At 42.2% G+C, this 72,089-nt stretch overlaps 1 protein-coding gene across 2 annotated transcripts; it reads left to right on the top strand.

Moving 5' to 3' along the window:
* The first annotated feature begins 26,642 nt into the window (after positions 1-26,642).
* On the top strand, positions 26,643-35,205 carry KLF4 (KLF transcription factor 4). 2 transcript variants are annotated; one of them, XM_060237122.1, is made up of 5 exons: positions 26,643-27,138; positions 27,319-27,439; positions 29,597-30,518; positions 30,612-30,776; positions 33,652-35,205. In XM_060237122.1, exons 1-5 carry the CDS (start codon positions 27,134-27,136, stop codon positions 33,825-33,827), a joined length of 1,389 nt encoding a protein of 462 aa, XP_060093105.1. In that variant the 5' UTR covers positions 26,643-27,133; the 3' UTR covers positions 33,828-35,205. The 2 variants fall into 2 exon arrangements, with proteins under 2 accessions (XP_060093105.1, XP_060093104.1); XM_060237121.1 differs by having other exon boundaries at positions 29,597-30,776.
* Positions 35,206-72,089: the final 36,884 nt, after the last annotated feature.

Raw genomic sequence — 72,089 nt, 5'->3', positions numbered from 1 at the left:
TCTCAAAACTGCAGAAATGGGGAAAATGTTTTAACTAAATAAAAGGCAATCCAATGCACACTCACTTGGGAATCAACCCCTCTAAACTCAGTCATACTTAACCTTCAGTAAACATGTACAGGATCATGATGTGAAATAATTCAGTCAGAACAAATGAATAAGAACTAACCTTACATAAATCTTACTGACTTTATTCTGGAGTGAGAAGGGTTTAGCTTAGAATACAAATACATGGCAGAAAAAATCTTCCTTTGTTATATAGTGAAATTTAGCATAATCACTATCCAAACAATATTTTTGTGTCAGTTCGAACAATTTCAGTAATTTTTAGACAAGAGCAATGATTAGGGGGTTATGTCCTGTAAAACTACCATAGACATGTAACTACTTGAAAGGCAGAAAATGCTACTGAATATGTTGGCAGCACAGTTATGTCAACAAAGGAAACCCCAGCTAATGAGAGGTGAGTCTAGATGTCCTTTTCTGCCTAACAATACATTTGTTACATTAAACAATAGTTTCTTACAAGACATATCAGGAATTATGTGCAGGGGTGTCAAACTCATTTGTTATGAGGGCCGGATCTGACATAAATGAGACTTTGTTGGGCCAGGCCATGTTGGACTGGGTCATGTGTGTACCTATTTAAGATTAGGTATCAGAGATATAAACTTTATAAAGGACACAGACAAACACAATTAAATATATATTTTTAAAAACTTAAAACATGCTTAAGACGTTAGTACTTGTTGGTCTTAAATGTGCTTTTTTTGTATTTCTCCCAGGGGATCCAGGGAACTAGACCAAGGAATCTGTGGTTCTTTCCTTCCTTCCCCAGGGGGCTGGGTGGGGGAGATGAGTCTCAGCCAATAGAAGGAAGAGAGGCTTAGGTCAGTAGCTCTGCTGTGAAATTGAGAGAGCCTGGAAAACAAGCTCTGCCTCCCCCCCCTTCCTCCCCAAGGGAGGAGCCTCAGCCAATGGAAAAAATAGAGGTTTTGCTCTGTAGCTCCTGAGCAATTGAACGAGCCTTGCAAAGCAAATTGTTACGCAGAAGGAAGCAAGATATAGGGAGAAGGAAGCAGATGACAGCCACTTGCTCAGGGGCCTGATAGGAGCCCTCCGGGGGCCTGATTTGGCCCCCGAACTGCATGTTTGACACCTCTGAATAGGGTTTAATTTCAAACTAGGCTAAGAAAGCTACAAGAAAATATACAAACTGCTATGAACGGATTACCAAAACCGATTTTTCACTATATTTGCAATCAATACACTCATCTTCAACACTTTAAATCCCTCAGTTCTGCTACAGTGCAATGTGCTTTTCCACTGAAGAACAAGACAGCAGTGTATTCCTCTTCTAGCTACTCAATGTGTACATGTTGCTAAATAATCAAAGACTTGTTTATATTCTCTTTCAATCATTCAGCCTTATCTTCAGTACCTCAGTTGTCTTCTACTGCTCATTGATTACTGCATTCTGCAGACCATGCAGGTCATTTTACAATAGAAAGATATTGCATAATAAAGCACTATTTTTCTGAGGGAAAAAAACTTTTAAAAATAATTTACAAGAAAGATAGTGGAGGACCCACAAAGGGAGAAAATTTGATAATCAGGAAACATGTGCTGGAAACAGACGTAACTTAATGAGACTTTTTGAATGAGCAACGACTCAATAAGTAACTATTTAGAAAAGATGTCAAACAGAAAACAAATAGCTCTTTGCACTATTGTCTGTTACAGTCTGCTAGAAGTTATCTCATGCTGCATGCCTGCAAGGCCTATATACTTACTATTCAGACATTTCTGTCAACCATTATTGCAGCTTCTACAGTTGTTTTCAAAAGATCATAGCCATAATGAGAAATATAAACAATAGCAATATCAGCATTTAAAAAAATCAATTGTAACCCCAAACACCACACAGATTTCACACCTCCTGCTGCACTACTTTAACAAAGAGAAGTGGTTGCTCCTGCCAACCCCTAAAGTCCTGGAATTTTAGTTCTCCATACTGTCTTAAATCCATTTCGTATTATGAAACATGAATAACATTCAGGATGGGCTTTAGGCTAACTTAGAAACAATCCCCTTAAAATGCAACACCAGCAGAAGTTTCATTGAAATAGAAAGAGGTTTGCTCTAGCAAAGCAGTTTAGAGGATGACAACATTAGTCAAGAACTTGAATGTCAACTTAGATTGTTTGGGGGATAGTTTGTATCAAGATTGGCAGGCAAAAATATCTTTAGCAACTATGATAATGACAAGACAGGCCAAAAAGAATGCTTCTCATTCTACCAGATCAGCATGGGATTAGTTCTTGTCACTAAATGTCAGCAGATACCATTTGGAATAAAACACAAAAAGCTGATTTGTGGATAGAGAAAGTTGGCACATTTGGGTGATGGATTTACTTTGAAGTTTCCACTCTTTGCAGACTTAACTCTTGTAATCATTTAGACAAACTTCTTGCCCAAAATACCAGTCCTGCCAATTCTGTGACATATTGACAAGCTTGACATATTTTGTAACACAATCAAAAGTGACTGTCAAGTAAAATGAAAGCATTTACCTACAGATGGAAACATTCTTTGGCAATCAAGGATGCAGTCTGAGTGAAGAGTCACAGATCCAGTTTACAAACAGTGTTTGCTTGCTTCCAGCACTCTTCCAGCTGGTTCCTGGAATTAATAACCGATATGAATGTTCAGGTATATTTTTTTATCTTTTCCTTGTTAGGCCTCTAGCATGTGCCTGTTATCTTGCTACACTGAGACACAAGATTATTTATAAAGGGCAAGTTGAAACTAACATAATAATGAGCATATTACATTTCTATAACTGTATATCCAGCTGCACACAAATCAAAACCATAAGATTTTTTTCCAGTGTTTCACTAAAATAATAAACTATAGTAGACATATGCAGGCATTCTAGCAACTGTGGGACCCAATCCTAAACTTATTTCCATGGAAGTAAGTCTCACTGAAGCTTAATGGACTTATTTCTGAATAAACAGAAACAGGATTGGGCTGTAGCTTCTGTTTGCTCTTACACAAAAATTAAGACAAAGCTAAAATGAAAAGGTGATACAATATTACTTCACTATAATAATCTCTACTATAGTCCCATAACATTACAAAATTTCTTCGCCTCCTACTAATTAATCCCTAAAACAAAGAAGGCAATATTCATTATTTCAGCTGTCATTAAATTTTTATTGCATTTACCTATTAGAAGACTGACATGCTATATTAGAAGAAGGCTGTGCTTATTCTCACTTGCTATACACGGAAATTATCTCTTATCCTTGCTTAGATCAAAACTGGTATCTACTTAAGGGCAGAGATCACAGTTATCTGGACACAATAACCAAAGGGTAAAGCACAGCTTACCAGAAATTCCCATGAAATATGAAAACAGAATTGCATTTCAATAGTTTGAAGTTCTTGATAAGCCCTGACCCAGACAGCTCATCTTGTTAGATCTCAGACACTAAGCAGAATAGCACCTGGTCTGTACATAGCTGGGCGACCACCAAGGAAGTCTAGGATTGCTATGTAGTGACAGGCAATGGCAAACTATCTCTGTTTATCTCTTGCCTTGAAAAACAGGGTTACCAAAAGGCAGCTGAGACTTGACAGCACTTTCCACCAAAGCAGGGCCTGCACTGGCCCTTAGTCTGAAAGTTTTATTTTATTTATTTATTTATTACTTTACATTTAAATCCTGCCCTCTCCGCAAGCGGACTCAGGGCGGCTTACAACATCATAAAAACAATCAATTCCATAAAACATATAAAACCATAATTCACTTATCAATTTAAAACTATTTGCACTGTCTCAGTCCAGTCTGGCGGTATTGGGTTCTGACTATGATCGCCAGCTTCTGTAGGATGTCCGGTGGCAGCCCATTTTCAGTCAACCAGAAAAGCCTGTCTAAACAGTTCGGTCTTACAGGCCCTGCGGAACGCCGACAAATCCCGCAGGGCCCTTATAGCTTCTGGGAGGGTGTTCCAAAGTTCTGGTGCTGCCACCGAGAAAGCCCTGGATCTTGTTGCGCATAGCTTGGCTTCTTTTGGGCCAGGGGCAGACAGCAGATTTTTTGCACACGCAAAGTTAGCACACGCAAACCAAGAGGCCTTTAGTCTGGAAGAGTTAGCACATGCAAACCAAGATTTTGTGCTAAATAGTGAGTCAGCTAGCATAGTGATTCAGCATCTTTATTTAGTGACTACGAAACTACAACTACACTCAGAACATGCAGCAATATATACAGTTGGGGCAGGGGAAACCCAGCCCCCATGAGGCATAAATATCCTGTGATTGTACCCTTTCTGGATCCTTCATTAGAATATGCGTACTCATTGGCAGATCCTAGGCTCCTCAGATACTGCATCCCAATTGGCCAGTTTGAATTATGCGGCCAATTGGGATGTAGATCTTTGGATCCTCACCGTCTATTGTGTTGTGCCTCAAGCTCAGGACACAACATCCAACATGTCCAGGCATGCCTTTACATACATAACATTTTGCTTCTACTTAGGATTGCCAAGTCTGTGCTGGAAATTTTTGAGGGTGGATCCAGGAAAAGGCAGGGTTTGGGGAACAGGGGGGCCTCAGCAGAGTAGAATAGGGTTGCCAGGTCCAACTCAGGAAATATTAGGGGACTTTGGGGGTGAGGCCAGGAGCAAGGGTGTGACAAGCATGACTGAACTCTGAAGGGAGTCTTGGCCTTCACATTTAAAGAGACCACATTTCTTTCAAATGCCATTCCTCCATTTGGAAATAATGAAGGATAGGGGCACCTTCTTTGGGGGCTCATAGAATTGGACTCGCTGGTCTAATCTTTTTGAAACTTGGGGGGTGTTTTGAGAAGAGGTACCAGATGCCATGCTGAAAATTTGGTACCCCTACAAAAAACATCTCCCCCAGAGTCCCAGATACCCACAGATTAATTCTCCATTGTGCCCTATGGGAATTGGTCTCCATGAGGTATAGGGTTGCCAAGTCCAATTCAAGAAATATCTGGGGACTTTGGGGATGGAGCCAGGAGACTTTGGGGGTGGAGCCAGGAGACATTGGGGCGCAGCCAGGAACAAGAGTGTGACAAGCTTAATTGAACTCCAAGAGAGTTCTAGCCATCACATTTAAAGGGACAGCACACCTTTTTAAATATCTTCCTTCCATAGGAAATAATGAAGGATAGGGGCACCTTCTTTTGGGGCTCATGGAATTGGACCCCCTGGGGATTGGCAAGCCTAATGAAGTATAATGGAGTGCCTAGCAGATATTTCCCTCCTCCCTCACTTTCTGATAACACTGAAGTGGGGGGGGAGGGCCTCCAAACTGGGAGATCCCCTGACCACAACTAGGGATTGGCTAATAAGGAAACTAGCAGTGTGGAATTTGGTAATAAAAAAGAAACACCGCATACCAAATGTTGCAATGTAAGTGTATACGCACTCTTTTACTCAAACAATCTAACATAGCAATTGGATTTCGCTCCAGTTGAGACTTACGATTCATTTCAGAGCAGGATTGATTTTCAGAAGTTCGTGTGCAGTTTGAAATTGAAAGTTGTTTGGTACAAGTGAAATAGATCCATGTAAGGATGAATTTAAACCTAAATCATCATTTATACCAAATGTAAGTGAACCCCGCCTTTTAGCATTTGAAAAAATAGTTCTTAGAAATTTAGAGGAGGAAGCTACATCTCGCAGGCACAGACGTAATTTTACTTATGAGGCGTTTTCCTGCATAAAAGGGCTAGCTACTGATTCTGACTTAATAATTAAACCAGCTGATAAAGGTGGTGGGGTAATTTTATTGAATAAGATTGATTACTGTAATATGGTAAAAAGATTGTTAGAGATTTCTGTACATAAAAAAAAATTGACAGGAGATCCAACAAAATCAGTGATGAATATAGTTAAAACAATGGTGACTGAAGCAATGATGCTGGGTTGTATAAGTGAACAGAGAGCTAAATTTTTATATGAGTTTCCACGGTGCCCAGTCATCTATGCGTTTCCATATTTATTTACAAACGTCAGGAGTGGCCATGGGGTCTCTCTGTGCGCCGGATGTGGCAAACCTGATCATGGAGTATTTTGAAACTAAGTTTTTTATGAATGACCAATTGAATATTTTATGAGAACATAAGTACAATATTATCGATATATTGATGATTTATTTATTGTGTATAGAGATCAAAGTATTATAGATGCATTTACAACTTGGTGTAATGATCTTCACCCAATGATTAAGTTTGAGGGTCATTGTAACCCTAATGAGATTAATTTCCTAGATGCTGTGGTTTTCAGAGACACAAATGATAAAATGGGCATTAGGCTGTATTCTAAACCCATGGACAGAAATTCCCTCCGATTTGACTCTGTTCATTCTCCTCACATCAGGACTATTTTGCCTTATGGACAACTAATGAGAATTAAGCGCAATTGCACTAGAGAATCAGATTATATAGAGGCTAGCAGTAACCTTTGTAAACAATTAGAACAACAACGCTATTCTAAGGATGTATTACAAAATGCTAAGATCAGGGCTCAGTATAAAGACAGGAAAGAGTTGTTGCAGGATAAGATGGAGTCACAGCAGAATTTGGACCGGAAGTTTGCCTGTGCTTTTCAGTATTCAACAAGATCTACACAAATAATTAAGATATTAAAAAAAGCATTGGCATCTGATAGAGGATCTGCCAGGATGCTCTTCGTTTCCAATAATTGGCTGGAAGAAGTGTAGAACGTTAAGGGATATGTTAATACGTTCAGATATGACACAAGAGGCTTCTCATATACAGGATATGCCCATAGGTCACTACAAATGTAAAAATTGTTCAGTTTGTGTTAATACTTTGGAATTAAATGAAATTACCATTAATGGTTTCCGTTGGAAATTTACACATTTCTCTACCTAGGGTTGCCAAGTCCAATTAAAGAAAAATCTGGGGACTTTGGGGGTGGAGCCAGGAGACTTTGGGGGTGGAGCCAGGAGACATTGGGGGTGGAGCCAAGAACAAGGATGTGACAAGCATAATTGAACTCCAAGGGAGTTCTTGCCATCACATTTAAAGAGACAGCACACCTTTTAAAATGCCTTTCTTCCATAGGAAATAATTAAGGATAGGGGCACCATATTTTGGGGCTCATAGAATTGGACCCTCTGGTCCAATCGTTTTGAAACTTGGGGGGTATTTTGGGGAGAGGCACTAGATGCTATACTAAAAATTTGGTGCCTCTACCTCAAAAAATAGCCCCCCCAGAGCCCCCAATACCCACGGATCAATTTCCTATTATTCCCTATGGGAATCGTTCTTCATAGGGAATAATAGAGTGCCTTGTAGACATTTCCCTCCCCCCCCACGCTTTCTAAAGGGGGGGGCCTCAAAACTAGGGAATCCCCTGCCCCCTCCCTCTCACACACACACACTTACCAGATCTTCCTCCAGACAACTCTACTTCCTGTGAAAACGAAAGCAAATAAAGGGAGGGGCCGTTCTCAGAAGCCCTTTCTGCTTCCTGCCCAGCCTTAAAGGGGCAGACATTTTGCAGACGGCTCAGGAGCTCTACAACATGAAGCCTAAAGGTATGTTCTCCCCCCCTCCACCCCCCACCCCCGCTTCCAGAGTTTTGAAGAGCGGGAGATGAGGCTGCGAACCCAGAAGTCTCCCGCCAGAGCGGGAGGTTTGGGAAGCCTATCTCTACCTGCAGTACACCCAGAATAATTTACATTTTAAGGTGTCCATGCCCAAGATTCTACATCAGCTCCAGTATGCGTAGCCTGAGGGCACGTTTTCTTGACCTAAATCTAGAATTTGTCAGGGAGTTTTAGATGCGTGGACTGTGCAACAATGTATTGATTTCCAGCACTCCTGTGATGAGATACAATGTAATGTGGTGTATGCCTTTAAGGGCCACCGATACAATGTAGAGAATATATCTAAGATTTTATTACAAAAAGAAGCCTTTTTCATTCACAAATTCTGGACCATGTCCCCGTGTGGTTTGAATGCTTCACTAGATCTTTCTGTGTTTGTATGATAACTGTAAGGTGTACTATATGAATCTGAATGTAATTGACATCAGCTGGTATTGCCTGTATAACGCATGTCTAGATTGCTCTATGTTGAGAACCATTCGTGCATTCTAGTAAGATGTGACTTTGAGCTGTTGCCTTAAGCACGGGGTAAGTTTGACTGTTTGTGACTGCATGCACAGAAAATGGTGGATGTTAATTTCGTAAGGAAATCCTATGTATATTTATTTTGTTCATATTTTGCATGTTAACTTCTGGTGTGTAAAAACTGCGGCCAGAGGAAGTGTAAAGGAAACACGGATTTGAACCTAGGACTCTTGTTGCCGCCACTACACCTGTTTAATTACTCTACAAAGAGGAGCAGTCAGGTCTATCTGCGTCTTTCAACAGAAGGAAGAGAATGACAGCAGACTTTGCACATGACAGCATTTAAAGTTTAAGTTTCTACTAAAGACTGATTTTTTTTGCTTTAAAAGACATTCAGGAATTGTTCTATTAGATTGTTTGAGTAAAAGAGTGCGTGTGCACTTACATTGCAGCATTTGGTACGTGGTGTTTCTTTTGTCTTACCCAACTAGGGATTGGCAACCCTAGGTAGAATGCCATAGAATGAACCTTTCAAAGCAGCCATTTTCTCCAAGGGAGCTGATCTCTGCCAGCTGAAGATCAGTTATAAAAGTGGAAGATCTCCAGGCCCCACCTGGAGGATGGCAACCATACTGCCTCTGAGCTTTTATAGGGTTCCTGGTCTCCCACTGGGGATGAGGGTTCCCCTAATTTTGGTGCCTCCAACCCACTGGCAAACAACTGGCCAACGGGAGAGCCTCACCCCTGCAGAGCTCCATCAGTGCCCAATGTACCCAGCAAACTGGTGTCACCTGGAAGTGACACCATCATGCCGAATACGTCGAATGGGAGGATGCTCTAACATTCAGGTAAAAACCCTCTATGCAGGCCTGTAGCCATGGGGGGGCCTGGGAGGCACAGCCCCTCCACCCAACCCTCCCTCGGACCTTTATGGCTCCTCCTTTCCCTGGCCCCTGCTCCCTCCGCTGCCGCTTTTCTCCCCGCGGCTCTGGCAATCCCGACCCCCTCCACACGGCACCTCCCCCTCCCTCCCACCCACCCAGCCACCCACTCACCCACTGGGCGAAACTGTAAAAAGTGGGCTCCTGGGGCTCTTGCAAGATGCCCCCCGCCCCCACCAATCATGTGATCAGCTGGAAAAGCCACTCCAAAGTTTGCAGTTCCTACGCCAGTTTCTGGCGCGATCAACAAGTTCAGCTCTGGCCGCCCCAGCGCTAAACTTGCTGATTGTGCCAGGAAGTCAGCATAGATACCGCCGGCTTCGGAGCAGCTTTTCCAGCCAATCACATGATTGGTGGGGGCGGGGGGTGCCTTGCAAGAGCCCCAGGAGCCCGTTCTTTACAGTTTTGCCCAGTGAGTGAGTGAGTGGGTGGCTGGGTGGGAGGGAGGGAAAGGTGCAGTGTGAAAGGGGGCAGGGTTGCCAGAGCTGCAGGGAGAAAAGTGGTGGCAGAGAGAGAGAGTGGGGGCTGCTGGGAGGGCCCTCCATCCAAAAGATTTTTCCGTGGGCCCCCCGAACTGGAATTTTCTGGCTATGGGCCTGCCACTATGGCAGGGGTGGGAAACCTTTTTTCTGCCAAGGGCCATATGGATATTTATAACATCATTTGTGGGCCATAAAAAATTATCAACTTAAAAGAACAGTGCTCTGCCAAGGGAGAACGATTCAGGCCGGCAAAATTAATGCAAATAATTGTTTTTCTATTTGAAGTCATGTGGGAAGAGCCTAATCTGGCACGCACGCACACACAGCCCACACCCCTAGGCAAATGCATAGGTCCAGGGCTTTTTTGTAGAAAAAGTGCAGCAGGAACTCAGTAGCATATTAGACTACATCCCCTAATATTAGCATATTAGGCCACACCATCTGGGATAATCAAGTGCAAACTGAACTGTGACAGTAACTTTTCCAGGCCCTGCAGCAATTCTAGCCAACCAGGCCTCAGGGAGGCTGCCGCACAGTACATATGAACATATGAAGCTGCCTTATACTGAATCAGACCTTTGGTCCATCAAAGTCAGTATTGTCTTCTCAGACAGGCAGCGGCTCTCCAGGGTCTAAAGCTGAGGTTTTTCACACCTATTTGCCTGGATCCTTTTTTGGAGATGCCAGGGATTGAACCTGGGACTTTCTGCTTCCCAAGCAGATGCTCTACCACTGAGCCACCATCCCTCCCCTTACATTTGAGCCCTGTGATACCTGCCTAGGCCTGGGGAGGCTGCTGCACAGCACGACTGAGCCCTACAATCCTCGCTGGCCAGCCAGGCCCCAGGGAGGCTGCCACATGTCTCGGTTCGACCCAGCAATCCCTGAGAGCCACACCAAGTAACCTCAAGGGCTGCATACGGCCCTCGGGACAGAGGTTCCCCACCCCTGCTCTATGGTGTCAAGAGTTTTTTACCCAAATACTAGAGCATCCACGCACAACGTGCCCAGCATGCTGATGGCACTTCCAGGTAATGTCATTGCACCATGCATGCTTTGTACACACAAAAGGAATTCCCCAACCACCAGCCAGATAAGGCCTGGCAACCCAAGTTTTCTAGGTTCCTGATGTAAACTAAGAATGTCAGAGCTTTGGGACAACTAGATCCTTTGGCATGCCTGGATTCTAGAATGTACAGTTACCAACTCCACGTTGAGGAGTTTCTGGAGATTTTCTGGAGATTTTTGGAGGCGGGAACTCTGTGGAAGCCAGGGTTTTAGGAAGGGAGGGGGACCTCAGCAGGGTATAATGCCATAGAGTTCACCCTCCAAAGCGGCCATTTTCTCCAGGGGATCTGATCTTTGCATTCTGGAGATCAGTAGTATTTTCTGGAGATTTCCAGCCCCCACCTGGGAACTAGCAACCCTGGCAAGCACATGGCCTTGTCACACTGTAGCCAGCCCTGCCTGAAAGACTGCCACTCCATTGGAAGGGAATTTTATATTTCCAAATCTTTGCCCTACTATACATTATGATGCAAAAAAAATCTGTCTTTGCTTATAGTATCAATGACTCACTATGCAAAGCCTTTGTCAAAGATACTAAAGTTGCTTTCCATATTGCTTTAATTAAACTATCATGTCTGTGCAAGAGAATGTTATCATAGGATAATGGTCTCCTGCTGCTACAGAAATGCTAAAGCAAAGCTGGAGACATTTAAGGCAAACTTTTAAAGCAAAATGTTTACTTTCAAAACAGGAAACATCAATTCTGTCCTCCATGTTTTATTGTAGAGACCACGGTCCCACTATCAAACATACATACAAGAAAATCCTATTAAAAACAACGGGCTTGTTTGTATTGAAATATACCTTGAGCCTCCTAACTCCTACTCAGTTGATCAATAGACACACATAATAAATACATATGTTTCAGCAGAATACTGACATGATATCATAGCAAATGTGACCAACAGCTACACTGGCTAGCTACTGATGATACCCAAACTTTAATATACAGAAATTACTCAATCTTTTATACATACCAAACAATTTCTATGCCAGACATATAATGGTGAGAAATTAAATTGTATAAAAATTGTGACTTATCAGCTGTTAGATCTGCTCCTCCACTCTTCCTTCTGTATAAAAAATGCTGTTTCTAGTCAATTTTGTTACCAAATTGGTAACCAAAAGGTTGGTTGCCAACCTCCTGGGGAGCTTTCAGAATGACAACTGCTCTCCAGGCAACAGTAATCAGTCCCCCTGGAGAAAATGGATGATTTGGAGGGTTGACTTTATGGCATTATACCCTACTGAGGTCCCACCCTAAAGAACTTCCCAACCTGTAGTTGGCAACACTAACTTGGTGGGAGAAATGAATGAATGGAAAGTTGCTTAAAGAGAGCCAGTTGCCCATCACAAAATACAGAAACTTACAGCCACCTCCTATCCATGCTAACACAAATTATTTGAATGAAACATACATCTAAAACACCTGGTATTGCAGCCATACAGCCCAACCCTATCCAAGAACTCCCAGAAGATCCTATGGGATTGCTTCATTCCCAGATTTTAAATGCTAGAAATGTATATTCGCCATCTCACGACGTAATCAAGCTAGAGATTTTTAACCTTATCAAGCAGACAAAATGTCCTCTGGCACTTCAGAGACTAATTGGTTTGTTGTATCATGAAGCACAATAGCTTCATGTATCTGAAGTAGGATGCTGTCAAGAAAGATTATCCATGACTAATCCCCTGGAATTTGTCTTTAATTCTATCAGGTGTTATCATAAATAAAGTAAGTGGGTTTAAATTAGAGAGTCAATGTGGTGTAGTAGTTAAGAGTGCTCTATAATATGTTAATAGCAGGATAAATAAAATGCAGATTATTCCGAGAAAACTGTTTGAGACATAATCCTTAGGCTTCCCAGCCTCCTGCTGGGGGCAGGGTTTCCCCCATTTTCAGGGTCCCCAACCCACCCCCAAAGTGCCAGGTACAATGAAGGCACTTCTGGGTGATGTCACTGTACCGTGTGCGCTTTGCTCCTGGTGAGGATTCTCACCCCGCCCCCCCCAGGAGTCAGGTAAAATCTGGCAACCCTAATAATCCTATTCTGTAGTCTGGAAGCAACACCCATGGATTTCAATTGAATTTTTGGTCAATGGAATTTATTTCTAAATCTATATAGCTGGTTTAGACCAACAGCTAGTAAGTGAATATACCATCTAATATGCCTTTGGTACAGGCCTGTAGCTACGAGGGGGCCTGTAGGAGCACAGCCCCCTGACTGCTAGGCAGGGCCCCCTGACTTGGGGCCCCTAACCAGCCTCCAGTGCCTCGACTGCATCCTTCTCCATTCTGCCGTCGTCATCATACACCATTGCTTCTGCTTGCTTAGGGGACATGATCATACACAGCTGTTTCTGCTTGCTTAGGGGCCGGAAGAATTCTCTGACCCCTCAGCAAGCAGAAACAACAGGGCACTTTCAGAGCCCAGGATTGAAACTTAAACTCCCTGTTGCTTCTGCTTGCTTAGGAGCTGGAAGAAATCTCTGAACGCTCAGCAAGCAGAAACAACAGGGCACCTTTGGAGCCCAGGACTGAAAGTTAAGCTCCCTGTTGCTTCTGCTTGCTTAGGGGCTGGAAGAAATCTCTGACCCCTCAGCAAACAGAAACAACAGGGCACTTGTAGCACCCAGGACTGAAAGTTAAGCTCCCTGTTGCTTCTGCTTGCTTAGGGGCTGGAAGAAATCTCTGACCCCTCAGCAAGCAGAAACAATGAAGCACTTTCAGTGCCCAGGACTGAAAGTTAAACTCCATGTTGGGCTGATGTTGGGCTAGAGGGTGCCTGCAAGAAGAGGCCATTCTGGCCCTCAAGTTGGGCAGCAGGGGTAGGGGGCGGATGGCTCCACTGCAGACAGGGCAGAGTAGGGTAGGCTTGCGCACACAAGTGGAGGTCCCGGCTGCAGTCCGGGGCTGGGGATCAGTGGAGACATGATTTTCGCCTGCAGGGGTTTTCTGGCCTGGTCTCGCTGGCCACCCCAGCGAGGGTGGGAGCTGCGCTTGGGCAGCCTCGGCTTGCCCTCCGACAGGAAGAAATCCAAATTGGAGGTCTTGTAGCCCCAGAAGGCAGCTGCGACTTGGTGGCGCCTTCCACCGCCTCCCCCCTTGTCCTGCCGGGCTTGCCTAGCTGGGTCATGCTACAGGTAAGGGCAGGAGACCATGCAGCATGTATCTAAACATCTGAGTGGTTCCCCACCAGAGCTCCTGGAAGACGGGTGGAAAGGGATCAGCTTGGGGCAGCTGTGGGGAGGGGGAAGGCTGTATGGCAGCAAGCTGTCAGCTTTCCTCCTCAGCGGTGATAGGAGAGAAGGCCATGGAGGTTGGCGCCACTAAGTGCCCCCTGAAAAAAATCAAGGCCCCCCAATTCTTCAAATCCTGGCTACGGGGCTGCTTTGGTATGACATCAAATAAGTTTTGCTCCAATGTTTTACAGAACCGAAGGCAGATTAAATAGTGCAAGGATGCCAATCATAATCTTGTAAACAATTTTCTAGGTTATTTCTAGAGTGCCATGTAGCCAAGTCATTTAAAATGCTGGGAACATAAAAATTTCTATTCCAACAGGATTTTTTAATTCTTCAAGACACACAACATACCATGGGATGGGTGATCAAATGCAGAAAAAGGCTACATATTTAATAGCAATGTAGAAGAGGGATTTTCAACACATGCAGCTTTACTCATCCCTGCATGACAAGCTACTCTTGCCAAAATTATGCTCTTAACTCAGCTGGGAAAGAGACAGGAACAAAGTTGTCCTCTGATTGCTCTAACCATGACCAAAAAGTTACCATCCATTGCCACACCAACTATCAGCCACCCAGCCAGAACCCCCTTCCAAAGCTCTCTTAGCATACTAGTTGGCCCAAAGGAACCATTTAGTAATCACTTATTTCTTTGTGGAAGAGGTGAGGATGCACCCCTCAGGCAGAATCTCAAGCAGGTAGGGTAACCAACATATAAATTATATACTATTTTTAATCTGGTTTAAAGTGATCCCAAAGTCAACTTGGTGTTGAGTCACAAGTGCATTAAAATTCTGACTTGAGTTAATGTTGGAAGAAGAGGTTAGAATGAATCGAATAAATATTTTAATATAAGAAGCAAAGAATTGTTAACTTACAATCATGCCTCAATCAGTCCCCACCCACCAATTTTATTAATAAAAACTGTAATATGCAGTGCAATCCTAAATGGATACACTCAGAAGTAACTCCCATGAGTTCTATGGGATTTGCGGTCTAAAAAATGTGTTTAGGAACGTACTCTACCAGTGCAAAACGGAATACAACCTTTCTATATCAATTGAAGTCAATGGTTTCAAAAGGATTGAAACCTGAAGAGAACTGCACTGCAACTCTACTCCAGATTGTGTGTGTGAGTGAGTGAGTGAAATCAGTAAGTAAGCAGGTATAGGACTGTAGCCAACAAGCTGGATTGCAAGTAGAACTCAGTGCACAGAATGGATCATTCCTGCCTACCCATGCCACTTTTTCACTTTTCTGAAAAAACACTCTATATTACAATATGTGAAATGCCAACTTGGGGCTGAACAATCTTGCCCCTTACATGTATAGATTACACAATCCAAAGAGCTGTAAGTAACAAGGTTGCTGTGGACTTTTGCTAAAAAAAAAATACTACCAGAAACAAATCTATTAATGTATCCAAATTCTGCCTTTGTGCAAAAAATGCCAGCAACTGGACCAAAGGCCAAAAAAAATGACTTAATTTATTTTGGGGTGGTCAGCAAATTTACTTCCTATACCAGTAGATATGGGGGACTTATTTATTTATTAATAAATAATATTGTATAAGAACATAAGAGAAGCCATGTTGGATCAGGCCAATGGCCCATCCAGTCCAACACTCTGTGTCACACAGTGGCCAAAAAAAATTATGTATATATACACACTGTGGATAACAGCCACTGATGGACCTCTGCTCCATATTTTTATCGAACCCCATCTTGAAGCTAGCTATGCTTGTAGCCGCCACCACCTCCTGTGGCAATGAATTCCACATGTTAATCACCCTTTGAGCGAAGAAGTACTTCCTTTTATCCGTTTTAACCCGACTGCTCAGCAATTTCATCGAATGCCCATGAGTTCTTGTATTGTGAGAAAGGGAGAAAAGTACTTCTTTCTCTACTTTCTCCATTCCATGCATAATCTTATAAACCTCTATCATGTCACCCCGCAGTCGACGTTTCTCCAAGCTAAAGAGCCCCAAGCGTTTTAACCTTTCTTCATAGGGAAAGTGTTCCAACCCTTTAATCATTCTAGTTGCCCTTTTCTAGACTTTTTCCAATGCTATAATATTCTTTTTGAGGTGCAGTGACCAGAATTGTACAGTATTGCAAATGAGACTGCACCATCGATTTATACAGGGTTATTATGATACTGGCTGATTTGTTTTCAGTTCCCTTCCTAATAATTCCCAGCATGGCGTTGGCCTTTTTTATTGCAATCGCACACTGTCTTGACATTTTCAGTGAGTTATCTACCATGACCCCAAGATCTCTCTCTTGGTCAGTCTCTGCCAGTTCACACCCCATCAACTTGTATTTGTAGCTGGGATTTTTGGTCCCAATGTGCATTACTTTGCACTTGAAGAAGAAGAAGAAGATATTGGATTTATATCCCGCCCTCCACTCCAAAGAGTCTCAGAGCGGCTCACAATCTCCTTTACCTTCCTCCCCCACAACAGACACCCTGTGAGGTGGGTGGGGCTGGAGAGGGCTCTCACAGCAGCTGCCCTTTCAAGGACAACTTCTGCCAGAGCTATGGCTGACCCAAGGCCATTCCAGCAGGTGCAAGTGGAGGAGTGGGGAATCAAACCCGGTTCTCCCAGATAAGAGCCCACACACTTAACCACTACACCAAACTGGCTCTCTTGGCCACAATGAACCTCATCTGCCACGTTGACGCCCACTCACCCAGCCTCAACAGATCCCTTTGGAGTGCCTCACAATCCTCTCTGGTTCTCACCACCCTGAACAATTTAGTGTCATCTGAAACTTGGCCACTTCACTGCTTACTCCCAAATCTAAATCATTTATGAATAAGTTAAAGAGCATGGGACCCAGTACTGAGCCCTGAGGCACCCCACTGCTTACCATCCTCCACAGCGAAGACTGCCCATTTATACTCACTCACTGCTTCCTATTAATTAGCCAGTTTTTGATCCACAAGAGGACCTGTCCTATTACTCCATGACTCTCGAGCTTACTAAGGAGCCTTTGATGAGGAACTTTATCAAAAGCTTTCTGGAAGTCAAGGTAAAAAACATCTATTGGGTCTCCTTTGTCCACATGTTTGTTCACCCCCTCAAAGAAATGTAACAGGTTAGTGAGGCAAGATCTTCCCTTACAGAACCCATGCTGAGTCTTCCTCAATAACTCGCGTTCATCAATGTGCCTACTTAATGTACCTTTTGTCAGAAGAGCCACAAGTTCACCTTTGAGTTCTTTCAGAACACTTGGATGTATGCCATCCGAACCTGGTGACTTATTAGTTTTTAATTTGTCTATCAATTGTAGGACTTCCTCTCTTGTCACCTCAATCTGACTCAGGTCTTTCAACACCCCTTCCAAAATTAGTGGTTCTGGAGCAGGCAAACACTTCTCATCTTCCACAGTGAAGACGGAGGCAAAAAATGCATTCAGCTTCTCAGCCATTTCCCTATCCTCCTTCAGTAATCTTTTGACCCCTTGGTCATCCAAGGGCCCCACTGCCTCCCTGGCTGGTTTCCTGCTTCTAATATATTTGAAGAAATTTTTATTGTTGGTCTTTGTTTTTTGCAATATGCTCCTCATAGTCCCTTTTTGCCTGCCTGATCACAGTCTTGCATTTGATTTGCCACAGCCTGTGTTCCCTTTTATTAATCTCACTTGAACTAGCTTTCCACCGCTTAAAGGAGTCCTTCTTACCTTTTACAGCTTCCATTACTTTGTTTGTTAACCATGCAAACCTTCTCTTATACCTGTTTGTGCCTTTCCTAACTTGTGGTATATATTTTATCTGAGCTTCTAGGATTGCAGTTTTAAATAGCCTCCAAGCTTCCCCAAGGGTTTTGACTGTATTTACCTTTCCTTTCATTTTCCTCTTCACATGCCTCCTCATCTCAGAGAATTTACTCCTTTTAAAGTTAAACGTGTTTGTGCTGGTCTTTTGGGGCAACTCTCTATTTATACAAATGGTGAAATCAATAACATTATGGTCACTGCTCCCAAGCAGTGCGATCACTTTTACATCTCACACCAAGTCTTGGGCATTACTTAGGACCAAATCCAGGATCGCCCCACCCCTGTCAGGTTCTGCTACCATCTGCTCCATAGCACAGTCATTGAGAGCATCTAGAAACTCAATCTCTTTCTCTTGACCTGAACACATATTGACCCAATCAATCTGTGGGTAGTTAAAATCACCTATTACGACACAGTGTTTACGCTTAGCCTCTATCTTTAATCCTTCCATCATATTATAATCGTCCTCTATCTTTTGATTTGGTGGCCGATAAACTCCCATAGTTAAATTTCCTTTTGGGCCCTCTATTTCGACCCAAAGCATTTCTAGAAGGGAATCTAATTCTTTGACCTCAGTCTTACAGGACTGTATACCCTCTCTGACATACAGAGCCACCCCACCTTCAACCCTTCCCTCCTTATCCTTCCGATATAACTTATATCCAGGAATCACCGTGTCCCACTGATTCTCATTCCACCAAGTTTCTGAAATTCCCACAATGTCTATGTTTTCCCCCAACACTAAACATTCCAACTCACCAATTTTACTTCGAACACTTCTAGCATTTGTATACAAACATCTATAATTTCCCAGGCAAGTTAGGCCCGCAGCCTTCCTCCTGCCACCTCGAGACTTTGGCAGACACTCCATACTGTTTGTCACCATCTCAGTAGACAACTCTGATCCATTACCCGGTAGAAAAGTAACTGCTAACCCTTCATCTCTTTGAGATGAGTCCTCCCGAACCAGAGACATTTCATCTCCTGTCGGCTTTCTCCCAAGATTTAGTTTAAAAACTGCTCTGCCACCTTTTTGATTTTAAGCGCCAGCAGCCTGGTTCCATCTGGGGACAAGTGGAGACTGTCTCTTTTGTACAGCTCCTGCTTGTTCCAGAAAGCATCCCAGTGCCTAACAAACTTAAATCCTTCCTCCTTACACCATCGTCTCATCCATATATTGAGACTTCTAATTTGTGCCTGTCTCTTCAGCCCTGCAAGTGGAACAGGTAGCACTTCTGAGAAGGCTACCTTGGGGGTCCTGGCCTTAAGTCTCCTGCCTAGCAGCCTAAATTTTTCCTCCAGGACCTCACGACTGCATTTCCCCACATCGTTGGTTCCTCCCCAGCACTGTCTATCAGCCTATCTACTACACACGTAACGTCTGCTACCTTCGCACCAGGCAGGCAAGTCACCACACGGTCAGTACGCGGTTTTGCCACCCAGCTGTCTACTTGCCTAAGGATCGAATCACCAACTACCAAGACCCCCCCCCCTCTCTCTGCCCAGGGATGGTTCCTTGGCGCAAAAGGATTCCCGCTCACCAACTGAAGAAGAGGTCCCTTCTGAGGGTGCATTCCCCTTATCCTCAGCATGGTGCCATGTTCCCACTCGACCCTCAAGCTCCCTGGCAGCAACGGGGCTCATCTAATATGTCCCCGAGAGTCTTCCCCAAGTGCCTAACTGACTGTCTCTGCTTCTCCAGGTCAGTCACCTAAGCCTCAAGGGTACAAACTCGTTCCCTGAGGACCAGGAGCTCCTTGCATCATACACACACCCAAGACTTCTGTTCTGTGGGCAGATAGTCATACATGTGACACTCAGTGCAAAACAATGGAAAGCCCCCACCCCCCTGCTGGCATTCTACCTTCATGATAGCTTTTTAAAAAAATATACAGTCCCCTTTAAATCCTGTTTGTTTATGAGGCTCCCCTTCTTGAGGGTCAACTTACCTTATTGGGAACACAAGGGAAATAGGGATCTGGGTTCCTGGACCTTACAGAGCCCCCAGGCTAACAGCCACAGGCCAAGAGCCCTTTAGCTCGCGCCTCTGGCAAGGCTCGGCTTAATAATGCAAAGAGGGTGGGGAACACGGCCACTCCTAATAAATCAGCAACAATCACTTTCAATCACCTTCACCTTCAACCCACTCAAACCAAACAGACAACAGTTCCCCAGCAACCACAAACTCAGAATTTTCAGTAGTCTCACAAACTCAGAAATTCTCAGCAACTTCCCCAGCTGCTTAGCCAAACCTCACCCTTGTATCACTTATTCTCTGCTCTCTCTCAGAGCTTCTCTGCTCTCTCTCAGAACTCTCTGAAATGTACTCAGCCTCTGGCAAGGCTCAGCTTAACAATGCAAAGAGGGTGGGGAACACAGCCACTCCTAATCAATCAGCAACAATCACCTTCAATCACCTTCACCTTCAGCCCACTCAAACCAAACAGACAGCAGTTCCCCAGTAACCACAAACTCAGAATTTTCAGCAGTCACACAAACTCAGAAATTCTCAGCAACTTTCCCAGCTGCTTAGCTAAACCTCACCCTTGTATCATTTATTCTCTGCTCTCTCTCAGAACTCTCTGAAATGTAGATGGTATGGCTGACCACTTATCATTCGAGAAACGTAAAAGGCAAAGGTGGCATACTTGCCATTCAGTCTGTAAGCCACTTGAAATTCATTCAGTATGCTGGCATTCAAATCTGGATCAAAATATATCCATTCAGTTACAGTCCTATTAATTTCAACAGAAGAGGAGTCTGTACTTAAGACCACAATTTATCTCTAAGAATTCCCTGTTTATGAATACATACTATTATGCTCTTCATCACACTTCTGTCATCCACCATCTAGATATGTTAACTTGTAATATGTTTCCAATGAATATTTCCAGTTCCTAAAACATTTTAATAAATGCTGGATTTGCACATTTTGCTACAATAAATGTTATCTGTTTGCAAAGAAAAGAAAGAAGGAAACCTCAGCCAAGAACTGCAAGATTGTTCTAGATTTTGAAGGAGGTGCGTTTAGCCTCGGCCAGGTAATTGGCAGGTGAAAAACAAAGGGGATGCTGTCATATGATGAGAATTCTCCATGTTGCTTTCATCAGCCAGTGCAGGGTCATGTGTGTTGGCAATGGAGCTTCCAAACACCTGAAAGTTTTGTATGCACTTTCCTTTGTCTTTTCTCTGATGGTTCTCTTCCACACATGTTCTGCAGTGATTATGCATTGGCTCTTCGGGTTGTGGTCATCACAGCTGCCATGGTCACTAGTCATCCCTTTTTGTGTTAGTTCATGCACACACATTTAGGCTATTAAGTGTTGTGACAGTAAAGTAACAATACATCATTATAGTACTCTAGTGCTATACTGCTTTAGCATTACTACCTATTTTTTAAAGCTGTCTAGTAACACAGATTGGGGGGGGGGGGTGCTGGGACAAATGGTATCAACATGACGCTGATGGTGAGAAAATGGCACTTCTGTAGGCAGAGTCTTTGCATATGAAAGCAAGGTATCTATCTGAATGAGACATGAATTTGATGGCACAAAGTTCCTTTTGTTATAAAGGCTCTGTAATGAAGGATAATGGTCAGAAAGAGGAATTGTATGAAATTTTGGTCCAGACAAAACATGCAAAACATTGTACCTCTTTAACACAGTGGTTACTTTAACACAGAGGTACTAGTGTTTTCCCTGGTAAATATGGAAGACAAACAGTGATATATTATAGTATGGGGTGTTGGTTCTGCCAGTTCCTTGGGCTGGCATCCTGAAAATAGTTTTGCCAGTAGAAAAGGATATTCATCTCAGATACAAAAGCAATCCTTAATAAAAGGGGGCAAAATCTTCTCAAGAATTTTATTCCTAGGGTTTTTTTCTGCATTGGTCATTAAGATTATCCATTATGTTAAGAAATGGTCTCTGTACAGGAAAAAAAAATCCTAGTTTTCAAGGGATATTAATTATTAATGCAGTGAAACTTGTAATACCAGTTAGTTGAAAAAAAGCTGAGCATTTTATTATTTCAGGGTTTAATTTAGTCATCAAAGGTTACTCACTCTCATGTTTATAAATTATATAGAGCAAGAACTTAACTCCCCCAGATTAACCTGTTTGGAAATAACAGATGATGAAAAGGGAGGTTCGTAACCTTTAAATATGTGACCAGCCTTGAAAGACGATTTATGAGGCAAACCCTCATTCTTTCAAGAACCTGCAGGTAAAATATAATTTATTTTTACATCATAGTAAGCTAAGCAAGTTGATAAGTTTCTGCTAGAACCGATATATGATTATCCATCTGGGAATCTCATATCTACAGGGATGGGTAACTTTTTACAGTGGTCCAGAAGAATCACTGCACAAATTATCCCTATCCACATATGGCCAAATATCAGCATAATGATGCAAACAAGTATTGATGCTCATACTCAGGCATATCATCTGAAATAACATCCGAGAGAGAGAGAGTAGCACAAAAGTGTTACAACTTGAAAACATTTTTGTTTATGTGTAAATCTGTGGACTAGCATTTTACCACACGCCACCACCCTTTTTCGATTAAATGGGAATAGACAAAATTGCTTCAGAGGGTGAATGTGGCCCATGGGTCACAGTTGGCCATCCTCAGCTATGAAAAGCATGTATTCTGAATTCAGTTTCCTTCATTCCTAGTACTTAATTTTAATTCCAGGTACAGTGGTACATTTTTTAGCAATTAGTTCTTAAATGTTTCTTTACATTTGAAAAAAAAAAGGTTTCTGGCATTTTAATTGGAGAAATGATAATAATTATAGCCTACAATATTGTATTTTTCTAGTTCTAATATCCACAGCTGCATGGACAGATTTAGGTGGTGTTTGTATTGCATTTTTAAACAAATCAAATACCACAGTAGTAAGCACTACTCCGTCCTGACTTCCAGAGACAGACTAATATTATCCTACTTCACGCAACTTAGTGTACATTATTTTTGTACATTATTTTCCTACTATGATTCTCTGTGCAATGCTTGTAGATATTTGTATGGAACAGCAGCAGAATTCCCCCTCAAAGGAAATTTAATTGAGAGACTACAATGTAGTGACTACAATGCTGGACTAGGACTGGGGAGACCAACCTTCAGTTTTCAATTCAGCCATAAAGCTTGCAGGATAACCTTGGGCCAGTCAATCTCTCTCAAACTAACTTTCTTTATAGGTTTGTTGTTAGAATAAAGTGGAGTTGGGAAGAGTGTTACTGAGAGTCACCAATGTGCCTGGAGAAAAATGTCCTGTCCCTTGAGCAGAGGCTTAATATATGGAAATACGCACCTGACATTTTTCAAGACATAGAAATAAATAAGATAAACTGAGAATTGGAGAGAAGTACTAGTTCAGAATATATCCTGCAGTTCCAGTTACATACTCTAGGGTTGCCAGCTCCCATTGTGAAATACCTGGAGATTTTGGGGATGCAGCCTGATGAGGGTGGGGTTTGGGGAGGGGAGGGTCTTCAATGGGGTTATAATGCCATAGAGATCACCTTCTAAAGTGGTCATTTTCTTCAGGTGAATTGATCTCTATAGTCTGGAGATCAGATGTAATAGCAGGAAATCTCCAGCCACCACCTGAAAGTTGCCAACCTTATCTGCTATGAATTACATATTTACAAGGCATCCAGAATCTATTTTATATTGCAATTATTCCAAAGAAAGATCAGGCTGTAATGGTAATTCAAAATTATGACATTCCTCAGGCACTTCAAAACTCATGAAAAGAATTAGCATAAGCTGAAATAGCAAAAAGATTAATCAGGTTGTGTTTCCATTTACAATTGTAAAATGTAATAGAATATTTGTTCAGGGCAGGAAAACATAATTTCCTTAAATGTGATGCAGATTAGTATATTAACTAATCACAAAGAATCTGTACCATCCACTTCTACTTGCTATTAAACATGTTATCTGAAAATCTCCTCCAAATATGAACAGGGTCTGATCTAACAGGTTTCAAATGATGACACTTATTTCCACTTAAAGACCATGCATGAAATACTAAGTAATAACTCCAGTGCCGTAAACTAAAATACTAGTTCTGGTAACTGGGACATTCTAGTCAGTGCCATTCAGATTCCCGTTGCAACTGCGATCCCAAAAGGCAAGTATAAAATGTAACATGATTGTGTCCTGTCCTAGTTCTTAAGGGCATGACAAACAGCATAATCCAGCTGTACATGTTAAATTCTGTCAGTTTAGGAAGCAATCCTAAACAGGTTTACTTGGAAATAACTCCTATTTTGTTCAATGGGGTTTACTCAGGAAAGTGTTTTTAGGATTATAGCCAAAGAAGAGTTGAAGACTCTCCCAGAGAAATAACAAAGTGAAAAGAGACAGAATGTCCCTTCTTCCTTTCAACATCTAAAGCACAAGCAGGACAATTGGTTGCTGCAATTAAGTGACACACTGTAATATGTGACACATATGAATGATGGTATCTAAAGCTTCTGACTTCATCAAAAGAGAAATCCCTCTCCCTTATTTCCTTTATTTCATCTCTCTAACATGGTTTCCCTTTCCCGTCTAATCAATCCTTTTAACTTGTCCTTACTCTTGTGCCCTTCTTTCCCTCCTTTGCTCATTACTAACTAAAGTCTAGTCTGCACTGCTACTTATCCTTATGTAGAAAAAAATTGTGTCTTCATAGCAATTTGTGCAAAAAGAAGGCAGATTCTTACCAATATCAAACAAATGAAAAGCTCAAAATTAGTTTCTATTCCTGGTTTCTGAATATAGCAGAGTGCGTGAGGCCCTCTGAAATTGTTTGAGCTGGGTTAAATTATTTCAAAAGAGCTGTGGAACTAGAGAGGCTAACTAGGTTTATGTGGCATAAATGTTCATCAGAAAGAAGTAATCAGTAATGGACAATGAACACAGAGCAGAAACATAGTTCTATGGAACACTAACTGCATTTTTTGCCCCCACACTACCAGAATTATCCACAGTGCCTGACAAATTCATTAACACTATACTGTAAGATGCTATAAGATGCTGGAATATGGTGAATCATATTATGGTTTCCATACTCTCTGGAGCAGGATAGAACTAATAAAGCCACTGAATTGCATGTATCTGACCCTATCATGAGTAGGTCATAGTCACAAATACATCCAGGAAAACCATGAGATGATAGTTTATGCTTTACTTGGAGAAACTTGTGAGGCAGGTCATAGTAATGAAAAATTCCTGAATTAATCAGCCTGGTGTAAAATCCTGAATGTCAACTAGGAAAACCTGAGCTCAAATCCCTACTCAGCTACATACCTGCTTGGGTGGCCTTGGGAAAAATAGCTCAGTGTACCTCACAGTGTTGTGAGGATGAAATGGGATAGCCCCACAGTTGCCACAGTTCTTCCAGTTCCTTGGAATAAGGGCAGGCTGCAAGCATCAGATCTAATAAGACAGACATCCCAGTGATTAGCACCCTGGAAATGGGGAGGGAGAGACAGGTACCAAGGCCCTCAGTCTCTCTCCAGCTGGGAAGCCTTTATTTCTAAACCCAGAGGTGTAACACTGCAAGGTTAGTGCTGTAAGGTAGGCAACTTAACTCAGAACACCAGCACCTGTTGGTTATCCCAAAGTTTGCAAGGGTGTGTTCCTTTGTTGCCCGTTCACTGGCTTCCTCTGCAGCCATCCCAGCCCTGCAGAAGTCTTCCACAATCAATGGTTTACCTTTTCATAAAGGCTCTGGGGGTTAGGAAATACTTGGGAGGGGGTGGGTGGAGCCTTGGGAGAGGAGGAACCTCGGCAGGGTACAATGTCAATGCCATGGAGTCCATCCTCCAAAGCAGCCATTTTCTCCAGAGAAACTAATCTGTTGTCTAGAGATCTGTTTAATAGCAGATCTCCAGACCTCACTTGGAGGTTGGCTGCCCTATTCATAAAACAACATCCTTAAGAAACCCCTGATCCTAAGAACCAGCAGCTTGCCAAAGACCCCAAAGGTTCGCAGAGGCTTCTTAGGGTTGAGGAGGAAATGCTTTCTATATATGTACAGAAACCTTGTCAGTGTTCCTTCCCAGTCATTTGACGGAATTAATAAGTTTTGAAGAGGGGGAAACTTATTCAGAGGCACTTTAAAAGGTCCTTCATTATTGTACCTTCTCTGTTCCTGAAGGGATAAATGAAGAAAACATTTTTTTTCTGTGAAGGCACCGTTTTGACCACAGTTCTTCCTTCGCTGTCACTGACGGCAGGGACACATCTTAAAAGGACGGCTGTCTCGCTTTCTGTTCCTTCCCCTCCTTTAGGGGGAAACACTTTCTGCACATGCGCAGAGGCCCTATTTGACCTTGCCAATTATCCCCTTCCCTGTCACGGATGGGAAAGATAAGTGTTCAGGGAGAAAATGCCTCCGGGTACGTGGAAAAAGCAACCTGTGGCTCACAAAAGCTCATATCGAAATAAATGTTGTCTTTGGTATCACAAGGCTGTTTTTGTTTTTTGAAGGGGATACTTTCCCCATGAACTCAGGAGCACACGAGAGATTACGAAGAAGGAGAGCTTTTCTTATTCGGCTCCCTTCCGGCTCTGAAGCTTCCTTCCCTCAGGTGCGTGCGGAGGCGCCGGGCGCTGCCCTGTGGCGCGCGGAGCCTGAGGGGAGGCGTGGGGGAAGGGCGGGAGTGGCGACGAGAGAGAGCAAAGGAAAGAAACAGCGACGGCTCGCGGCTGCCTCGCGGGCTCCTCCTTACTGGCGTCAGCAGCGGGCGCGAACTGCCAGCCAGCTGCTCTGCTGACGTCACGGCCCATCCCTGGTTCCTCTCTCTCTCTCCCTCCCTCCCCCCCCCACGTGTTGGAGTGAGAGTAAAGTTTGTTGTTTCCTCGTTGCCAGGGCAACAGCATCGCAAGCCCCCGCGGTGGGCGGGTCTTCCTGGGAGGTGGGGCTGGAAGGGGGCGGGATGAAGGTTATAAGTAAGGAGCCGTCGGGCGCGCGGCTTGACAGTTCGCAAAGACTTTGGACGGGGGGTTGAGCGGCGCGGGCTGCCCCCTCCACGGAGCCGAAACAGAAGGGAGCGAGGGGGAAGAAAAAGGGCCAGAGTGTGCGCTGGAGCCCCGCCCGCCAGCAAAAGGACGCGCGGCGGCGGCCGTAGGAGACTCAACAGGACTCCCCTGATGGCAGAGGCGCGAGCAGGGAATCCCCAGGAATTGTCTCGCGCCGTCCAGCTGCTGCTCGCCTCGCTGCCTTGCTGCGAAACGGCTTTGGCTGCTGTTGCACCGCGGCGGGGCAGCGGCGGAGGCTGCTCCTCCTCCTAGCAGAGTCAGTAGGGCTGACTCCGAGTGGCGCAATTTTTGGCTTCAAAAGGACCCTTAAAAAAAAAAAAGTTAGCCCCTCGGTAACATTATATATTTTCGCCTTGTTTTTGCGATTTCAAGCGCTGTCTTTTCTGCGCCCCTCCGACCAACCAGCAAGCAAAGCATCGTGCACACGTGAATGAGGTGGGTGGCATTCATCCTTCTTTTTCTTCGGAGAGGCTTGGATCTGACGCTTTTAAACCTCTTTCATTTTTGCCAGTTCGGATGGAGAGCTATCTTTCTGCCTGGATGTGAAGCCAAGGCTTGATCCCCCCCCTCCCTCCCCGACGGTTCTTTGACTCTCCTCCTCTGACATTTTTGCAGGCAGCCGCCCCCCGGCGAGTTTGACATGGCACTCAGCAGCACGCTGCTCCCTCCTATCGCCACCTTCGCAGCGGGCACGGCCGTCAGGGAAAAAGCCTTAAGACAAGCAGGTGCCAACAACGTGAGTATTTGGCTTCTTGTGTCTCAGCCCGGGTCAGCAACAGGCCACACTGTGCTATTGGGGGGGGGGGGGGTTAATAGGTGTCCGGGACCAGCCCTGGCACCTGGTCTTCAATTCGCAGCTAGAGGACAGTGTTCCTGAGCAGCTACAGAATGCGTTTCCCTCTACTACACTTTTAGCTCATCTTTCTCTTGAGATTCTCTGAGCAGAATATAGGATTCTCCCCTTCCTTTTTTGGATCCTCACGACAATCCCAAGAGACTGGTGAGGCTGAAGATGTTTGACTTGCTCAGGTTACCCAGGAAGTTAGTTGAAAGCAGATTTGAACCTGAATTAAACATGTTGCCATTATTTGATTTGGGGGGGGGGGGGGTGATGACCAAAACTTTAAGAGCAGAGGAAAAGAAACAGCAAAAGAACTTTAGCCGAAGACAGTGTCACACAATACTATCGAATGTGACGAATGATCAGAACTGCAATGAGATGCCTCAGAAATTGCCTTCCTAGGCTCTTTTAAGTACTGTTTAGAGGGGGGGGTGCTCAAAAGGAGAGCTGTTCTACCAATTTATCATAACATTTTTTGGGGGGGAGCTTTTTTACATGAACCTTTTATAAAGTTTAAAGACTTAAAGGAGTGCTGTTCTACCAATTTATCATATGCTTATAGGGTTGTTTTTTTTTTTACATAAACCTTTTATAAAGCAAAGGTATGCCCTGAATGCAGTTGCAGAACTAGTCTCCACCCTAAAAGAACAGTTTCTTGTTCACACTCTCATTAACACACACACCTTCCATATTGGTTTGTGAACCCTCACACTGAGTGGACCACGCAGGGAAAAAACTAAGGAGCCCCTGTGCATGGGTGCTGCCAGTACCTGGAGTTGAGACAGCAATCTTCTGTGGGACTTCAAAGGTGTGTGTGGGGGAAACAGTGGTGGAAAGAGACCTGATATTCCAGGCATTAATATGATGCAGTAAATAAGAGCTGAAATATGTGGCATATCGCAAACCTAAATCATGGGTGTGGATGCGTATGTTTAATACATGGGCAGCCTTTGGAAATATACACACCTACTCATGTGCCTAGGTTAGCTTTTGATTCTATCGTCTCAAGCTGATGGCTTGCGCTTACAGCTGCTGTATAATGCATGCTGCTTTAGAAAACGCCTACGTGTGTCTGATATCAAATGCAGGCAATCTAATGCATTAAAACTGTATGTGCAGCTATTTCAAAACCCATTCATTTGTATTAATCTCTCTGTTCTCTGACTATATCAGAAAGCTACATGAGTCCTTTTCTTTTTCAATCATACATATTAATTTTGTCCCAGTGGGACCCCCAGTGTGACTTTAATAAATACCCAAATGTGATTCTCTTATGGGAGTATGCATTTAGCTTTACAGCTAATAATTGGTTTTATAACTCAGCAACAAGATTGCAAAACTGGAGCTTTCAATACATCTGCAAACCTTGTTACTTTTTTTTAGTGGAGCCACATTTCATCAGATGCTTCAATACTTATAGTTTAAAATCACAGGTATCATAGATGCCTTACAATTCACCATTTCATAGCCTTAACCCCCCTCCCTCCCCCCCCCCCCGGGTTGCTTAAACTGATAAGTCATTAATACTACAGCTTGCCCCTTAAAAATTGCACAATTTTAAGATGGAGGAAGGAAATGAACTGCTTGAATTTTCTGTTACTGTGTCATAGTGTGAAATTTACCAAAAGTTCAAATTCCAGAAGTCAAAAAGTGCCCCATTTTTTTTCAAATATTCCTATTTAGTAACCGTGTTACTACTTAGCCAGTTCTTCAAAACCAACAACAAAATGTTTTGAAAAGTTAGAATTTAGCAGGCGGTTTCTCTGAGCTGGGCAACTGCTGGTGTGCACAGATCCAGGGCTTTGTTTCAACTAGTGGAATGCCGTCTCTGGCACTATGTCCCAAAGAATGGCTGCTGACTTCTGATAATATTTGGGTTGGGGTCTCTCTCTCCAACCAGTGCCAAGGTTTATGATATGCCTTTCTGCCCTGTGAAAATGCTCTGTAAATCTCCAAAACTCAGCGTGGTTCATTCCTGCAAATTCCAGTCCCTTCAAAGATCACCTCACTTACTGACACACTGTTTCCCCCCTTATTCTTTGCTGCCAACAGAAGTGGAAGGAGGAACTATCTCACCTCAAGCGGCTACCTCCTGTGCTAACAGGACGGCATTACGACCTCTCTGCTGAGCTGGAAACCTCCAACAGCGGCAGCAGCGGGGCTATGTCAAGGAGAGAGACGGAAGAGTTGAATGAACTGCTGGACTTTGACTTCATCCTGTCCAACTCCCTGATGCCCCAGGAACAAACCACCACTGCTACAGCTGTGGTGAGCACTGCTCCCGGCTCCTCAGGCTCCAACAACAGCTGCCCATCTGTGACCACCTGCGAATTCACCTACCAGCTGCAAAGGGGAGAGCACGCAGGTGGTGGAGGAGGAGGGGGCATGCTGTACAGCAGGGAACAGGCTCCAGCTGCCTCATTCAACCTGGCTGACATTGATGATGTGTCCCCCTCGGGCGGATTTGTAGCGGAGCTGATGAGGCCAGACCTGGACCCGGTTTATATGCAGCAGCCACCGCCACCCTCGCTCGGCAGCTTGCATGGGAAATTTGTGTTGAAAGCCACAGTGAACATGGGGGAATACAACAACCACATCAGTGTTAGTAGCAAGAACCCAGCTGCTGCGGTTTCCCCTTGTACGGATGGACCTGTGCCTCCCCTTTATAACCACGTGCCCAGGATGTGCCCAAAAATCAAGCAGGAGGCTGCCCCTTCTTGCACCCTAAGCCAAGCCCACGGGAATACTCAGAGGGCACAGCAACAGCACGAGTTTCCCTTGGGACGGCCACTGCCTAGCAGGACTAACCCTCCCTTGACTCCAGAGGAGATGATGAACCCCAGAGACTGCCACCCTTCCCCACAGGGCTTAAGTCACCCCAGTCTGCCAATTCCTCCGCCAGGCTACCACCCTGCCCCCGGCTACCCTCCTTTTCTCCCAGAGCAGATGCCACCGAGCGCGCTCCAGTATCAAGGTCAGTCTTACTATCTAAATGTTTTTGGAGAGCCTTTAAGTATGCCTCGGTCGGTACAAGGGATGATGCTGACTCCGCCCTCTTCACCTCTAGAGCTGATCCCTTCTGGGAGCTGCCTGTCTGAAGAGACCAAGCCAAAGAGAGGACGGCGGTCGTGGCCCAGGAAAAGGACTGCAACACACACGTGTGACTATGCGGGTTGCGGCAAAACATACACAAAGAGTTCACACCTCAAAGCGCACCTTCGGACCCACACAGGTAAGGCTGCTTCTATTAAAACTTCTGGCTTCATTACTGTCAGAACTCTGTTTAACTTAACATGTCCCTGTAAACTACAGTGCTTTTTAATGACTGCATTACTGAAAGGTCTGTGAACCACATAATAACGACAATGATACTAGGATCTCAGGCAGCCGAGAACAATTTAATGTCTAATGCCAGGTCTACCATGTTAGTCTGACATCTGTTTAAGTAAGGCTGTGATTATTTCCAGGTCTTGTCAGAAATTGGCATGTGTGGCTGGAGACATTCAGAACTACTTTGGAGAGCAGAATTTTTAGAAGCATCGTTGCCCCCAGTGTGTAAATCTGTCCCACTCCATGGGCATTCTTGCATGTTTGGGGTTCAAGAAACCTGTTTGACAAAAAGTGACAGTGGAGCAAAAAGATAATGTGACAATTACAAGCAGGAATGATTCTATCATATCACTTCTAAAGACTGGGGACAGGCAGTATTTAAGAGAATTGAATGTCATTTAAAAGAGACACTGCTTTTCACAGTGCGCACATATGTTCTGACCTATTGCCATTGCTGGTCAAACAGGTTTGTGGGATTTTTAAATAAAGCCTGCCAGACCTGTTCACCAATGGTGAAAGTGGGATGAATGTACACACCCTGAACAGCAGTTCCTCTTTCATGCCATGTTCCATCTCTGGGAAATCATACTGTTTCTGACCAGTTTTTAAAATTCGCTTTCCCAGCCCCTGTGTACCCTTATATGACTGCATCAGTACAGATCAAGAAAGAGAAGAATATAACTGCATCCAAGCATATTGTTAAAGTAATAAACTGTAACTCTAGGCAGGTTAAATATAAAAAGAACTCTATTAAAATTATGGCTTTGCTTACAGATTGGAGGAGTTAGTAAAAATGGCTCTCAATGACTCAGTTATGGAAGAGGAATTGTTTTGTAGACGTATGAGCTATACTTGCCTGGATATGGCTATGTGGCTAGTTAATTACAAGGTAGCTGGAAGTCCAGAGTGAATTAAGCATGTTTACCCTGATAATACTGTCATAGTTGTTTTCTCCCCCTGCTGGATCTTGCAAAATACCTGTAATTCATTTATTTGGTTGCTGACCTTGTTGTTGTTTCTCGTTTTAGAGCTTGGTATCTTCTTGATTTGTTTCTAAATTAGCAGATACCAGCTGATAGGCTCTGATCATGGAAACCAATGACAAACTGGAGGCTTTTTACTTAGAGTGGAAACTGTACCTTCCCATACAAACAGTTGCATTTGATTTCTTCATTCTGTTGCAGAAAAGTGGCTACCGGTCAGCAACTGACAATTTGTTAATTAACTTTAGGAAATGTCTAATTCTAGATGTTCCAGCCAGCCATATAAAGTGATAAAAATAACCAACTGAGTTGATCCTTGCTGCTGAACTTTATTTATTGATCCAACTATGAAATAATGTATTATGAATCAAGAGTTTCTTAGCATGCATTATAGCTCTAACACTCAATATGTTTACATGGAAATAAGTCCCTTTGTTTCCTGTGGGACTGATTTTATACTTTCCACTAAAAAGTCTGTGAGATAAGTTTGCAAAAACTAGAACAACAACAACAACAAAACCTTAGGTTGCTATGATTTTAAAAAGACTGTCCTTAACAGTAAGCTCAGATGAAAACAGTGAGGTTTACATCTAAATCAAATATGTTTAGGATTTCTTGGTAAAAGCATTAAAGCAGCTAACTTTTTAGTGCCTAGATGCATTTTCTTGGGAAACAGGTCCATCAGTTTCAGCAGAACTTCCACCTCCATGCTAATCCAATGAGGTACTTGGTAGGGCATCAGGGAAAGTTATGGCACAGGAATGTAGAAGACCTAGTGAAAATGAAACTGTGTCCATGTCTCCAGGTTGCTTAGGAAAAACAAGCTTTAGGAAGGCTTCCCACTGAGGTCAAGCAGCAACAATACAAATTAGTTCTGATGAATACCAGAAAACTTAATGGAAATCACAGAGATATCAGTAGTTTTATTGCGTTTGTTGGAAAGTGCAGCTGTAATTTTTGGTGTGGTTACTTAAACATGCTAGTAGTATATAACCAGCCACACCTTAGATTATTTCTCAGTAGCCAAATAGATGCAAATTACATGGACACTGTAGTTAGGATTCTTGCATACAATTTAGTTCTAGATGGATACAAGGAATACACATCAAAAGGAGGAATATGTTACGCCTGATCATAATGCCATGCATTCCGTATCTGATGCACCTTTATGCTTTTAGTTGCTTTGGTTGGAGACAGACTATAGTTAGTTTGAAATGGAGGATGCCATGGAGAACTGTTACCTTGTGACCCATAATGAACCTTGAAAAAGAATTACAGTACTAGCCTACCAAGGCTTTTCCCCTTCCATCCTTCCTGCAAATGACTTATGTAAATCTCTTGTGGCCTAAAAGAGGGGGAAATATTATGAAGCTTGCCTGCCCAGGGCAATTCTTCTTAGCCACTAGCAATGAGGAGCAGCTATACTATCTACAAGCTCAAGCTACAAATTGGTTTCTTTTGTCCACTGTCCCTCTTGTCTACTGTCTCCAAGTCTTATAGGCTTTGGGGGAAATAAACACAAAACTAAACGTGGGATATATGTGCAACAATTCTCTTCTTTTTCTCCAGTGCTCTGAAACAGAATTGTCTGTCTCCAGTCCTAAAACTCAGAGGATGACACATTTTTCCCCTAGCCAATAGCTGTGTGTATCCAACATTCTAGAATGTATGGATAATGAGTAATAGAAGTCTGTCATTGCAGAATTTTGTCCAGGTTTCAGATTTTCCCTTAGTGTGCCTCTGTATCTGTGCAAAACAGGGAAGTAACTTGATGTGGCTCTTTTATTTCTGAAGGTGAGAAGCCCTATCACTGTGATTGGGAAGGATGTGGTTGGAAATTTGCCCGCTCTGATGAACTCACTCGTCACTACAGAAAACATACGGGCCACCGCCCCTTCCAGTGCCAGAGGTGCGACAGAGCATTTTCCAGGTCTGACCACCTTGCCTTACATATGAAGAGACATTTTTAAAGGGATTGGGCACACTTTTCTTTTACTGCCACAAGAGATTCAGTATTGGACAGCACAAAAGACTGTCTTCCACAAAAGAAAAAAACGAAAGGGAGGAACTCCACTTCAAAGCACTACAAAGAAAAGTCTTCCAAAACAGTGTGGAAATTAACTGATGATTAAAACTTCGTGGAACTTAAACCAAAAACAAACAACCATGGGCAATGACTGGATTTTGCATCATCATTCCATTTGTTTTCTTTTTTAAAAAAAAAAAAATCTGACTTGAATCTTTCTGGACTACAGAATGCCAAGGATTGACTGGAAGTCAAGGATATCAGGGTTAAAACGAACTGCTGGGGAGTGGAGATTGAGAAATTACGTAGGGAGACGAGGGGTGAAGACAGATGTAATAATTGTAGGGCAGTGTGGCTGTTTTGAAAACATTTTCACCATGTTCAAATGCACGAGGTGGGGTAAAATGGTTCTGCAAGGCTTTAGCAAAATCTGGCTGCAATAAGTGCTGGCTGGCTAACACCGCTGCCTTCAACCACCCTCCCTTATTTCAATTTTTGAGCAATTTTGCTAATATAATAACATTCATTTTAAGGAACAGTGAACAAACTTACACATTCTGCAATGACCTTATCTGAGGATAAGGGGAAAGACCAGACAGAAGGGCTAATCCAGCACTGCCCCCACCCCCCACTTGTTAGAATCAATCACCATCACTCAAATTGTGAGGCCAGATTCCTTCTACAGGTGATAGAGCTCACTTTGACTTGCCTTTCAATATTACATCTGCCTTTACCTTCCATTCCCTTAAGATTTTGTTCCAATGCAATATTATAAAAGCATTGTAGTTTTGGAATTTCCTTTTTCCTAACAAAGCCATTACTAAACTATATCCAAAAAGGAAAAAAAGAAATTCAGGTACAGAGTAGTGGTTCAAAACCTATTTTCATGGTGCTGATTGACTTTTGGTTCTAAAGGTACCAAAAAAAAAAGGAAGCCAAAGTTCTCAAACTGCTGCATATTTGACAAGGAAATACGTTTTTGTCTTCCGATCTTCAGTTTAATGATGACCTAAACCAGGTTAATAAACCTGGTTTATTTTGTGTGTGTGTCTCTTTTAATCTTCTATGCAGACAGTCTGTAATGCACTGTGGTTTCAATGTGCAATAATTTGTACAATGGTTTTATTCCCAAATATGCCTTAAGCAGAACAAATGTTTTTTTCTATATAGTTCTTTACTTAAAATATGTAATATAAATTTAAGGAGACTTTTATTTTGTATATTTGTAAACTATGACGTGAAAAAAATGAACATTTTTGTCAGAGTTTGTATTTTGCATATTCATGCTGAAAATAACTTTTAAATAAACCTATTTTATCTGAGTGGCTTTTCCTATCTTTCTCCTGCACCAGGCCATTTACTATAACTAGTATTTTAAAAAACTGAACCACTTAAATGGCCTAATACAATGCATGTTTACACAGGCACAAATCCCATAAAATTCAGGGAGACATATTCCCAAATAAATTAATCTAGGCTACAGTTTTAGGCCTGCTGACCAGGAAATGAGTCCCACTGACATTGCCCAATTAATACAGATAACTGGAGGCTATAGTTTGTTTAAACATGGTTAGCTATTCTTGGTACAGGTTTGGGAGAGGAGTAATCCAGATACTGATATATGGGGAGCATGTTCTTTTAATTTCAGTCCATTTCAGATAACTCAGCAAAGAGAAGAGAAATCTATTGATAAATGACAAAATAAATGCCAAGCCCAGGTCAGAGCAAAGTAGTCTTAACAGGCTAGCCTGATGTGTCTGAGTAGTTTATAAGCAACCACTGAAGGGAAATGGCTTTCTTCTGTTTTGTGTAACTAGAGGGATGAAATTAACAGTGGTTCTCAAGAGCTTTTTATGCACTGAAGAAAGAAATCCTTAAAACTGAATACAGTTGAAGATCTCCGTATAAACTATCTTCTATAGAGAAGTCAGTGTGACTATTTTCCTCCATTCTGCAGTTCCCTAAAAATAATCCAGATAACTGGCTGCACCTCTGAGGGCGGAATGTGCATATTAGGCCACACCCCCTAATACCAAGTCAGCTGCAACTGCGTTCCTGTGCATTCCTGCTCAAAAAACCCCCTCTGGTTGTGACAAGGAAAATGTAAGCGGTTAACCCGTCTTATAGCACAGTGCCTTCTTTCCAATCTAAATTACTTTCCTGAAAGTGAGTATGGGTGATACCAGTATGGTTTTCCCCACTGTAGTAAAAGAGAAGGTTCAGGAGGGCAGTTCAAAGCAAGGAAAATGGTACAGAGGCAAAAGATTAGCCAACCTCATCACTGTTACCCTGATCAAATCTCCACCTCCCCATTCTAATCACAGATCACCTGCACAGGGAGTTAGTGTTAAAATAATGGTTTGAACTAGGGGTTTCTCCACTCCCAGTTTTTAGCCACTTATTCTACAGTAGCTCTCAGATGACTATGCAAAAATTGCAGAATCAGGCCCATGATACATTGCCTTAAAAAAGCCTCTTCAATAAGCTAAAGACTTTTTCCTTTCTAACTTGCACTGACTTGCAAAGGAAAGGAAGTATTTTATTGAGAAGCTCATAGTGGACTTCTCAGTCGCTGATGAAGCAAGACGCAGAAGAAACAACTTCCTTTCAACTCGTATGTTAGGAATGCTCTTCAGTGTGACTATTTTTTTGTATGTTTCATAGGAATCTGATACACTTGGCCAAGTTTCATAGCAACACTACTGTTAAGTGCATTCTAAAATATTTCATTGGTTTATAATAATAATAATAAAAAGTATACCTTTGCCGGCTTGACTAGATAACTATCTGGCATTTGAGATAAAGGCCTACATTTAAAAAACAGTTTGTCGATGTTCTGATAAAAATCAGCAAATCTTTTAAGATTAGCTAGAAGAAAAGTTACATATTTTGAGCCTGTTTTTGTTTTACTTAATGTTTTGTAGCCTAACCACTATCTATAAGCTCAGCACAGCAAATATTGCATTATTCCCATTTCATCCATTCACCCTTTGTGAGGCTGGATGAGAGAGAATGACCTCAGATCATGCATACACTTCATAGGCTGAGTGCAGACATAAACTGGACAGGAAAGGCAAGCTGTGGGTACTTTGGAAACCACCTTCACAGTAGCCAATATGGTATAGTGGTTAGAGTGTTGGACCAGGATCTGGGAGACCCAGGTTCAAATCCCTGTTCTGCCATGAAAGCTTGCTGGGTGACCTTGGGACAGTCACAGACACTCTGCTTAACCCACCTCACAGGATTGTTGTAAGGATAAAATGAAGATGTGGAGAATAATGTAAGTTGTTCCGGGTTCCCATCTAGGAAGAGATGTAGAGTATAAATGTAACAAATAAATACTGCCCCTTTCCTCTCAGGGAGGGGGCGGTTTAAAAAATCTCTGTTCTACAGTTGATGGCAGTAATTAGTTGAAAACTACAATGTCATTGAGAAATCACCCCTCCCCAACATCATCTGATCAGGTTTGCACTTTTATTTTTATTTTTTTAAAGAATAACCAAATATATACACATGGTGCTTTAAAAACCTGAAGCATGGGGCAGGAGAAAAAAAACTAGTTCCTTAAATTAGTGTATTATTTGTGGTTAGATTTGTCAGTTAAACCCAAAACAAGGTTCACAAAGTAGCCAATGGGCCCTCTGAGTGTTCTCTTTTTATATTACACATTACCCTCTCTGATCCACATCCAGCATTCTACCAAATCAAACTGGCTCTTCATTGACTGCTGCCGACCAGTAAGATTGGGTATAAAATAAGATGACAACTCTTCTCAGGGTTTCTCTGCCTGACAGAGTTTGGCTCCTTGCCTGGGGTGGATCAGAATCTTTTAAGTCTACAGCTACTTTCCTTCCCTTGGCTAGGTCCTGGTGATTTCCCCTTTATCCTGACAGTTTTGAGGAGTAGGTTAGGCTGTGAGTGAACAATGTACCCAGAGATGAAAACAGCCATGTTAATTCTGCAATAGCAAAATACAACAGGAGTCTAGTGACACCTCAAAGTGTCCAGTGGCATTTCACAATTCTTTAAGGTGTCACTGCATTCTCAAGGATAATGAGTAATAAACAGAGATTTGAAGCCTGGTACCCTTGGCCCAAATTTGTAACACCAGTGTTTGTTCTTTTCAAAGAGGTGCTTAGGAGACCCCTTAGGACGTTTTTTATTCTATTTGAGACCCAGGATTGCCGCTACTAGTCACAGTAGACAGTATGTAGGTTGATAAACTGATAGTCTGACCCTCCCCACTGTATCTTCCCCCACCCCCTAGAGAGATTTCTTTCTATAGAAATAAGAAACCTCAAATATGTTTACTTGACAACAGACCTCAAAACAGTTTCAAGTAGCATACACACACACATACACAGGTGTAATTTTTATTTGTAATTTTAATAGCTGAACTGCAACTGGTAAACTCTTTAGCATCTCGACTAGGAGGCTATCCAACAGGTTAGCCAGCATTCAAAATGGCCCTTCCAACTTCCCCTATTACATACAGATGCAATTAGCTAAAATGCCTTTAAAAAAAAAAAAGACAACAAGCTGCTACAACATCCAGCAGGCAGCACATTTAAATAATTCCATAAAAGAATGCAGATATATGGTCTATTAATATAGAACTGGATGGAGAAACTAGTTTGAATGCATTGTTGGATAAGACACAGATAGCTATTTTGTTGTTGTTGCAAGCAAGAATCCACTTGCTGTTCACTTTAAAGAAGTTTCCTTTTTAAAAAAAAAAAAAAAATCTGGAGACAGATGCTCATTAAAGTAAACTACATGCAGGTTATAATCTGGCTCTTGATGTATAATGTCCTAGCTTTATATCTGCACAAAAATAGTATTTTTATTGGATTTCACACAATCTTAAAATAACACTTTAGTCTCCGTTGTTGAGTTTGGGGGGTGGGGGTTCATGCTGCCAAGGGCTACATCTCTCTCCCACACACACACTTAGAGTTTGACTTAGTAAAAATGAAACACAGATCCAAGAAGTACAATATGTTAAGTACTTTGCTGTGCTTTTAATTTTTTTCTTTAAAAAAACCTACCACACATTGGTCTGGATGGGTGCCAGCTAACACTCCTTAATGCGTGTAAGACAGTCCTTCAGAGGGAGGTTGTGTTCTTTAGGAGGTTGGAGAAGGGGGGGGAGAGAAGGGGAAAAAATAATCGACACAAGCTATTGTAATCTGAAAGGCAGGTGTAGTTAAAAATAACATGCTGTGCTCACCACCTGTTCCATTATATGCAGTAGCTCCTGGAGTTAAGAGAACATCAATAGAACTAGAGAAACAATAGAGCTCCTGCACATGCATCATTTTATGGCATACCTGGGATGGGGGGAGGGCTGTTGAATCAAATTACTGTGTTGCATATAACTTCAAAAGCGGGGGGGGGACTCTGTTAGATCCCCAGTTGTTAAATGTTGCTTAACAAAGGGGCTGGCTCACTTAGGCATGTCATTACCAGATCTTCCTGATCATTCCATCATAGAGACTCTTGGGGTGATATGAAACTTATTTGGCTTGTTTACCCACATAAGTTTTTCCCTTGATGGTGCATCCATCAAAAGACGAACACACAGTGTACCAATTAGACATTTTTGAACCCCCAACACACCTCACATCTCCTTTGTGAGCAAGAAGAGGAGTTGACTTTATACACCACTTTTCTCTACTTGAGGTAACTTAGAGTTGTCTTCCCTTCCTCTTCCTAAAACAGACACCCTGTGACACAGGTGGGGGTGGGAGAGTTCTAAGAGAACTATGACTGACCCAAGGTCACCCAGTAGGCTTCATGTGAAGGAGTAGGGGATCAAACCCAGTTCTGCAGATTAGAATCCATCGGTCTTAAACACTACACCACACTGGCAAAGGACCAATATAACTCTAGAATGCTCAGGAGGTGGGATTTATTCTGTCCCACCTAATTAACTTGATTTCTGTTTATTTAGGTACTTAGACCCTGCTTTTCTTCCTGATAAGAATTCAAAATGACTTACAACTCTCTTCTCCCTTCCTCCACCTTATTCTCACAACAATGCTAGGAGAAAGTTTAGAAGAGACCCGCCAAAAGTGTTCCAGCAAGCTTCCATGGAAGAGCAAGGATTTCAATTTGGGTCTCCCAGGCCCTAGTCAAACATTTTGAAAATCCTATTATTTCAAACAACATGGAGGCGACAGAAGAACCCAACCTGTAAATACAATACTACAGATCCCCTCACAGTAAAAAGCAGAAACAGCTTTACTTACTCAGTGCCTGACCCTTCTCCCCCAAGAACAGCATCTTAGGCAGGAATACAGTAGTTGTCCTATCCCAGGGGTGGCCAACGGTAGCTCTCCAGATGTTTTTTGCCTACAACTCCCATCAGTCCTAGCCATTGGCCATGCTGTCTGGGGCTGATGGGAGTTGTAGGCAAAAAACATCTGGAGAGCTACCGTTGGCCACCCCTGTTCTATCCCAAGTACAGCCCTGAGAGAACATAAGAGTTAATTGCATGAACATACAGCATTCTTTAGCACAGTTTGTTCTACATCACTATCACAGTTGAAGCTAATGTCTTCAACAGTAAGCCCATGCATGATGTATTTACCAACGTGGAGAAATGTGTTCCTTTTATTTTCTTCATCTCCCTGAAGTGGCTTACATCATTCTCACCTCCTCCATTTTTTTCCTCTCACAAAAACCCTGTGAGGTAGGTTACACTGAAACTATGCAATTGCCCAGAGAGCTGCCATGGCAAAGTGAGGAATCAACATTAGGACACAGCAAAAGGGGGGGGAGGGGAGGCAAGGAAACCAACCTGAGAAGGTTGAGCAGCTAAACCATAGGACAAAATACATCTCTTTATTACAAAATGCCCAGTAACTACAGATTAAAAGCATGTCGATAAAAACAGAAAGGTAGTGGGTATCACATTACATCCACAGCAACAAATGTAAGTCACATATACAATAACTAAGACCAAATATTAGTTACACATACAATAACCACTAGAGCAAGCACGTTTCAGCCCAGAGGCCCTTCTTCAGTGTTCTAAATAATAACAACACACACTAGAAATGTAAATAAGAAATATCTGTTCCAGGCCAGGAAAGTTGTGTATGAATCAATGGAATCATGTAGCTACAAATAATGGTTATAACGTATTGATGTCAATCAGGCCTGCATATATTGAGGAGGCCACACCTATCAAAGATGATAGCTCTGTCCTTGGTGGTTGCTCTATTCACTGTGTGTGTGTATGTGAAAACTAAAAGTGACTTACATTTGTTGCTGTATGCTATGTGGAATACTGTGCAATTCTGGTCAAAAAGATATTCTAGCAGTGGAAAATGTGCAGAAAAGGGCAACTATAATGATTAAAGGGTAAGACCACTTTCCCTATGAAGAAAGGTTAAAGAGCTTGGGGCTCTTTAACTCAGAGAAACAACAACTGAGGAACGACATGATAGAGGTTTAGAAAATTATACATGGGATAGAGAAGGTAGAGAAAGATGTACTTTTCTCCCTTTCTCACAATACAAGAACACGTGGGCGCTCAATGAAATTGTTGAGCAGTCGTGTTAGAACAGATAAAAGGAAGTACTTCTTCACCCAAAGAGTGATTACCACATGGAATTCACTGCCACAGGAGATGGTGGCAGCTATAAGCATAGATGGCTTCAAGAGGGGATTGGATAAACACATGGAGCAGAGGTCCATCAGTGGCTATTAGTCACAAGGTATGGATGGAACTCTCTGTCTGGGACAAGTGATACTCTGTATTCTTGGTGCTTGCGAGGGGGGCAACAATGGAAGGGCTTATAATGTCCTGGCTCCACTCATGGACCTCCTGATGGCACCTGGGTTTTTGGCCACTTTGTGACAGAGTGTTGGACTAGATGGACCATTGGCCTGATCGAACATGGCTTCCCTTATGTTCTTTTGTGAATGTAATGTAATACCCACTATCTCTTGGTTTTTATCTACATTCTTCTATGTATGTTTTTAATCTTTAGTTCTGTGCCCTTTGTAATAAATATAAATATTTTGTTCTATGTTTTAGCTGCTCAACCTTCTACGTTGTTTAAGTGAGGAATCAAATCTTCCCCGAGCTTTTTAGAGGAACAGTGGGTTAAAAATCTGATTTTTATTTTGTACCATTCCATGACATCACCGGAAGGTGTACTAAATTATATCAGTTCAGCATCTACCTTAAAATGCTTCTTGAATTATAATTGTCATAATGAAACCTTACTCCCATCAGACTTTTAAAATTACTTTCTCCTATGTGGCCACAGTGGCATGATGCAGATTTCCATCTGTTTGCTTAATAGGTTTTGGTTATTTTTCCCATTTTTGTGGGGAGGAATATTAGAAAGTTTGTCAAATCTTATGAGTTCAGCAAAATTCTCACAGGGGGTTTAAACAGCGGAGCCCAGAAGCACGTTGTTGTTGTTTTTTTTGTGGAGGGGGAGGTAAGAATGAAACAGCACAATCAAATTTAGAGGTTCTGGAGCTCCGCTCCTGTGAGCTTCTGCCCAAAATGAGGTCTGGAGGAGAGCTTAGTCTCTCAACCTACTAGCCAAAAATAACATTGGAAACTAGATTTCAGGAGGATAGCCATGTTGGTCTGAAGCAACAGAACAAGATTTGAGTCCTGTGGCACCTTTTAGACCAACAAAAGTTTAATTCTGGGACTGGGTATAAGCTATCATGTGCATGCATGAAATTAATTAGACTTCGTTGGTCTTAAAGCTGCCACTGGACTCAAACTTTGTTCTACTGGAAATTAGCTTGAATAACAAAACAAATGTTTGCTATGGAATTCAGCTGGAGTAGACAATTCAGTTCCATGCGCAAGATGCGTGGAAAGAGAGTCCATAAATTATAAAATATAATTTGCAAGATCAGGCTGATTGGATCCTACATGCCTCAGCTATGGTTGCCAAACTTCAGGTTGGGCCTGGAGTTCTCCAAGACTTACAATAGATCTCTGGACTACAGAGAGCAATTTTCCCTGGAGAAAACAGCAGCTTTGAGTGGCAGCTTCTATAGCATCACAACTATGCTGAGCTCCCTCCCACATTCCACCTCCTCAGACTCTGCCCCAAATCTTCATGAATTTCCCAACCCAGAGGTGGCAACCCATTTTCTTTTTTGGTGTACCAGTTCTCCAGTTTTGGTGTACCAGATCTGCTTAACAATGCCATCAGGACATCTCAGAAAACATTGGGGCGGGGGGCGGGGAGGAATAAAGAAAGGACTTCTTGGTGACTGTTCTGCAATTGTGGAATGCCTTTCCTACCAGGGTTGCACATTTTGGGTTAAGAAATACCTGGAGATTTGAGGGTACAGCCTGGATGAGTGGGGTTTGGGGAGGGGAGGACACTGGTACAGTATAATACCATGCAGTCTGCATTCCAAAACAGCCATTTTCTCCTGGAGAAGTGGGATAAATGTTTTAAATAATAATGAATAAATGGTTTGTGTAGTCTAGAGATCAGTTGTAATTCCAGGAAATTTCCAGCCCCCACATGGAGGTTGGCAACTTTATTTTCCCATGGTGGTCCATCAAGCTTGAATCCTTGAACTGGAAACGTTTCCTCTTTGAACCAGAGTTCAAGAGCCAGGGTTTAAAGGCATACTGTAAATGTAATTTAGTGTTGTTATTACTGTGTACACTTTGTTTTCATGTTGCTACCTGCTCTGAAACCTTGTGCTACGAACAGCACTGAATAAAATAAAATTAGGGCCATCACACAGCTAAAGAAATTCTACTCAGCTAATTGTATGTTTGAAGTGATTCCGTAATTGACTAAATCTGAGTGTATTTGCATATTACAACCAATTATCCTCAGATCCCCAGAGTATGGTTGGAGGGCACATGATCCAGCAACCTTAATGCTGTTCAGGTCTGGGTTTGCTTAGCGCCTACAGGGGAGCCCTGTGCATGATGCCTTCCATTCCAGGAAGGAAGGAAGTTATGATATAGATGTAATAAATGAAGAGTTAAACAGGGTTTGTTGGGGGTACACATTTGCTCCTCAACAGAGGTGTTTCCTCATTTGAGACAAAATGGGAATTCCTCTTTGTGGATAGCATATTCCACTTGCTGTTTTTAAAACATCCTGGGTTGACTAAAAAAAAAGTGACTTTTAAAAAAAAATCCAAAAGATTGTAGTCAACTTGACTAATCATTACAGTTTTCAAATAAAGCCAACCTCCCTCCCACCACCTTTCTTTTGTCATCAAGTTACGACCAGTGTACAGTGACTCCATGTAGTTTTTGAGGTAAGAGATATTCAAAGGAGGTTTGTCATTGCCAGCCTCTGCACAGTAACCCTAGACTCCTTGGTCTCCCATCCAAGTACTAACCATGGCTGAACCTGCTGAGTTTCCAAGATCTGGCAAGATAGGGCTAGCCTGGGTTATCCAATTCAGGGCAAAGACAAGCCATCCTGATTCCTAATTTTAATTCAGAAAGCATTCCTAAAACATCCCATTTATTAAAAAAAAACAAATGGTTCACTCTCAATTGTACACCGACCAAACAGCCCTCAAGAAAGCCTCTGTCTTATACCAACCAAAAAGCAGAGCAGATTTTGCAAATAAAAATGAGACTGATCGCTACAGGATGACACATGTCTGTTTAGAAAGTGCCAGGTTTGGGAGTTTTTTTTAAGTGGCAGTTCAGTAAAAATAAACCCAAGGCAATGAATAGGACTACTCTTCATTAACCTTTCCTGTCTGTCTGTTACCAAGCCGGGAGAGGAATTCCCTATATATAAAAACAATGTAATTATTTGCAACCCAACATACACTCCACTGGCAATTCCTTGATGGTGGTGGAGAAATGCTTATAGCCTTAATAAGATCAGCTTCTTCTCTAGTAGATCTATTACTTTCCTCCTGAAGACAGATTCCTGCTGCTAACAACACAGCCCAAGATTCAATTAAGCCTGTGAGAATCACCACATCTAATTTCATTTTAAACATGATTAAGATAAGAACAAAGACAAGCATTAAAAGAAGGGTATGATATGTACTCAACATTCACGTCTGGGAAGGATTAATTAAACAATATGCTTAATTGATTAAAGTCTTTATTTAAAAAGAAAATCCATAAGCAATAGCTGATAAAGTAGGGAACCATCCTGGGGCACTATTTCTGGAGCAGCATCTTGTTATTTCTCCAGACTGAATTCTTCGGGAGGATCTGTATTTCCAGCCAACACCCTGATTCTGCATATTATTGCTATAAACAATCAAGAGGACCCGTTTACTGTATTCAGAGTGCCAGAAGCACAAATCCCTTTGCTTCAGAAAGAGGGAAAGGAGAAATGAGTGTCCTGGGCTTGAAATGTTGCTATAATTATTCTAAAGCATTAACTCTGAAAATGCTCTGAAAATACATGGCACTATGGTTTCCTTTCCCCGTTATGGCCCAGCATGAAATTTCTGCGGTGGGCCACAGGAACCTCCCATGGCACAGATCTATCTGCCATCTGCTACCAGGTCCCTCCCGGTAAGTGTTGCAAACCTCCAAGTGGGGCCTGGAGATCTTCCACGCTTAGAATTGATCTCCAGACAACAGAGGTGTTCCTCTGGAGAAAATGGCTGCTTTGGAGGGTGGACTCTATGGCATTGTACTCTGTTGAGGTCCCTCCCTTCCCCTCCCCAAATCTTCCCTTCCCCAGGCTCCACCCCCGCCAAATTTCCAGGTATTTCCCATCCCAGAGCTGGCAACCCTACTTCCACTTTTTCCACTCTCAGCAGCTCCATCCATACACACCATTGCTGCTATTGTCCCTAGGCCAACCTTGGAACAATCTTGAAAGACAACTGCTTTCCTAAGACTACAGAAAGATTCCCCTCAAGATTAGAAGGCAACTACCTCCTTTGATGGTTGCCAGACTCCAGGTGGGACTGGAAATCTCTGGGAATTACAACTGATTGCCAGACAACAAGTTCCCCTGGACAAAATGGCTGCTTTGGAAGGCAGACTCTATTGGCACTATACTACAATGAGGTCCCTCCGCTCCCCAAACACTGCCCTTCTCAGGCTCCATTGTCCATATCTCCTGGAATTTCCCAACCAGGAGATGGCAACCCTGCCATCTCTGCTCACATGGTGGCATATGAATCAGTTCCAGGAGGGTGCATTTCAATGCTGTAGCATTACAGCAAAACTGTCAACAAACAAAAGACAACATAGAAGCCAGTGGGATACAGTAGGAAATATTCCCTCCGCCTTTTCAAGTGCCAAAACAGCTGCCCTGTGTGTGCATATGAGAGAGAGACCATTTATGCACTTGTTAAGGAGCCTAGAAGGCGGTGTGACAAGAGCACACCTGTCTGTTGCACTGTAAGCTTGACCGGATAGGGTCCTCTCAGAATTTTTAAATCACTTTAAAGTGACAGCAGTATCCTCGTGGCAGCCACCTTCGATGCTGCCATGTCCAGTTTCAACTCACCTCAGTTAGGAATTCACCAAGCAACTTCCCAGTGTCTATTATTTCTCCCACTCAGCCTGCTTTCCTAACAAGGCTGTTGCAAAGATTGCTGAGAAGATATTGGTGGTCTGAACACTCATAAAGCACCATATAAATATTTTTCTTTAGCTCAAGGTGTCTTTCCTTCCTGTCTTCATAGACAAAACTTATCTACTTTACCATACTCCCAAAGCAATAAATATATATTAAATCATTGCCATTAGTTAAAACAACATTTCTTTCTTACCTATGGTTGGTTCATGGAACCCTGATGTATCTCAGTGCGCTTTAACACAATCCCTGAAATTGTGATGAGGGAGCATACTTCACCCCACCACCACCTATTCTCTGGGTATGTTTTCCCTGCTCTCATCTCCCTCCACATTCTTTACTTCTGCATCAGAGTGCAGGACAAGATGAGTTTTAATTCCAAAGTTACGTAGCTGCTTAATCTTTTTTTTTTTTTTAAATCATGGACTACAAGGAAAAAGCAAGTTAGAGTGGTGGTTCAGACCACAAAGCAGCTTAAGAAATGCTGAAATAAAGAAACTATACTTTGTTAATCTCATTCACAAGTTTTATAAAATTCATCTATGGATTTGGACACAGTCTTAGTGTCTCTAGAGTCTCATACTGGGGAGGATCCAACTACCACGATAATAGCCTTCCTTCAGTTTAAGTGGCTCTTCCTTCAACTTCCTCCAATGAAAGAGCCACTTAAATTGCAGGAAGGCTTCAAACTTGAGAGCCTAAAAGGGAAAGGTGAGGTGTAAATCTTTTAAAGAAATAAGTAAATAAGCTTTGCTCAATGGACTGCTAGGATAGGGGCAGGGCCACCACATTATATTAAACTTTTAACCTCATGAAAAATGCCCCCTTAAACAAAAATCTGTATCATGTTTGTTCTCCCAAATGTTAAAACTTTTCTTTGATATAGGGAGCAAACTCACACACTATCATAACACTTGCAAATTAGTTGAGTTTAAATTTTAAAAATAATATATGTAACTGAATTCAAAGTTATGTATCTGTAGGACTAATGTTAATTTTAGTCTTTTAACCTCTTCCTCCTCCCATTTCTGGTATGTACAAATTAGGAGACCTGTTTTTCAGGAACAACAACAAAAAACTTATATGCATCATAAAATTATACAGAACTGAAAAGAGGTGATTTACATGAAAGAGTACTATGAGGTTACCAGAGCCCAGTATGGGTTTACTGGCTCACTTGTCCACATACACCTAAAATTACCCTTAAATGAAAGAAAGAACCAACTCCCCTGTTTAGTCTCCTGGAAATAATTCTTACTTGCTACAGGTCCCTAAAATGTTGCCCCCTTACAACCATAGCTTTAAGGCACATTTGACAAGTAGGTCACACACTTCAAGGCATTTTTAAAGTTCTCCTCTCCTCACCAACACCATTTTGACCAATAACTTCTTTGTCTCACCTTTGTTATCTTCTGCCAGTTCTAGCTTGGGAAATTCCTGGAGATTTGGGAGTGGAGACTGGGGAGGGTGGGAACAATGTGACAGAATTTACCCTCCAAAGCAGCAAAATGATCTCCGTAATCTGGAGATCCCCTGTAATCCCAGAAGATCTCCAAATCTGACCGGCAACTCTAATTACACACGTTCTCTGCAGATGACTTCTTATCAATTTCAGGTAATCAGATGTTCAAAATGATTGACTCAACTAAATATGCTCATGTTATTAGATGTTTTATACAGATAATATCTGCAATGGAAAGCCAAGATTCAACAAATCAGTTTAACTATATTGAGAACACTCCCATAAAATGCAATGGAACTTCAGCACCAACCTTGTGTGCCTGTGTTCCATTTATTTCAGCGGGACTTCAGCATGCTTCACTTACTGTCCCTGGCTACAGTCCCACAGAATAGTAAAAATCAGAGGGATATAAACATCCCATTGAATGAAGCATGGTTCATACAACAAGGAGAGAACAGTTCATGCAACAAATAATAACAAACCATAAACTGGGAATAAACTCATCATTATTTTCTCATTATTTTCTATGGCTAGGACCCAAAGTGCTGCAGAGGACATTCCTTTTACAGAAAGGGCCTCCCAAACTGCCCTTTCCAGCAGCCAATCTTCCCCACCACCATCCTGGCCCAACCTCTTTAAAAGTCCATCTTAGTCTGGCTACAGAATAAACTTTAATAAGATTCCTACACAGACAGCATAACATAGCTATACGATGCTCTCTTTGTTGCAGAAACAGCAGTTTGCAGATGAATCCGTGTGGTTGTTAACAAGCAATTAAAAGTTAAAAACCCCAAGCACATTCACGGAAGAACTTCTGTCAGATTGTGAGGCCGATAACAACAAAAAGTGCTGTATCAACTGAGCAATCTCTAGCTGCAAATCAGAAATCTTTTTTGCATAATTTTGTTTTGGACTCCGCAAGCTTGTTTTAGGTGCATGCTAAGGCTTGCTAAATCCTGTTATTCAAGTTCCATCCTATTAAGTTTTCAGACATTTGATGAAAATACAGCCTCTATTTTGGCAGATGGCAGGATCTCCTCCTTTTCTTTGGTTGTAAAACACAACTACAAGTTTAGTGACAGGTTGCAGGCAGCGTGGAAAATATTTTTCCTTCTCCTCACTAGGATTGCTGTTGGATTGGAAAGGAGGCTATAGATCTCTCATTCTGTCACAAAGGTAAACCAGTATTTATGGATGACCTGCTGCAACAACAGCATCAGGACCACCACCCCACTCACTCATCCTCCTGAAAACACCTGGCTTGTTCTGGCAACAGAGAGGAATAAGAACTCTGCTGAAACTCCCTTGGCAGTAATTTTGTTCCTTGCTCCTTTCTGCTATCCAAATAAGCCAGGTGTTGTTGGAGGGTATGTGAGCAAGCAGCAATGAGAGAACAGTAGCTGTCACAAGCACCTGAAGGCTTCTGAACAATAGCTGTCACGAGCACCTGGAGGCTTCTGATGACCACACACAGCAGCCATTTCACACATGGGGAGGAAGGCTTTCTTTCATTATGTGGTACCAGGAATTGTGTCTGAACATCACTCAGCTACTGGACTGTTACATATCTCTTAATATTCTTGTCTGTTTGCTGTATTTCCTTACCCTGCAACAGCTTGTCCCGAGCTGATTTAAAATCAGAGAAGGAATTTGGTCTTTCAGTTAACAATTCTCTAGAACAACATAATCATCCTATAAAGCATCATGAATAGTTTCAAAATGAACTTTGTTGGCAGTAACATATCAAGTGACTCTTTACATACTACAACAGCCTCATAGATCAATGTGAATGGATTCACAATCATGTGCACTGCAGTTAAGGGATGAGGGATGCTGGACTGGTCTTTCTGAAAACACTGATTTCCCCAGTAAATTATATGAATGCACTATTGTCCCTCAGTGGTGAGGGGAACAGACTCCAGCTTTCAGCTCTTCATTCTTTTTTCCCTGGCTGACAGTCCTAAAGTTCATTGGGTTGGATCTGAAGTAACTTTTCTATCAGCAGAAGGCATTTCTTCTTTATCCATAAATGTTCCCTTCAAGCTGCAGTTCCTCCAGCAGCATTTCATACTGTTTCCTAGGAATAGCTTTTCAAGTAGATGCAGAAGAGAGACTGAGGAAATACTGACCTGGGGACCTAAAAAAAAAATTATGGCTTATTCCAAGTCCAGGAAAAACAGAATGCTCCTGTTTCCATCTCAACTATCTTGCCACTGTGAACTGAATATCTGCTTTAATGGCATCCAACTTACACACAACCATACACCTAAGTACCTTGGTATTACTCTGGACAGGACCTTGAGCTATAAACACCATCTTATCAATGTAGCAGCAAAAATACACATGTAAAACAACACTCTCCAAAAATGATGTGGTACAACTTGGAGTGCATCTGCTACAACATTTAGATGCTCAGCTTTGGGGTGGTGTATAGTACTGCAGAATATGGCATTTCAGGGCGCTCAACAGCCCCCATGTCCACAAATTTGATGTCCAATTCAAAACAATGTGACCTGTCAGTGGATGTATTAAACCCACTCTGTGCCACATCGCTCCCCCACATCTCCAAAGACAAGATGCTATTCTTTGTGATTATAGAAATATCATTGAAAACAAAGAATTGCCTATCCACAAAGGCATGGCTAACATGGGCCTATCCAGACTAAGATCCCAACACCCAGCGAGAAGATCTGCACAGATCCTGCAATAACAAAATTTTGATCCAGGGAATGAGTGGTTGCGTGTTTCAAACAATTTTATTACTAACATATGTTAATAAATTTCAATTTCTTACATCATTAATAATAACTTTTTTATCTATCCCATACATTACTTTCTACCCACCCCTCCCCCCATTACTTGACCCCCGCTGGTGTTATATAATTAAAATCTTAATATTAAAGGTACCCTTAGTTAATAAGAACCAAAATTAATATCCTCCTCCCTCTTATACTTAGTCATTATCAAAAATTGTCCAATGTCCTTTTATTTTCCACTCTTTTTCTACGTATCTTCTGAACTTTTCCCACTGCATCTTAAATACTTCTAAATCATAGTCTCTTAAGGTTCTTGTTAACTTGTCCATTTCACTCCATGTCATAACTTTTACAATCCAATGCCATTTCTCTGGTATTTTTTCTTGCTTCCACAACTGCGCATACAATGTCCTAGCAGCTGAGAGCAAGTACCAGATTAAAGTTCTATCTTCTTTTGGAAATTTTTCCATTTGTAATCCCAACAGAAAAGTCTCTGCAACTTTGTTAAATTTGTATCCCAAGATCTTAGAAATCTCTTGTTGAATCATCTGCCAATACTTTTTCGCTCTTTCACAAGTCCACCACATATGGTAAAAAGAACCTTCATTTTTTTTACATTTCCAACATCTATCTGGCATCTTATTGTTCATCTTTGCCAACTTTTTAGGAGTCATATACCATCTGTACATCATCTTAAAACAACTTTCTTTAATACTCTGACATGTTGAGAGTTTCATAGAGTTCTTCCACAAATATTCCCATGTGTCCATCTGTATTTCTTTATTTACATTAATTGCCCACTTAATCATTTGAGATTTCACTACTTCATCTTCCGTAGACCATTTTAAAAGTAACTTATAGATTTTCAAAATTAATTTTTCATTATCTCCAAGCAGAACTTTTTCCATTTCTGTTTGTTCTCATCTTATTCCTACAGTTTTAACATCGCTTTCCACCAAACTTTTTATTTGTTGCATTTGAAACTTTAATTAGTCCCGGAATGAAGAGATAGCAATCAGTACCTTTTTTCTGTAGTTTAACCAAATCAACACCAGTCCAAGTGGTTGCAAACATGGATGCAATCAGTTCCACCTGATATTCATAACTTTATAAACACCAATAAGAGGCCCTCAGGATTTGACTTGCTACATAAAGTATGAAAGACGGCTAATAGAATACGGCTAATAGACGGCTAATAGAAGACTTTGGCAGTTGTGCAGACCTGTTGGTTAAATGGGGGAAAATTCCAGGACACAAATGTGATTGTGGTGCAGCCTGCCAAACTATTTTCCATCTGTCACAAATGTGATTGTGGTGCAGCCTGCCAAACTATTTTCCATCTGTCACAGGAATGTGAGCATCATATATTCCAGGGAGATGTGATGAAGTTCTCTGAACTCTCCCCAGGTGCACCTGAGTGGATTGAAAATCTAGATATTAGTATTTAGGGAGATTGACCAATTGGTCTGCATACCCATTATATCAACTTGGTTACACATTTTATATTATTATATACTTCCCATGTGCAACTCTGCCATAAATAAACAGAAGACAGAGACAAAGTGAGAAAGAACATTCCATCAAGAGAATCCAACCCAATGATTCTAAGAAGAGAAAAATTAGTCCACAAAGCCAAAAATTATATTAAAATCTATTTGAAAGACCTATGTTTCGGAGAGCTGGCAGCAGAGGTTTAGAGCATGCATCGATCTGTGTTAGAAACATAGTTACTGTGGCTCCAGAAAACAGTGAATAAAGAGGCAGACGAAGTATGAAACAAGTGAAACTGTGAGGACTACTTTCTATATGGTTCCTACTTTTTCTCTTCATTACATCACAAGCAAAACTTTTAAAGACTCCACCCTACAGCACTTATTTATAAACTGGGATAAGGCTGTTTCCTATGAAGAAATTTTGAAGTGTATGATTTGGGGGAGTACAAATACCTTATTGTTCATTTGTCTTTTTGTCTTATTTTTGCACTAAATCAAATGCATGTACACACACTGAGAGTGTGAATATTTATTGTTGACCAGTGATTTTTTGTAATTTTCCCCTGGAGAAAATGGCTGCTTTGAAGGATGGACTGTATGGCATTGTACCATGCTGAGGCCCCTCCCCTCCCCAAACTCCACCTTCTCCTGGATCCACCCCCAAAGTCTTCAGGTATTTTCCAGCACAGACCTGGCAACCCTAATTACATTGCTTCCCCATGAATGAATGCTGATTCTGTCATCTTTCCTTACTTCCGGCACATTGTGGTAAACTGATCTTAACAGCTCATTTAAGTCTTGGAATTCAATGTATTTTAACCACTTCTACAACAAGCCAGAAGAGGGGAAAATCTACTTAAAAATGAATGGCTTAAAAATAGAAAATCATCAGAAAGCGTACATGAATAGCAACACAAATGGTGACCTTTCTCAGGTGCTATTCATGTTTTGGTATTTACAGCTGCCCTGCCATCCATGTTCTCTGCATTTTATTGATTTGTGATAACAATACAACTTGTATAAGATGTTTAACTGCCTTTCCTTTGGTAAACAGCTTTTTTACTAACATTTGCTTTGACAAAGTTCCCATGTTCGTAATGTAAAACCGACAGAAGATGCTTTGTGCAGCCTGGAATCTGTCCCATTGATAGACATTGTTCAGACCATTAATGCCCCTTTTTCTTTTCTTTTCTTTTCTTTTCTTTTTTTTAAAAAAGGAACATTCTGTTTCAAAGTGCAGATCAGAAAAGAGAGAAGAGAGATCTTGCAGCAACTTAACTTCTTTTAAGGGCATGCCATCACTGATCCTATATTACCTTTCCTGGGTCTCCCAGGAATGTTTATGTAAAGCAGAGGCATGATATGACATCACAGTTAATATTTCTCCACCCCTGCTCCACTTCATCGGTGTGCAGCAAAATGTATTTTTACAAAAGTAATGTCCTTCCTTTCCAAACACTCAAGGGGCCTGCGTGTGTAAAGTGCCATCAAATCACAGCCAGCTCATGGCAACCCTATAGGGCTCTCAAGGCAAGAGATATTCATTGGTGTGCTGCCATTGACTGTGTAAAGACCCTGGAATTCCTTGGTGGTCTCCCATCCAAATACTGACCAGAGCCAACCCTGCGTAGCTTCCAAGATCTGACATGGTCAGGCTAGCCTTAGGCTATAACAGCAATTAATTAAATGAATGAAAATGGACCAGAGTATAACTCTCATCAGCTCGACCATCAACCAGTGAAAGAGCACCAGCAATCCACCAAAACACTCTGAAATAAAATGGACTTTTTTTATCTTCTTGGGAAGGGTAAGTCTTAAGTGTACAGCAGCCTCTCATAGGCCATTCCATAAAACTGATGCCACAAAAAACCTATTCCTTACAAAGAACAGACACACTATTGTAGCAGAAGGCACAGGCAGAAGAAAACATTGTAGTTTTAACTGCAGCTTAATCATGGCCATTCTTTGTTAAATTAATTTTTTATCATTCCATGGAGTAAAATTCTATTTATACTTGCAAAACAAGGAATTAGACAATTAGAGACAAAAGAAAGACAGTGGAAGCAGGGCCAAATAAACGAGCAGGCTGTAGCTCTAGGCATTCACATTTAGGCTTTCAGTTGCCCAATTGAGTAGGGTTGCCAAGTCCTACCTGGCCATGGCGGGGGCACTCTAGAGCATTCCCACACAACATGCCCTGTGCAATGACATCACTTCCAGGTGATGTCATTGCACCAGGCATGTCGTGTGAAGATGGAGTTCCTTGCCAGCGGGTTGGAGGCCCTCAAACTGGGGTGTACCCCACCCCAGCAAGAACTTGGCAGCCCTACAAGTGAGTCACAAACTTTGTCACAGCAGAAGCAAAAGTGGACGACTTGGTTTTTATGCCCAGCTTTTCTCTAATTTAAGGGGTATCAAAGCAGTTTACAATCTCCTTCCCTTCCTCGCAAGGCAAAAGATGTTCATTGGTGCATTGCCATTGTCTTCCTCTCCCCACAACAGCCACCTTATGAGGTAGGTGGGGCTGCAAGAGCTCTGAGAGAACTGTGACTGGCCCAAGGTTACCTAGCAGGCCTCATGTTAAAGAGTGGGGAATCCAATCCTGTTCTCCAGATCAGAGTCTTCTGCTCTTATCCACTATACCAGAATGACATTGGGTCAGTCACTCAGCCCAAACGACCTCAAAGGATAGATATGAGGATAACATAAAGAAAGGGGAAACTATATATGCTACAGTGACTGACCCCTTTGGAGGAAAGTAATAAAGCCCTTCTTTAAAAAAAAAAATAATAACTGTAAAACAGGTTGCATACTCCAGATTAAGACATTCCTGGAGATTTTTCTTTGGGGGGGGGGCTGGGAAAGGCAGACTTTGAGGTGTGGAGGGACCTTAGCAGGGTACAATGCCATAGAGTCTACTCTGAGGCTGTTATGTTCTTTGGGGAACTGATCTCTGTTTGGCAATCAATTGTAATAGCAGGAGATCTCCAGCTCCGCCCCTCCCCCCAAGTTTGGCAGTTCTATCAATATGGCATTTTTACAGTTTAATCTGCGAAGATGCCCTTTAGTAATATGGCTTTCAAGGTCTAATTGATACAGTGGAGTGTCATTTAGTGTGAAGGCCTGATTGACACAACAAAGTGTCATGTAGCATGAAAATGCCCTTTAGTAATATGAATTTCAAGGCCTAATTGACACAACAGTGTAATGTAGCATGAAGAACCCACATTCTATGGCTTTGAGATGGATGTCTTTGGGCCTTAGCAATTCATTAGGCTCTCAAAACAAAATGGCACCTTCTCCACAGGCTCTCCTCTCTAGGAAGTAAAAGTCTTCTCCTTCAGAGAGAGGAAGTTGACCCATCCAGTAGATGACAGGAATTCCAATGGCCAGTTTTATTATCCAATACAGTGAGATGGGAAAGATGTTACTGGACTACTTCAGACAGCTAAAGAGGTTTTTTTTTTAATGTTTATGAATTTTTTCATGTTTGTTTTTAACTGCCTGGAACTATAAAATATCAGGACAAGGAGTGGCAAGTCTTTCTTCCTGCTACGTTAGTTTTCTACCTGATTTATATAGAAGGAGTGCTGTGGGAAGAGCATTCAAAAAATATCCATCCTTCTCCCATCTGGAACAGACACAGCTACCCATTCCTGCTACTATCCGTTCCCACTGAGCTCAGCTGAGCAGCAGGAAAAAATGGGGGGGATCCAGTCATTTGCATTGTTGGGGACACAGTGACATCACTTCTGGAGTGACTAGAAGTGACATCATTATGTCATTTAGGACTCTCTAGCATTCTCTTAAGACCCTATGAATGCTAGAAGCAATGATGCCATGTCTCGTCACCCTAAAAGCAAAGTCAGTGCTTCCCTGCTGAGATCTCTACAATGGCCAGGTGTAGGCTTGGCCAGCAGGCTTGTCCTTGTTTCTGTGCACATTGATTTGGTGCATGCATGGGTCATGTATAGAGGCCTAATAAGTTTAGAAAACAAATATTTTCTCAATAGCAGTGGGCAGGGGCCATACCTACTACAGCAGATTTTTTCCTTCTTTCAGAACTTTGGAATTCTAAGAGCACACTAAACTCAGTCACAATCCCTCTAATAAAAGCCAGACCGTTTTCACACACCGCTTACCACGCGGTCACATTCCTGTTCTCTCCGCAGCGTCCGTCGGATTTCCCACTATCTGCGCCGAAGTTACAGGAAGTGCCGCGGCTTTTGCGTAGCAAACGTAAACCACTAAAACTCAGTTTACGTTTGCTATGCAAAAGCTGCGGCACTTCCTGTAACTCTGGCACAGATAGTGGGAAATCTGACAGATGCTGCGGAGAGAACAGGAATGTGACTGCGTGGTAAGCTGTGTGCAAAAACTGTACCAGTCTCTCCCCAAATGACAAAACTGCGGGGAGGGGGGAGGTTAAATCTTTATATAACATTCTGAACAATGCCTACCAAACTCTGTGTTAAAATACAGACAAAGATTCAACTCTGAAACAGTGTAATAAATGTTTAACCCATAAACAACTTAACATTGTTCATCTGGCTAGTTCTTACTATCTCCAAGAGCCATACTACACGACCATTAATTCATCAAAAGGTTTTTTCCCTCTGAGTGTATTAAGCCATACAGTATAACGACTAGCAAAAGATCATACCAATCGCATCTACGTAGATTCTCTCAACTCTTTTCAAGATTCCTGGATTCACTTGATATCATGTACAAAATCTGAGCATGTACAAAAAAGCATAACCCACCAAATTTGTACCAAACAAGCAGTGTAAAATCACTTTAAAAAATAAATAAATCAAAAACTGTCAGTGGCTTCATGAGTCCCACCCAAACCCAGGAGAAAAAACAGAGATTCAGCATCAGTTGGCTACAATAACAGCAGCATCGTAATTGACTCCAAATTAGCAACAAAAAAAACTCTTTAAGGATTCAGCTTCCAAAGAAAACTTTGCATACAGACTAAAAGACTGGGAGTTATTAGGCAGGGCCAGATCTGGGGGGGGGGGGCAGAGGAGGTGTTTTGCCCCTGGCGCTGACAGAGGGGGGGTGCCAAATTGGGCACCTCCCCCCCCCCGGAAGGGGGGAGAAAGATCGGCTTCTTTTGCACTGCCACCTGGCCGCTGGAATCCCTTCCCTTGACTCACCCGCAGTGATACAGGAATGCAATAACCACTCCCTCCCAGCTGCTTTTCTCCCCCCCCCGCCCCCTCACCACCCCAGCTCCTTCCCATTGGCGCCTGGTCGTACACACCTCCCCAACAGCGTAACCGGTTGTGTGTGTTGGGGTGGGACGGAGGGAAGAATCTCGCGGGTTATCTCCTCCCCCCCTTCAGAAGTGCTTTCATCTGCCCCCTCCCCCCAAAAAACCCAGCCTCTGCTCTGCATGAAAAAGCCCTTTGCCAGCAGTTTGACAATTGCAGTTCATTCCTGCAGCTCATCAAAGTAAAGCAGGTGAGAAAAAAATCCAGGCTGACCATTTGCTGCTACAGAAACAGAGAATAAAAAGAAGAGTCACTTTCCCTATTCCATTTCTGGGATTCTTCCATAAACAAGACCCGCTCGCTCTTTCCAAGACCCCCACCCCCTGTCCCTCCACCCTTTCCAGACTTAGATCCAACAAGCCCGAAGAGAAGATCACATGCTGGTAGGAGAGTCTCAAAGAAGTCAGTGATTGACTTGCATTGGAGTAAGTTTTTAGGGGAAAAGGTAAAAGTCGGATCTACATGGATCTTCATGAATTCATATGATTTTTACATTGAAATGAAATCAGACCATAATTATTCTTTGGATCCTGTCTTAGACTATAGGCCACAAGATCCTGTCTTAGACTAAAGGACCACAAAAATCATGCTTCCATGGATTCATGGCACCTCACCAGTGCAAAAACAGGGTTCCAAAGCACGGATCCTCATTAATTCATATGATTTTTACAGTGAAACGAAATCAAACAACCAGCATCAGCTAAGACATCTTTCTAAATGAGTTCAGCTAGCACACTCCTGTCCTGTCTGCTTGAAGTTCTTCCTTCTTTACAATTTGCTTTGTATCTAGATAAACACAATAACTTTGACATTATTTTGACTCCATTTCCCGGTATCTAGTGATCTGTATTTACAGAATTTCATAACCTCCATTGAAGGCTGAACTTTTAAATTATAAATCCTAAACCACACTTAAAACATTTCATTGATGATGGAACATCCTGATTCAAGAGAAAGAAATATTCTACCTGCAAAATAATGAAGGAAGCCTAGGAATATTCCTACTGGTCTGAGGCCTTCTGCCACCCTTCTGCAACAACTGCCTCTTCTGCTAAATTCAGCCAGCAAGACACAGGAAGCCTACCCCTCTTGCAGTGGGACTGCAGTACTGGTGAGCACAATCTAGGAAGTCAGCCAATAGCACAGCAGACAGCTGGGTCTTTAAGTTGGAAAATGCCTATTAGGCATTATGGAGGCAGTTCCTTCAGCTTTTGCAATGCAATATTGGGGGAGTGAAGCAAAATGCTGTTAATGGCCTTGTGCTTGCCAGTCTCCAGGTGGTGAGTATAGATCTTCTGGGATTACAACGGATCTCCAGGTAACAAAGATTAGTTACCTGGAGAAAATGGCCACTTTGGAAAATGGACAGAATAGCATTATATCTCACTGAAGTCCTTCCACTTCCCTAGCCCTATCTTCCTCAGGCTCCACACCATAATCTCCAGATATTTCCCAATCCAGAGCCGGCAACCCTGTTTGTTCTAGCCAGTCACTGCTCAGCTGTCAAAGCTGTCATCCATAACGCCAGTAGATTCAAGCATGAATAGTTCTGGCACCAGTGAGAAAGAAGGAAAGTTGCCTGTGGTTTGGCCAAGCCTCATCTCCCTTAAAGTTAATTAATAAGTTTTATGGGAACTACTCTTTAGGGTCTCTTGAAAGGTCCATTCTATCCATAGTGGATATCCATATACATGCTGATTGTGTTGCTGACTCTGAATGGGGAAATTCCTGGAGATTCGGGGTGGAGTCTGGAGAGGGTGGAGGTGGGGAAGGACCTTTGTGAGGTCATAATGCCACCCTCTAAAGCAGCCATTTTCTTCAGGGAAATTGATCTCTATCATCTGGACATTTGGATCCAAACCCAAAGTGGTCATCTAAATTTGGCACAGAAGAGAGAGACAGAGAGAAAGTAAGAGAACAAAAACCTTGGTGTGTTACTTTTTTGTGGGGATTATCTTAAATTCAGGGTCATCTTCCTTTTGAGTAAATATGGTAGAGTAGGAATAAGGCCGATTGTGAAGACAAATACAATGGGCTCTAGAAAGAGGGTTAGTGCCCCCCCCCGCCCTTACTGTCTTCCCACCAACCCAAGTGAAGGCATTCACTCTCCTCACACCTCCAGGGGAGCTGATCTCTGCCATCTGGAGAGCAGTTGTAATTCTGATTGCCAGCTCTCACCTGGAGATTGGCAACAATGGTTCCTTAGGCAAAAATGGCTGGTTTGGAGGGTGGAGTCTGTGGCATTGTACCTGAAGTCCACCCCTCTTCAAACCCACTGTCCCAAGGCTCCACCACTCAAATCTTCATGAATTTTCCAACCTGGAGTTGGCAACTGCTAAATCACACTGGCTGTCATAGGGGGGGGGCTGGTGCTGAACAGGAGCAAGCAGCCAGGCCTAGTTAGGTTATACTACTCAGGTTAAAGTTATGCACACATTATGTCAACAAATCTGGAAAATGCAACAGTGGCCACGGGATTGGAAAAGATCAGTTTATATTCCAATCACAAAGAAGGGTAATGCCAAGGAATGTTCAAACTATCGCACAATTCCACTCATTTCACATGCCAGCAAGGTCATGTTAAAGACCCTACAAGCTAGGCTTCAGCAGTATGTCGATCGGGAACTACCAGAAGTTCAAGATGGGTTTTGGAGAGGTAGAGGAACTAGAGATCAAATTGCCAACGTTCGCTAGATTATGGAGAAAGCATGGGACTATCAGAAAAAGTCTATTTCTGTTTCATTGACTACGCTAAAGCCTTTGATTGTGTGGATCACAACAAACTGTGGCAAACTGTGGCAAACTGAGATGGGAGACCACCTCACATGTCTCCTAAGAAACCTGCATAAGGGTAAAGAAGCAACTGTCAGAACAGGATATGGAACAACTGATTGGTTTAGAATACAAACAGGAGTTTGACAAGGATGTATATTGTCACCCTGCTTATTTAATTTGTATGCAGAGTACATCATGCGGAATGCTGGCCTGGATGACGCACAAACCAGAATTAAGGTTGCCGGGAAAAACATCAACAAACTCAGATATGCAGATGACACCACTATAATGGCAGAAAGTGAGGAGGACCTAAAGAACCTCTTGTTGATGGTGAAAGAGGAGAGCACAAAAGTAGACTTGAAACTCAACATCAAAAAAACTAAGATCATGGCATCCGGCCCCATCACACTTTGGCAAATAGAAGGGGAAGATATGGGAGTAGTGACAGACTTCACATTTCTGGGGTCCAAGATCACTGCAGATGATTACTGTAGCCATGAAATTAAGATGTTTGCTCCTTGGGAGGACAGCTATGGTGAACCTGGGCAGTGTAATAAAAAGTAGACACATCAGCCTGCCAACAAAAGTCCGTATAGTCAAAGCGATGGTATTCCCAGTAGTAATGTATGGCTGTGAGAGCTGGACCATAAGGAAGGCTGAGCGCAGAAGAATAGATGCTTTTGAGATGTGGTGCTGGAGAGGGATCTTGAGAGTCCCCTGGACTGCAAGACGATCAAATCAGTCAGTCCTAAGGGAAATCAACCCAGACTGTTCCCTGGAAAGTCAGATGCTGAAGCTCAAATACTTTGGCCACCTAATGAGAAGGGAGCACTCACTGGAGAAGATCCTGATGCTGGGAAAGACAGAAGGCAAAAGAAGAAGGGGACAGCAAAAGATGAGATGGCAGCGTAGCTATTGTAACAAAGACGAATTTGAGCAGGCTTTGGAGGATGGTGGAAGACAAGAAGGCCTGGCGTGACTTTGTCCATGGGGTCACAAAGAATCAGACTCGACTGTGCAACTGAACAACAACAGTCAGGTGATATCAAGTCACTCAGAGGGTGTTGCCAGGCTTAGAGTAGCCAATCTCAAGGTGGAAACTGAAGATCTCCTGTTATCACAACTGAACTCCAAACAACAGATCTGTCTTCCCCTTGAGAAAATAACTGCTTTGGAGGGTAGACTCTATGGCATTATATTCAACTGAGGCCTCTCCCCTCCCCAAACTCAGGCTTCCTTAGACTCCATCACAAAATCTCCAGAAATTTCCCACCAACCTGGTTCTGGCAACTGTATTCAGGACAGGGCCTAATGAGTTCTCCCTCAAAGGCCAAATAGGCCTTAAAAGGGACTCCCCCGCCCCCTTTCACTGAGAGAACCAAGCTTGGTTACATTTTATTGACAGAAGCAACAGCTTCTGTTGGTTGCCTAGCAGGACAGGGGAGACGAGCAGACCCTGCCAATGGCATGCAAGTTGTCTTGACTGGTAGCTCATGGTCTAATGACTAATGTGTTACACACCACAACCAATGGGAGAGCTGGAAAATGCCAGAATGTTAAGCTAATTATCTGTCTGTCTGTCTGTCTGTCATGGTTAATCTCCAAGTCCACATCTATAATAAGCCTATCAATAAACAGAACTTGCTGCTTTTGAATAACAGTGGCAAAACCCTCAGAGAATCTGAAGCCTCCCAAACTTGCTTGTCAGGTTTCTGACAGCCTCTGGCTGGAAAAAGGATGCTGGATAAAATGGACTCTTGATCAGACCCAGCAGGATGCTTAGGTTCTTAAATGGGTTTGCAGCCCACAGATTCAAAGTAGATGACCAATTAACTCCAGAAGTGATGACTTTTTAACTCTTTTGACTGTAGGCTGTTTGAATAGTTCATTACTAAACTAAATTATGCTCATCAGGTAAATCTGACATCTGAAATAAATTTAGAGATTAATGTTGATTTGTGCCTGGGAAAATGAACTGGATGGAGCAAATCCAAATGATCCCAAACATAATTAGGCTGGGAAATTTTTTTTAAAAGAAATACTATCTTAGGGCAAACTCCATATCTCCATTAAAAACTGTGGGAAATGTTTCTACTGGCTTCACTGCTGTTATTTTTTTTCCTGTAGGATTTTTCCCAGTCTGATTTTGGGAAACAACTAGGGCTGCTTCCACATGGGAATTTTTCCCAGCATGGAATGTAGGAAGCCTCAGAATTAAAGATGAATGTCCATATGACATCATGTTCAATGCAAGTATGACATGTGCTTTTCCTGGTCTTCCCCTTTAATCACTTTTAAAGGGTGTTGCTGCGAGTGAAGTGTCCATCTGGAAGTTCCTCCAATACCAGGGAGTGGGGGAAGGAATGGCATTCCTCTCTCTCCTTTAGTTTTTTAAAAGGCTTGCTCCCGTTTCCCTGCCTGACAATTCATTACCACAGCACTGTGTGGTGGGGAAAGGGAGCGGCAACTCAGCTGTGGGGAGGGTGGGGATGTCCCAGTATAATTGCCATGGTGTCTGTGCTATTTCACAAGTGTACAGGAGGGAAAAGGGAGAACTTGGGAGGGAGAGTTTGGGGGCAGCAGCAACAAGTGTGTTGATGGCACCCACCTAGTCCCTGCCACCCCCGGACTCCCAACAGTTGCCAGCTACTGGCTGGCAAGCCTTATCTAGGACCATTTTAATTTGGCAGAACAGAAAGACTGTAACATCTTTTGAACCAATAGAATGAGATCCGTGCTGAGCTTCCGTCTCAGGCAGAGGTCTTTCACATCACCCTACTGCTTGGTTCTTTTAACTGGGGATTGAACCTGGGACTTCTGTGTGCAAAACAGATGTTTTCCCACTGAGCTAGAGCCCCTCCTCATGCTGTATATTCTTTTCATTTGCCTAAAATGAGGAGGAAAATGCGATATAAATATCTAAATACATAAATTTGACTCATTCTTTGCTATATCTGTTAAAGTCCACTATACAACTGCCATGGCAGAGAGGTGCAGAACACATGTATAAAATGGCTGCTTCCTCATGGTGGATCACATGAGGAAATGTTCTCCATGAAGAAAGCAAAGCACCATGAACTACAAAACCTCAAATGTCAACAAGAAAGCTAAGCTCCAGCCCTTCTCATTGTCCATGTAAACAGAACAGAGTATTTATGCATACGCTCCTCAATCTGCAGTGTGAAATTGTTTAACTGCTAGATGGACAGTTGCATACATACAAATACTTTATAAACAGGGGTTTTAAAAGCAGGAACACAAAGAAATGCAGTTCTAGCTGGTTTGGCATCAGGGTGTGTGGCCTAATATGCAAATAAGTTTCTACTGGGCTTTTTCTATTAAAAAGCTCTATGTGAATCAATGGTGACATCAGGGAGTGTGGCCTAATATGCAAATGAGTTTTGCTGGGCTTTTTCTACAAAATAAAGTCCTGTTTATAAATCATATTGCTCCCGTGGACTCACTTCAGGTTCCACATTAGTTTATTTTGCATCTCTCCCTTTGGGGATGGGTGTGGTGTTCCACTGTGCGCCCATATTATATAACCAAAAACAAGACAGACAAAAAGAAACCACACATGGGATGGGAAGTGGCATAACTTTTACGGTTGATCTCAGATATGGGACTTTAGTCTCTGTGATGATAGGATATGTTTTAATATTACAGCATGGTGATGGTTCTGAAGGAAGAGTTGACAGTTGGGCAAGAGGGATTAGAACTGTCAGAGATGTAGACATAAAAGCATCCTGTGTATACATGACTATGACATTTATAAACAAACAGGGTTTTGATAAATAGCCCATCTTTCATACAATATTAAAGATAACACAACATGGTACATACTGAATAAATCACTTAATGAATGTTGTTCAGTCTGTACTACTTGTAGGGAACATGTATTTAAAGTTTTACCTCACTGATACTCAGTACTTCAAAAAATAAAATATATTTATTTTAGATATTTATACTCTGCTTTTCTCCTCAATAGGGACTCCAAGCAGCTAACATCATTCTTCCTTCCATTTTATCCACATCCATCACCAAGTGAGGTAGATTAAACCAATAAAGAGTGACCCCGGCCAAAGGTCATCCAGAGAATTTCCATGCAAGAGTTAAGATTTGAACTTTGATCTCTTGGACCATAATCCAGCATTCTTAATTTCTACACCACATTGGTTCTAATCACACTAGACAGCTTGTCAACAGTCTGGAACAACTATCTATATCTAGATATAGATCCCATACAGGAAACTTTTGTCCTGTTGAAACAAAGTCAATTTGCACATGGCCAGAGCCTGGAGTCTGCCTAGGAGTCCTCTGTCTATCACCGTGATGTCAGAAACATGTGGTATATTAATGGTCATAAGTTAATCAATAATAGAAGGCTAGAATGGCCCAAGCAGAAGAAGAGTTGGATTTATACCCCACCCTTCCCTGTAATCACACATGCTAACATAATGCAGTGTCAATTCATTTTCAATGCACTTTCCAGCTGAATTTTACTGTGTGAACTGACAAAATTCAGTTTGAAAGGGCATTGAAAGTGGATTGAAACTGCTTTATTTATCATGCGTGACTGCAGTGTTACAATCTCCTTCCCTTCCTCTTCCCACAGCAGACACCCTGTGAGGTAGGTGGGACTGAGAGAGCTCTGCGAGAATTGCTCTTCAGAGAATAGCTCTGAGAGAACTGTGGCTGACCCAAGATCACCCAGCTGGCTGCATGTGGAGAGGAGGAGGAAATCAAACCAGGTTCTCCATATTACAGTCCGCTGCTCTTAACCATTACACCAAACTGGCTCTTAGGATTCTGGACACGCCAGAAATTATGATCCAAGAAGAAAAGCCCATTTTCATTATAGTGGGTTGGATCCACCAGATGCATTCCACTAAGGATGACCCTTTCCTCCCTTCATGTAAAATCCAGTCATATCCAGGGAAGTCTCTTTTCACACAAGGAATGCATCACCATCCATGAGATCCAGTCCATTGTCTCAAGTTTCAAGGGAAATATCAAACAGGGTTCTAACAGGCATGTGGAAACTGGTGGGGAGATTAAGCAGGTATTCAGTCTTGAAACGTAAAATTATGCCTTGCATATGTTTATAAAATTTATTCTTGTTACTTTATTGTTCAGAGTTATTGTATTTCTGTCTCCAGTCTCACTGAAGCCAATTCATCTTTTCATTCTGATTTTCTTTTCTTTGTCTCCATCATAACATGCTGATGCAATAGAGACAATGCTTGAATTAAGGGTTGTTTTTTTAATTTAACATCAAACTGATGAGAAGTTGGGCCTTAGGGGTTGGTTAAGGAATTTATCCCTATGCATGAATAGGCAGAGGTTGAAATTCCACTTTGTATTTAAAGGCTGAAATACATGTTGTGTGGGAGATACGTGATCAGAACTCTTGGTAGACTTTTTTTTTTTAACCTTAAAAAGCTGCTGGGGGCAGGGAGTGGGGAAGGCTGCTTTGGATTTGGGCCATGGCACAGGCAGAGGGAAGTTAACCCTTTCTTCTCCCACTATTGCTCCAACAGAAATGATCCAACCCTGCCATATTGCTACTAGCTTTGATAAGAAAAAGAGGTACAATAAGGGTGCCTGTCTCCCCACCCTTTTTTAAGTGTCAAGTCACATATGACTTATGTGGCAATCCCACGGGGTTTTCAAGACAAGGCACATTGAGAGGGGAGTGGCCGTCGTCTGCATCCACATCACAATCCTGGTATTCCTTGGAGGAACTCTATCCAAATACTAGCCAGGACTGGCCCCGCTTAGCTTCTGAGACCTAACAAAATCAGGTTAGCTTGGCTATCAGTTTCAAGGAATTTCTGTTTGGAGAACAGCACAGGAGAAAAGAGGTCAACCAATTCCATGACAACAGATTCTCCTCTCATTCTTGCAGCTACCTTGTAAAGTAACATTGATGACTATACTGAGAGTTCCATGCATAGAGTTCCCATATAATGTTAGAGGTCATCTTGCCCCTGAACTACACAGGAATGTAGAATGAGGGTCAGAGTCACATATCCCATTGCACTGAGATCATAAAAATATCTACACGGTATACTCTTGGATGTAAAGAACAAAGAACACCAATTAGAGTTTAAGCATGTATTAGGATGCTGCTCTGCTCATAAAGGTATACACATTTTTTCCTAACAAAGAGCAGTTGTTTATGATTTATACATGTATTAGACAGATAACTTTTTACTGGAGAGCTGGACCATAAGGAAGACAGAACGCAGAAGAATAGATGCTTTTGAGATGTGATGCTGGAGAAGACTCCTGAGAGTCCCTTGGACTGCAAGAAGATCAAATCAGTCAGTCCTAAGGGAGATCAACCCAGACTGTTCACTGGAAAGTCAGATGCTGAAGCTGAAGCTCAAATACTTTGGCCACCGAATGAGAAGGGAGCACTCCCTGGAGAAGATCCTGATGCTGGGAAAGACAGAAGGCAAAAGAAGAAGGGGATGGCAAAAGATGAGATGGCTGGACAGTGTGTGACTGATGTAACAAACACAAATTTAAGCAGACTTTGGAGGATGGTGGAAGACAGGAGGGCCTGGCGTGACTTTGTCCATGGGGCCGCAAAGAGTCAGAATCGACTGTGTGACTGAACAACAAAAACTCAAGCTCTGTATATTAACATTCCATAAAGCCAATTAAGACATTGTTTAAATACAGTAAAACCAATAAGTGAATGAGGAATACAATGAAGACATATAATTACATTAAAGCAGAAACAATCTATGCAAACTATACTATCAACCCTCTCATAAAGGTGGAATTTCATATGACTTTTGATACATGGCTTCAAATAAAGCAACAGTCTATTTGTTCTCTTTGTTCTCCTTGTGATATTTAGACAAAATATGCCACAACACAAAACCAAATGACTCCTGAATGTTTCGTTCTCTTCAAGCAGGTCATGAATTAATATATAGGAGGAATCCCATGCCAAGCATAAATTATGGAATAGTAAGATGAAAGATAAAATCCACTGTAAAATCCATCTACTCAGTGATGTTATTTATTGACTGCAGGAAGCATTCCCCTACACACACCTTTGTTTCAGGCCACAAGTATTATCTGTCATCTATATTTCTGGCCAATTAACTCATTCTACACAGCTAAGCAGAGCTTCAGAAGGTGTCTTCTTAGTAGGCCTCACATTTACCCACTGAGGATGAAAACCACATGGCCCCAGCTCAGTGGCAGAGCATCCCCTTGGCATGCAGAAAGTCCCAGGTTCAATCCCTGGCATCCCCTGTTACAATAATTTAGCAGTCAGTGATGTGCCTGAGACCCTAGACAGCCAGAGCCAGTCTGAGTAAACAATACTGACTGTGATGGACCATTAGCGTTTAAGCAAGGAACGCACAGTGAGAACAATAGCAGAAAACAAAACTGTGCAAAATAACTTCTAACAAAGTTTCTATATGTACTCTATTCACAATACAAAATAAGTACAAATCATGTTTATAGTATACAAATCATATACAAAATTTTCTAAACAGAAAAGCACAATAATGTATTCCAGGACGCTGTATCTTCTCTGTAAAATGATTTCTCAGAGATTTCACAATTTTCTAAAAAAAAGTCTTTGGAGACTCTAAATCAATTTTCAAGAGTCCTTATAGCAGAAAAAATTCACGGCGGAAGCCCAAAATAGATGCAGCTTTGCAAGCCATACATTGACCAATGTGTCATATTATATAAAACTGGAGAGATTCTAGGAATTTCCCCTAGTCCCTCTATGGTAAAGATCATAGAGAATAGGGGAAACATTCTAAATAACCAAGAAGTGACATCACAGGCCCACCAAACTTCACACTCTCCAGGTACTGCCATTAAAATACTTTGACATTTGCCAATCCAGCTTTTGAGCTGAGAAGTCTCCAATTCAAATATCATTACTGTTTTGGGATATCCTTTAGGCAAGTTACTGACTCTCTCTGGGCCAGTTAATTAGTCTTCAGGAACAGGAAACCAATGGAATACAGGACTGCATTATTTCTGTACTGAGCCTTGTTATAACATACACAGATCAAGAAGTTCACATGAAAAAAAAAAGAATTTAAAACCAATGGAGATTCAGAAGTCATTGGCATATGATGCTCTTTGATAGTAAAAGTAATTAAAATTGCCTTTTATTTTGTTCCTGGTTTTAAAACCTTCAAAGGAGTCTGTCAGATTATTAATACTCAAAATAGTTCTGAGCCTAATATGTGGGAACTTTAAACCACCTTGTAGTCTTCTTGTGAATCTTACCTTAAGGGCTGGCATCAGAGCTCTTTGCACAAAGCTCAGTGAAAAATAGCTTGTGCAAAAGGAAAATTAAATTGTCATTGCTGCATTTCATCTAACAGCTCCACAGGCTAGAAAGAGCTGATTTGATTCTCAGGCCAAATGTTAAAATAACTCTGCACCGCCCTCCAGAGGATTGTCAATGGTAACATAATCCAGGCATTAAACAGATAGGACATTCTTTCTGCATGTTAGGCTCAAACAAGTGCTTTCTTAAAACAGGCACCTGAGTGGTGGTGGTGGTGGGGAAATCATCTGCATTAAATTCTACAAAAAAGGCAAGTTCTAGCTGAATCTCATAGGACTTGGTGATATAAGGAAGCCCCTTGAGAAATGTCAACAGTACCTCTGAATTCTTTACCCAATAAAAGCAAACACCGCTTCAGTTCAAATCTTGTTTTTGCTGTGGGTTAAAGTTGGTGGAAACTCTACAAAGTGTTGGAAAGGGCAAAGGTCATATGGCTACATAGTTATCTTCAGGAAGGAACAGAAGATTAGTAATTTAGAACCCTTAACAGGGCAATCCTAAACCCATTGACTTCAATAGATTTAGAAGGTTTTAACTCTACTAAGGATTGCAGTGTTCAGCTGGCAAGCAAGTTGTTTCTAAAGTGCAACTAAAACAACACTCTTTCAAGCTTAAATAGATGTATCTTCTAGCCTACACCAGAATTCATGTGAATTTATTCGCAGATATGCCGATACAGCTCACAGACTTTTTAGACAGGGCAAAATTCTACATATAAAATACAAAATTTAACATAAAATAAAGACAAGACCCCCCCCCAAACTAAACAATTTAAACAACGTTCTCAAAAGAAGATGAATGCAAGGAGCTCAAGTAAATTAAAACAAACTAGAACAAAACAAAGGAATTAAAATTCTAGAATAGTCAACTTGTATCGAAATATGGCCTATGCGGCCAGGGACTCACTTATCTTTGGGACTGCCTCTCCCTATATGTCCCTTGCAGAGTGTTGCGCTCAATTGATCAACATTTTCTGGTTGTCCCTGGCCCCAAGAATGCCTGAATGGCCTCAGGGCTTTTTCTGTCCTGGCCCCAGCCTGATAGAACAAAATCCCTCTTGAGATAAGGCCCCTGCAGGATTTGTTACAATCCCACAGGGTCTGCAAGACGGAGCTGTTCTGTCGGTCCTTCGGATAAGATGGTGGTCATCCAAATCTATCTCAGCCTCCCCTGCTAACAATACTGGCCAAATAGAACCAGCCCAAACTGAGCATTGGTGTTGAGCCAAACCCACCCTGATTGTGTTCGTTTGTGTTTTAACAGAAATATGTTTTTAATTGTCTAAAATTATATTATCTTTGTGATGTGTAATCCGTGCTGAGCCCACTTGCGATGAAGGCAGAATAAAAACTGAACAAAATAAGTAAGTACATATTTTGAAGTCTCCGATTGGCTGGGATATATATGGCATCTGCCAACATAGCCTCACTGTAACTGACAGCATGAAGGTTAAGGGAGATGGTAATTACTGGAGAAACTCAGAAAACACACTGAAAAAGCAGAAATCCAGGAAGAACGGAACCAGTATCTTAACCACAGAGTTGTTTGGCGTGTTTGTATCAAACCACTGAGAAAACACTCTGTATTTGCTCAGAGTCCCACTCTGAGCACACACTCGATTGCTAAACCCTGTCACAAAGACAAATCCTTACTACATTCAGAGTGCAGTCCTCTGCAGAGATACTCCTGTCTCAGTCCATTGATTTGAATGGGCTTAGATTGGAATATCTCCGCAGAGGAATGCAGTGTCAAACTGACCTCAAGATCTGCCTTAGACAAATCTTCCGTGTTCTGTTTTGTTTGTTTGTTTTATTTGGATCATACAAAACTTCTTCCCAAAGTTACTTTGGCTCTCTTACTGAGTTTCGTGTCTATCAGCCTTCAGGACTGAATTTAATAGTCTGGAGAGATAATAACACTCACTATTTCGAAACGTTTTGGTGACAGTGATAAACTGACAGAGTGCTCCCCGCTCCTGCAAAGTTTTGAAGTGCAGTACTTTGCCCCATGGTGCAGAGGGGTAAAGCTGCAGTACTGCAGTCAAACTCTCTGCTTTGATCCCAGAGGAAGCTGGGTTCAGGTAGCTGGCTCAAGGTTGGCTCAGCCTTCCATCCATCTGAGGTCGGTAAAATGAGTACCCAGTTTGCTGGGGGGAAAGTGTAGATGACTGGGGAAAGCAATGGCAAACCACCCTGTAAAAAGCCGTGAAAACGTCATGCTGCAACGTCACCCTAGAGGTGGAAACAACTGGTGCTTGCACAGGGGACTACCTTTACCTTTTCACTTTGCTATACCTGTACTGTGAATGGCAGGTGTTCCTTTTTGTAAGGGTTAAGAGTTGGGGCTTTGCTTCTTTGCTAACAACCTTCCATATTGTTTTATTTCTCCCATATAACTTCATATGAGATACTGAGAACTTAGCCCGCTTCTATTTGCATAGGCCCGCCCCAGCTTTGATATACGTAACTGCAATAACTTTTCTGTCAAAGACCACAGTATGCTGAAAGCTGACACTTTCTTTCTTGACAAAAGTGGGAACATTTTCCAGAGATATAGTTACTTCATGTACTTAAACAAACGCTTAAACCTGTAGGCAAGGGCTTCCAAGGAGCCCCTCATAAAAAATAAAACAATTTATCAATAAAACACTGCATCCAGTAATAAAAGAAGAAATAGCAGTCAGCCTTACAAATGTTTTTATGATTAGTCAAATGACCACAATAAAGAACAAATGAATGAACGAGCAGTCTGACTGATCTCTTAAAACCCAGCAGAAGCAATAATCCAAACAAGGAAATTCAAGCAATACAAATGGCAATAAGCAATAAACACTGTAAAGGCAACTTTTATAAAAAGAGAACATAAACGATGGGGGGCACAACTAAGCAAAAAACTTGAGTGGGGAGAAAAGAATTCATGCACCAGGGGGAACTTAGTAGGAAAGGAATTCCAGTATTAGGGCACCACCACTGAGAAGGCCCTGTCTCTGACAGCCTTCTACCTTACCACTGATGATGAAAGCACTAAGGGGCAGGATATCTGCAGAGGATCATAATTGATGGGTGGCTTCTCTGGGTACCAGCAGTCCATTAAATGTCAGTGTGACAAAGAGACCCTGATTACCTCACTAACATCTCTTCATTTGAAGGCTCCTCCGGGTGCAGCTCTGTAACTTCTTGGTAATGCTAAAGCGATCTCAAGCTCAAGAGAGTTGCAGTAATAACAGTGTTCATATTTTGTGCATGTATAAAGTGCATTCTATCCACAACTGAGTAACCACTATGTGTCTCCACATATGTGGGATTTTAAAAGGAGGGCATTTTGAGCTAAGTTTGTCTTTAAGACATGTGAGAACCTCTGCATTCATTCTAGAAACTAGCAGTGCTGACCCAAGCTAAGTTACACCCTTCACTATTAGCCTTAGAAGGATATAACTCTGCTTAGGACTGCACTGTAAATACTATATTTTGCAGCTCCCATCCAGAGGCAGGCTGCACAGCCTTGCGTCTGGGGGCCGTTTTGCCTCCTTGCAAGGAGGAGGAGTGGGCAGGACATCATCAGGGGTGGGGGCAG

Source organism: Heteronotia binoei, chromosome 4, assembly GCF_032191835.1.
Source record: "Heteronotia binoei isolate CCM8104 ecotype False Entrance Well chromosome 4, APGP_CSIRO_Hbin_v1, whole genome shotgun sequence".
In the NCBI taxonomy this organism is placed as follows: domain Eukaryota; kingdom Metazoa; phylum Chordata; class Lepidosauria; order Squamata; family Gekkonidae; genus Heteronotia; species Heteronotia binoei.
The sequence above is the reverse complement of the archived record's forward strand: the minus strand, read 5'-3'. Positions and strand labels throughout refer to the sequence as shown.

Excerpts from the sequence above, each read along its gene's own strand:
- KLF4 (XM_060237121.1), top strand. Across the intron at positions 27,440-29,596 it reads GACAAGCAGGTGCCAACAAC|AAGTGGAAGGAGGAACTATC; the intron begins GTGAGTATTTGG and ends TGCTGCCAACAG. Across the intron at positions 30,777-33,651 it reads GCACCTTCGGACCCACACAG|GTGAGAAGCCCTATCACTGT; the intron begins GTAAGGCTGCTT and ends TTATTTCTGAAG.